This window comes from Ipomoea nil, unplaced genomic scaffold (genome assembly GCF_001879475.1).
Source record: "Ipomoea nil cultivar Tokyo-kokei standard unplaced genomic scaffold, Asagao_1.1 scaffold1447, whole genome shotgun sequence".
Taxonomy (NCBI): Eukaryota; Viridiplantae; Streptophyta; class Magnoliopsida; order Solanales; family Convolvulaceae; genus Ipomoea; species Ipomoea nil.
The window spans coordinates 620,988-693,076 of record NW_017617875.1 but is presented as its reverse complement, the minus strand read 5'-3'; the positions used below and the strand labels follow the sequence as shown (position 1 = coordinate 693,076).

The 72,089-nt window shown below is 33.9% G+C and overlaps 2 protein-coding genes and 1 long non-coding RNA gene across 3 annotated transcripts; all 3 read right to left on the bottom strand.

The window, feature by feature from the left end:
* Window positions 1-6,136: 6,136 nt before the first annotated feature.
* On the bottom strand, window positions 6,137-8,850 carry LOC109188612 (1-aminocyclopropane-1-carboxylate synthase-like). Its single transcript, XM_019339243.1, has 4 exons — window positions 8,695-8,850; window positions 8,430-8,561; window positions 7,772-7,932; window positions 6,137-7,296 (listed from the first exon to the last, which is right to left on the bottom strand). Exons 1-4 carry the CDS (start codon window positions 8,842-8,844, stop codon window positions 6,258-6,260), a joined length of 1,482 nt encoding a protein of 493 aa, XP_019194788.1. The 5' UTR covers window positions 8,845-8,850; the 3' UTR covers window positions 6,137-6,257.
* A 10,526-nt stretch (window positions 8,851-19,376) lies between these two features.
* Window positions 19,377-42,750, bottom strand: LOC109188635. Its single transcript, XR_002055467.1, has 4 exons — window positions 42,740-42,750; window positions 36,993-37,003; window positions 33,210-33,213; window positions 19,377-19,538 (listed from the first exon to the last, which is right to left on the bottom strand). It is a non-coding gene; the product is annotated as an uncharacterized LOC109188635 (long non-coding RNA).
* Window positions 42,751-63,767: 21,017 nt separating this feature from the next.
* LOC109188613 lies at window positions 63,768-68,353 on the bottom strand. Its single transcript, XM_019339244.1, has 9 exons — window positions 68,106-68,353; window positions 67,260-67,524; window positions 66,608-66,709; window positions 66,395-66,477; window positions 66,185-66,301; window positions 65,611-65,713; window positions 64,693-65,536; window positions 64,183-64,373; window positions 63,768-64,088 (listed from the first exon to the last, which is right to left on the bottom strand). Exons 1-9 carry the CDS (start codon window positions 68,225-68,227, stop codon window positions 63,969-63,971), a joined length of 1,947 nt encoding a protein of 648 aa, XP_019194789.1. The 5' UTR covers window positions 68,228-68,353; the 3' UTR covers window positions 63,768-63,968.
* Window positions 68,354-72,089: the final 3,736 nt, after the last annotated feature.

The following is a 72,089-nucleotide window of genomic DNA, read 5'->3' as shown; positions in this document are numbered from 1 at the left end:
AGACAAGAACACCAGAAAGTTGTGGTTGTCTCAGGAGAAGTACATTGGGAAAATACTTTGTAGGTTTAACACGGACAATGTTAAAGCGGTTAGTTCTCCTCTTGCTAATCACTTTAAATTAAGTAGTAAGCAAAGTCCTTCTACAGAGGAAGAAAAGGCAAGTATGCAACAAGTCCCTTACAATTCAGCAGTTGGCAGTTTGATGTATGCTGGTATGTACAAGGCCAGATATTGCTCATGCAGTTGGCGTTGTCGGGGTAGGTTCATTTCTAATCCTGGCAAGGAACATTCTAATCCTGGCAAGGAACATTGGATGGCTGTTAAATGGATTTTCAGATATCTTAGAGGTGACATTGACTCTAGAAAGTCGACTTCAAGGTATTTGATAACATTTGCAGAGGGAGCAGTATCATGGCAATCTAAGTTACAAAAGTGTGTTGCACTTTCTACCACAGAGGTTGAGTTTAGTGCAGCAACTGAAGCTTGTAAAGAGTTACTATGGATGAAGAAATTTCTTCAAGAACTCGGGGTCAAACAAGACAAATATGAGTTGTTTTGTGATAGTCACAGTGCTATACACCTTGGTAAGAATTCCTCTTTCCATTCAAGATCGAAACATATCGATGTAAGATATCACTGGATAAGAGATGTTTTGGAGATGAACCAGTTACAACTTGTAAAGATCCATACAGATGAAAATGGGTCTGACATGTTAACGAAGTCATTACCAAGGGAAAAACTTGAGATCTGTCGTTCAACTGCAGGGATGCATGTCCCTCACACATTGGCGTGAGGGGGAGTTTGTTGCTAGATGGTCCCACCAATGTGGGTAGGGTGGTGACCAAAAGCTTAACAATTAAGCTTGGAAGAGGAAGTGAATGATTTAACAAATAAATTATGATTAATGTCTCCATTGATGGCCACTTAATGGAAGATTGAAGAAGGCAAATGAAAAGCCAAATAGTTGGCTTTGTAAAGCCTATATAAAGGCCATGGATTTGGCTACCTTAGACATGAGAGAGTTCAAGAAGAAGAAAATGAGAGGAGAGAAAATTTGTGTGAAATATACAAGTGTGGGAAAATTAGCCAAGAAGAAGTTGGTGGATTTCGTAGAAATTCTTGTGCCTCGGGGTATTGTTATTCTCTCTTGTATTGTGTTGCCTCTAATCGTTGAATTAGAGAAGTCCTCTCTGTTGTACCCATTATCTATATAGTGGAGGTGTTACTGGCTTGTGCCCGTGGTTTTTTACTCCTTGCCTTGAGGAGGTTTTTCCACGTTAAAATTCTTGGTGTTCTTTTAGTGCTGTTTATTTATTTTCATTGTGCTAATTATATATTCTTGTGAGATTTCTTCCCAACAAATATATAGTCGAAATTAAATCATGATTCTCATGTTCCCAATTTTTCGTGCCAAAATTTATTATCAAATCAAATATCCAGCCTCAAAATTCATGCAATTGAATTTAACACACAGGAATTACAAATTTGACATACAAAAATAAATAAGAATTAATGAAAAAAAAACATAGGTAATTTGTTCGCTCAGCACTCCGGTGCAACCTTGGAAATGTCCAAAGAGTAGACAAACAGGAGGAAAGAAGCACCTACCTGTTGCACTCCAGATGCCAGCTGGTTTCTAACAAACCATTTCCTCTCTGTCGTCCTTTCTAAATTAAAGATGAAATAAACTAATTTTGAAGTAATCTTTAAATTCAAATTAAGACGTTTGCAGTGAGGACAATGCTTTAATTTTAAGCTTTCCATTCTTGACAATAAGTTCAGCATATCCACATTAATCAAGGCTTCAACAAACACTTTAACTATTCTTTTACAACTAATAATAATATTTGAAAAGAAAATTTTAGGTAGCTATAAAAGAAATCAAATGTTGTACAAGGAAAATAACTCCTAAATAGTACATTTGTAAGGATTTTTGTTTTGGGGTATAGTGCGCTATTGCCTATTGCATTGCCACACAGAGGAATACATACACCAAGGGTACGGTGTTTGGTAAATGGTTGATTTGGTTAATTAGATGATATAACTAGTTGATAACATTAGTTGATTGTAGCATAAATGTGTTTGGTAATTTGCTATTGGTAAATGGTTGTTAGCTGTTAGTTGATTGTGTTAATTAGAGGGTATAACTAGTTGATAACATTAGCTGTTGTAGAAAAGTGTTTGGTAAATTACTTGTTAGCTAATAGCTCTTTGGTATAATTTATTTTCTCAAAAAGCTAACTGAAAAAGATGCTTGGGGTAACTTTTTGAACTTTAGCAATAATATTATTATTATTATTGTTAAACCAAGTAGTAATTAATTTGTTAGAAGTTAAAGTAGTACATGGGTCATGTTTAGCAGTTAACATTACTTGGGATTGAAACATGTATGTTAATGTGGAGAGTGCATAGCAGTACATGGAAGACATGAGCATAATTTTAGGAATTTAGTTAGCTTCTTTTTAGTATAAATATGTTCATTACAAAGCATTATAATCATCAAGAAGCAATAAATATTATTGTTTTCCTATTCCTCTCTTTCTCTCTCAATTATATTATAGATATATTATATTAAATATATCTAACATTTGGTATCAGAGCCAGTCAACCTTTCAATCCTGAGATATTGTTCGTAGTGAAATATGGCTGTAAATTTCAATATTGTATGGTCGGGTACCAAATTGGACGGGAAACTCGATTACAATTATTGGCAAATTATGATGTCCACACATTTGAAAGCCCAAAATCTTTGGAGCTTTGTTGATCCCGGTCTACCCGAAGGAGCTGATGCAGCCCAAACACGGCGAGATCAATTGGCCTTGGGTCAGATTCACCAAGGTGTTTATTATTCCATTTTTGGGCAATTAGCTCGTGCTCAAACAGCAAAACAAGCTTGGGACATCTTAAAGGTGTCAAACAAAGGTGTCGATCAGGCACAGAAGTCTAAGTTGCAGTCGTTGAGAAGGTTGTACGACAATTGTGAGATGACCTCTACAGAAATAGTAGACGCGTATTTCACTCGTCTTATTGATATGGTGAATAAGATGGGATTATACGGAGATACGATTGAAGATGGTGCAATGGTTGAAAAAGTTCTACGAACTATGCCGATGAAGTATGACCATGTAGTGGCTTCAATCACAGAGTCACACAAAACCGAGCTCTTATCAATTGCAGAGCTGAAAGGTATGGTAGAAAGTCATATTGACAGAATTGCGTCAAAATCGGAACCACTAGCAGAAAAAGCTTTGAAGAGCCAAGTCACTCTTAATATGACTGGCACTAATCAAAGAGGTGGAGGATCTGGTAGAGGTCGTGGAAGAGGAAGAGGAGGTTCTAGTGGAAGAAGACGTGGTAACTCCAACCAAGGAAGAGGTGGAGGTAATACCAAACAAGGTAAATTTCCATTTCATTGCTACAGTTGTGGCAAGTATGGACACAAGATTGCAGATTGTTGGTATAATGAGGACAAGAATCGTGGAAATCAAGCAAACATTGCTGAAAACACTGCTGAAAAGTCTGGTGAGGGTTCTGAAACTTTACTTTTAGCAAGCGATAGTTTTTCTGTAGATAAAAACATATGGTTCTTGGATACTGGGTGTAGTAACCATATGTGTGGGAAGAAAGAATTGTTTTCTGAACTGGATGAATTAGTCCGGCCTGAAGTGACATTTGGTAATAAGTCAAAAGTGCCAATTTTGGGAAAAGGTAAAATCTCTATTCAGTTGAAGGATGGTACTCACAATTTTATATCTGATGTGTTCTATGTTCATGAACTACACCAGAATTTGTTGAGTATGGGACAATTGTCAGAAAAAAGATATAAGATACATATTGCTCAGGGGTGTTGTACCATTGCAGATGCTAAAGGAGTTTTGATTGCAAAGGTAAATATGTCTCAAAATCGACTATTTCCTTTGAAAATTAAGCATACTCTCCTTGCTTGCTTTAATTCTGAAGTTTGTGATGAAAATTGGTTATGGCATATGCGATTTGGGCATTTCCATTTCTCTGGATTACACTATCTTGCGAGAAAGGAACTTGTTTCTGATTTACCTGTTGTGAATGTCCCTGATCGTATATGTGAGATTTGTGTGATTGTGAAGAAGCATAGAGATCCCTTCCCTGTGGGCAAGTCAAGGAGAGCCACAAAACAATTGGAGATTATTCATTTAGACCTGTGTTCGTTGGAGGTTCCCTCACATGGAGGTTGTAAGTACTTTATTACTTTCATTGATGATTTCAGTAGAAAAACATGGGTTTACTTTCTGAAGCAAAAGTCTGAAGCATGTGATGTTTTCAAACAATTTAAGGCTTTTTTTGAAAATCAAAGTGGCTATGAAATTAAAATCTTGAGAACTGATAGAGGTACAAAATATATTGCTTGTGATGATTTTCTGAAGAAGAAGGGTATCCAACACCAGATGACAGCTAGATACACTCCACAACAAAACGGAGTGGCTGAGAGGAAGAATAGGTCTATCATGGATATGGTGAGGTGCATGTTAAAATCTAAGTATCTGCCTAAACCTTTTTGGGCAGAAGCTGTTGCTTGTGCTATCTATGTGTTGAATAGGTGTCCAACTAAAAGTGTTCGTGATAAGACACCCGAAGAAGCTTGGAGTGGGAGAAAACCCTCTATCAAATATCTCAAGGTTTTTGGATCTTTTACATATGCACATGTGCCGGATCCGTTGAGAAAGAAGTTGGATAATGATAAAGGTGAGAAGTGTATATTCATTGGTTATAGTGACACTTCAAAGGCTTATAAACTATACAATCCTGAAACTAAAAAGGTTGTTATAAGTCGTGATGTCACTTTTGATGAATATGGTGCTTGGGATTGGTCAGCTAAAGATGAAGGTTCAGTTGTTATTCCTGTTGTTGAAAATATTGTTGATGAGCAACCGATTCCAGATAATGTCCAGTCTCCTTCACAGCCAGAGCCGTCAGTTCGACGATCTCAGCGCGAGCGCCACTTACCAGCTCGCTTGCAGGATTATGTTTTGGGTCATGATAATGACCTGTCTGATGAAGAGATTGTTCAATTTGCTATCTTTGCATATTGTGATCCTTTATCTTTTGAGGAGGCTGCTATAGAAACTCATTGGCTTAAGGCGATGGATGAGGAGATACGTGCCATTGAAAAGGATGGTACTTGGGAATTAACAGAATTACCTCCTGAAAAGAAGTCAATTGGAGTCAAGTGGGTTTACAGAACAAAATACAAGTCAGTATATCCAACTTGAAGATGGAGACATTTCTTAAATTGAAGAAGGAGATATTGGGATGATCAATATATCCAACTTGGTTTAAAGGAGGCAATGTTATAATAATATTATTATTATAATTGTTAAACCAAGTAGTAATTAATTTGTTAGAAGTTAAAGTAGTACATGGGTCATGTTTAGCAGTTAACATTACTTGGGATTGAAACATGTATGTTAACGTGGAGAGTGCATAGCAGTACATGGAAGACATGAGCATAATTTTAGGAATTTAGTTAGCTTCTTTTTAGTATAAATATGTTCATTACAAAGCATTATAATCATCAAGAAGCAATAAATATTATTGTTTTCCTATTCCTCTCTTTCTCTCTCAATTATATTATAGATATATTATATTAAATATATCTAACAGCTATTGGCCCTGTTTGGTAGATGGTTGTTAGCTGTTAGCTGATTGTGTTAATTAGAGGGTATAACTAGTTGATAACATTAGCTGTTGTAGAAAAGTGTTTGGTAAATTACTTGTTAGCTAATATCTGTTTGGTATAATTTATTTTCTCAAAAAGCTAATTGAAAAAGTTGCTTAGGGTAACTTTTTGAATTTTAGCATTTTGAAGTTGCAAAAAGCTAATTAACCAAACACTTATATTGATATTTTAAATAAATTAAACAATTAATAATGGACCAAGATTATGTGGTTTAATGGTACTCGGGTTGGACTTCCATTTGGAAGATTGTAAGTTTGAGCCTTGGTGGGGCTAATTATTTGGTATATTTTTTTTTTCTGAAAAAATTGTTTTGAGTAGCTTTTTGAATTTTAATATTTTAGAGTTAAAAGTGCTAATTAATGGTCAAATAAGCCAAAACTGACCTATAAACTAATTATTTTACCAAACATGACATTCATCTTCTCACAAAAAAATTTTATTAGTACATGAAATGTAACTCGACATTAATGAATTCCGATAATGCTACATTAGGAAACAGTGGAATATTGTTAGCCAGCAGCTACCTAGATAGTATTAATTACTAGTTCCTAGCTAGTACGAGAGGGGAACGGGGAATTGGGGAGTGAGGGGACAACGCCACCATAATATTTTCATCGTACATAGTATTATTTCTCTTCGACAAGCTCAGCCGTAGATTCTTTTGCCATGATCGCTGCTTGGTCTTCTCCTGAACCTTATCGTTCCCATCATCGTTTTGATTAGTTTCACGATTCTCCTTCCCAACGAACCTCCGAATCCTAGACAGCGCGATTTCAACAGTTTCGTCGTCCATATTCGCGAAGCAAACCCGGAACCACCCAGGCTCGTGGCACTCAAACGACGACCCCGGCGAGACGTTGAGTTTCACGTCGTTTATGATCAATCTCCAGAGCGACATCTCGGCGGCGAATGTGGGTTCTTTGAGCAAGGGTCGCAGATCCATCCAACAGAACAGCCCGGCGTTGCTTTTCAAGCACTTGATGTTCAGTTGTTCGAGCCCGCCGGTGAAGAGCTTGTGGCGCCTGCGTAATCTCTCGGAGCTCTCCGACAAAAACCTGTCGACGAAATGGTCGTCGGAGAGCATGAGAGATAGAAGGTGCTGGGTCTGGCTGGACACGAGGCCGAAGCTCGACATCTTCCGGGCGGAGGCGACGACGGCGTCGTTGTAGGAGTAGATCACGCCCACTCGGAACCCGGGGAAGCCCATGTCTTTGGAGAGGCTATAGACGATATGGATGAGGTTTCGGTTGAGGCGGTGGCTCTCGGCTTCTAATATCTCGGCGACGCTGACGAAGCCCGGGGCGGCGAAGACGGTTCCGGCGTAGATCTCGTCGGATACGAAGTGGAGGTTGTGGGAATTGGTGAAACTCACAATGCTTCTTAAAGTTTCCCTGTCTAACGTGGTACCTAATGGGTTGGAAGGGTTTGTCAAGATAAGGCCCTTGACGTTAACGTTTTTGCGTCGTGCGTTTTCGTAAGCTTCTTGGAGTGCTTCAATGGTGATTTGGAAGTTGTCAGAGGTTTTGCATGTGATGGGAATTAATTGTACCCCTGTCCTCCACCTCAAGTCTCTCAAGAATCTACAAAGTCAAAGTTAATGTCAATGGCATTTAAAGAGTTTGATGAAAAGTCAATTCATCATTTTAATATACTCAAACATTTCTCCATCACGCTGTTTAACTTTATGACAAAATCACTTTCACTATCTGGAAATCTGGAATTTAAGATGACTCTAGTGCTGCAGTCTAAGGGGGAAAATCCACGTCCTTATCTTAAAAGCTCAAAATGGACCAAGAAATTTAATGCCAAATGTGCACTATATAATTAATTGTTTAAATGTTTTGGTAATGTGAACCCACGGACGATAGTGCTTCATGCACCACCAAACATGCTAACCTCATTATGAATTGAAGAAAGCTAAATTAAAGAGCAAAAGAAACTACATATATTAATCTTGCTGACCCAAACACTTTTGTCCTTGTTGTTTGTTTATTTGGAATTGGATTTATTGGGCGACCCCCAAAAAGGAGATGAGAGGAGAGAATTAGTACATACGCTGGATAGTAAGGTGAAGGAACCAAGAATGCATCCCCAGGATTGGCCAAACAGAACATGACCGTCTCGTTTGCTCCGGTGGCTCCTCCGGCCATCACAATCCGCTCCGGATCAAAGCTAACCCTATTACCTCTTGCTTTTCCCATAAACCTGGCTACACCCTTCAAAACACAACCACAAACATTTTAGTTCTAACAAAATAATTATAATTATAATTATAATTTCAATGCAAATGATCGAGTATACTGAAAATGGTAACAGTGTTGTAAAAATCAGTCTAAGCGGCTGTCTAGGCGCTAGGCATTCCAAAACCCAGGCGATTTTAGTTGGTTGGCCGACTAGGGGCTGAGTTGGGCGCCTAACTTGACCGAGTGGGTGCACAATTCGAACTAGTGGCCATTCAAGTTGGTCCAGTGGTATTTTTGGCCTGTTCGGTTGCTCCTCTTCTATATCTCGCAAACTATGTACTCAACTAACCATTTAGTTGACTAGTTTGGAGATTATAACAACTAATCTAACAACACAGCTCTAAATAAAAAAAGTAAAGATCATAATCCAAATTACTCTTCCACCTAGACGGCGCATAGGCACTATAAGCGCTAGGCACCGGACCAGCGTTTAGGGCCTTCTACAACATTGATGGGTAATATAGATATACCTTTCTAAATTCCGGCAAGCCATGATAATCTTGAAAATTCGCAATGTCTCTAAATAATTTAATTCCTTCACTCGTGCAAATGGAGGCTTTTGGATTTTTCTTAATCCACTCCTCCACTAAGTCAAAAGACAGCTGCAAGTGAAACCATGAAAACAACACCTCTAATTAGTCTATATTATTTATATTCTCTTCAACCACCCGTAATAATAAGCATTATTCCATTATTTCCGACGACTAAGCTAAGCTAGCAAGCTAGTATACGAACCTGATTTTCAGCGAGACCCATTTGAATAACACCGCGAGGATTTCTAGTGGGATGGAAAGGATCGTTGTCGTAAGATTTCCATCCGTCAAAATACGGCGAGTTTTCGCCGTGCTGATCGTTGGTTGCAATCTTGGAAAGAGCTGGCGCCATTCCGATCTCAACAAGCTAAGAAGAATACAAAATGAAGTTGATATGATGCTGGGAAGGAAGGGAATGGGTAGTGATATATATAGCAATTAGCAATATGGGACCCAACGATACGATATTATGATGGCGATAGCATGGAAACAATATAACAGAATAAAATAAAAAGGAACCAAAAAAAAAAAAAAATTAAGACAGTAAAAGTCTATTCAATGTTCAAAGGCAAATTCTATTTTAATCCCACTAACTATTATGAAATTATCACCTTTAATTTTAATTTGACTATATTTAGTCCTTTAGACTTCGGGTCCGTTTGGAAATCCGGAAAATGACTTCTGAAAAATATTTTCTGAGTTTTCCGTGTTTGGATGCAATAAGAAAATCTAGTCAATGGAAAACATTTTCCGTTGACCGGGGAAAATGAAGCCATTTTGGCGGAAAATGACTTCGGCCAAAAACATACAATTCTACTCATTTTTCCAGAAAATAAACTAAACACACCAAGTTTTTCAAAATGCAACCAAACACTATAAAGGAAAATATTTTCTGAAAAATGACTCATTTTCCAAAAAATATTTTCCAAAAGTCATTTTCCTGCTTTCCAAACGGACCCTTAGTATTTGGGTCCACGAGGAATTGAAACCCACAACCACTTCCCAAGAGTAAACCCCACCTTGTAATCATAGCTAGCAAAGGACCACAAGGAGGTAAACCAACTTAGCTAACCAACTCAAACCAAGAGATTGTGATTTGAAGGTTACAAGTTTGTATCCGTAACCATCTGGGTTGAGATTACCCCTATCTAGTCTCATGACTTTGTTGACATTACCATATTTGATTAAATTAAAGTTAATTTCTAAGATAAATTAATCTTTTATCATCTTATATACGGAGTAATTTTTTTCTTGTTGAAAAAATGCTCATAGACTATAATAAACAATAATTTGATAGATTTGTAATGAAAAAAAAAAAAAAAGATCTTTTTTTTTATATATATTATATCTTTTATTATATGATTGATAAGTGGTAGTATTTCTTATTTGGGTTATACTTGTGTGAGATCATATCATGGATCCTTATCCGTGAGATGGGTCAAATTAACATGCAAATGTCATACTTATATACTCAAATATAATACTACTCAGAAATAAAATGTTTGTTACTTATAAGAAAAAATGTAATACTTTTGAAGAAAGATGTAACATTTTTATATTTTGATGTAAAAATGTTATATATATTTTTCATTAAAGTATTTCATTTTTCCTAATATGTAATGTTGACAAGTGTGTTTTTTTACTTATAAGAGGAAATATACTACTTTTGAGAAAATATATAATATTTTTAAATTAAAATATAAAATTATTACATTTTTCATATAAGTAATAAACACTTTAATTTATTCCTAATTAATAGTATTATATGTATAAATATTATATTTTTTTATCTTAATCCGACACGACCCGTCTCACGGTGAGACACTCTCACTCAAATTTTTGCCTTCATGTTTTATAATTTATGGCAGGTTTGTGTATTTGATTGATGGGGCATTATGACTGGTTGCTTTATGGAATAAAAGGGGAAAAGGGAGAATTTCGTCTAAGCTAGACAATTTGAATTGATAAAGTTATTTATAATATTAAATTGGTTGCATGCATCTCCTCATACATTCTTTTATTTGGTGCTTGATTTTTAGGCCATTTCAAGAGTATCATGGGCTGCTTGTATAGTGATGGTTTGGCTATTTTGCTTGGAAGAGAAATTCCCATTACCTTTAATTAATTTAAAACGTGTGGAATCTGTATGATGCAACACACAACAAATCAAACCGCTTAGGAATCCAAACCGAAATCATGCATGCTCTTTCAAAGTAATGTGTTTTGCCAATTATTCAATTTTTAGTCTGATCAAGTTGTTTATCCAGAACATGCATCTTTATTATATATTCATAACTAATGCTTCAACTTTACACTTATTTTAAAAAAGGGAAAATGACACTTTTTCCCCCTGAGTTATATACTTATAGCACTTTTCCCCCCTCAATTATTCAAGTGGCTGTTTTTCCCCCTAAAATGTTAAATGGACATATTTACCCTTAAAATAAATATTTTATTTATTTTTCTTCTCCAACAAATTATGACCATAATTTGGTTCAAACCAAATAAACACTATAGCAACCAAACCGATATATTCCAATTACAATTTAGAATCGAAACTCGATATTTAGAGTTTATTAAAATCCCGGAACGGACGGTTCATGTTCCGAACTGAAAAAATAAAATACATTTATTGTTGAATTTAGACTATTTTTAAAATAAAAATAAAATTTTAAAATAAAAACGGTTCAAAATCGCGAATCGGGTCCGGAACCACCAGTTCACGGTTCAGGATCTAATTTTTTTGATTCATAATTTTAATAAATTGAAATCCAAATATTGGGTTCTAGATCTGAATCATAACCAGAAACTTTTAATTCGATTGCTATAGTGTCCGATTCAGTTCGAACCGAATCGTAGTCATCCCTACGTATACGCAATAATTTGTTGGAGAAGTAAAATAAATAAAATGTTTATTTTAAGGGTATAAATGTCAATTTAATATATTAGGGGGGAAAACAACCACTTTTAGAATAATTAAAGGGGCTAATGTGCTTACCTAAATAATTGAGGGGGAAAAAGTGCTATAAGTATATAACTCAGGGGGAAAAAGTGCCATTTTCCCTTTTAAAAAATAACAATCTCTTTGGACCACAAATTGAAGCATAGGAAATGATGCATAACCTATGAATGTATCCCAAACTTTCGAAAGGGTACGTAATTAAATGTTTCCACATAGCAAACTTGCCCAAATCATTTTGGCGAACTATTTCGCTAAAAAAATAAAAATAAAAATAAAAATAAAAATAAAGGTCAACTAGGCCATCGAACTGCACACGATAATGCAATTAGGCCAGTGAACTTAAAAAATCAATAATTGCGTCCCTAAACTAACCAATTTCAAATAATTCTTTCACTTTATAGGTTTTCAACAGGTTAACAGGTGATCCTCCCAAATTAATTATTTACACAACAAAATCTTCTTGAAGAGGAAGCTATACACTCTCAGGATGATGGAGACATCCTCAGTAACTGAGCACATCAACACTCTATTTTCAAAACTCTCAGCGTTGAGTTATAAAATAGAAGTGAATGAACGTGCTAAAATCTTACTCCAAAATCTACCGGATTCATATGATCAACTCATTATCAATTTAGTCAACAACAAGGAGGTACTTGTCTTCGATGATATTGCAGTTGCGGTTCTTGAAGAGGAATGTCGGCGCAAAAACAAAGAAGACAAAGTTGGAATCTCACAGCAATCTCAGGCGTTGACAGTGACAAGAGGAAGATCAACCGAGCCTGGCTCCAGTGGGAGTCACAACCGAGGTAGATCAAAGTCAAGGGGCAAGAAGAATGTCAAGTGTTTTCACTGTGGCAAAAAGGGGCATTACAAGAGTGAGTGTTGACAGCTCAAGAAGGATGAGACCAAAGGCAAAAAATCCCGAGACATCAAATGCTCAGGGATGTGTTGTGAGTACATCGGATGGAGGCGAAGTTTTATTTGGTGAAGCAGCAACAATTGTTGAAGGCAGGAAAAGTCTAGCTGATGTTTGGGTCATGGACTTAGGAGCAACATGGCATATGACCTCACATAAAGAATTGTTTCATGAATATGAACCTGTCTCTGGAGGATCAGTGTTCATGGGAGATGATCATGCCTTAGAGATTGCTGTCACTGGTACTATCAAACTAAAAATGTTTGATGGTACGGTTGGCACTATCCAAGAAGTACGACACGTGAAAGGCCTAAAGAAAAATCTATTGTCTCTAGGACAATTAGATAACCGTGAATGTAAAATTCACATTCAGGATGGGATCATCAAAGTAATCAAGGGCGCGCTTGTTGTGATGAAAGCTGAAAACATAGCAGCAAATCTATACATGCTTAAAGGAGAAACACAACTACAAGGAGAAATAGCCGTTGCAACAGACAATCTTATGGAGGAATCAACAATGATGTGGCATCAAAAACTTGGCCACATGTCAGAACGAGGTCTAAAGATTCTTGCTGATCAACATCTTCTTCTGGGGCTAACAAAGGTTTCATTACCTTTTTGTGAGCATTGTGTTACAAGTAAGCAGCATAGACTGAAGTTTAAAAGTTCTAAAGCAAGGAGCAAGGCTATCTTGGAGCTAATCCACTCTGATGTTTGGCAAGCACCAGTTATATCCCTAGGAGGTGTGAAGTATTTTGTATCCTTCATCGACGACTACTCCAGGAGATGTTAGGTGTATCCACTCAAGCGGAAGGCAGATGTATTTGAAGTTTTCAAATTCTTCAAAGCGCGTGTGGAACTTGAATTCGAGAAATGGATCAACTATTTGAGGTCGGACAATGAAGGAGAATACACTAGTGATGAATTTGATAAATTCTGTTACCAAGAAGGTATAAAATGATAGTTCACAGTGGCGTATACTCCACAACAAAATGGAGTGGCAGAGTGGATGAACATAACCTTGTTGGAAAGAACAAGGGCAATGTTGAGGACTGCAAATTTGGCAAATTCATTTTAGGCTGAAGCAGTCAAAACCGCCTGTTATGTGATCAATCGGTCTCCATCAACTGTAATTGATATGAAAACGCCAATGGAAATGTGGATGGGTAAGCCATCTAGTTATTCTCACTTACATACATTTGGGAGTCCAGCATATGTGATATACAACTCTCAAGAAACATCAAAACTTGATCCAAAATCAAGAAAATGTGTTTTCTTGGGGTATGCTGATGGAGTGAAGGGGTATCACTTATGGGATCCCACTGCTTACAAGGTTATCAGCAGCAGGGATGTTCTATTTGTAAAAGGGAATGTACAAGAAAGTGAAAGCAATGAGAATGAGAAACCAGTGAAAACTACAGTACAAGTTGATGGAAGGAATGAAGAACAAATTTCAGTTTCCCCTGAAGCAACAATAGAGCATGATGAACAAGAGCAAGCTGAGTCTTCAACTTCAGAAGTTTGACGATCAACTCGGGAGAGGAGACAACCAGCCTGGACTCAGATTATTCTATGGAGGGAAATGTTGCATACTGTCTACTAACAGAAGATGGTGAGCCATTAACTTACCATGAGGCAATAAAAGGTCCAGATGCATCTCTGTGGATGACAGCAATGCAAGAAGAAATTGAAGCTCTCTATAAGAATAAGATATGGGAACTTGTACCGTTACCACGAGGAAGGAAGGTTATTGGGAATAAATGGGTCTATAAGATCAAACGAGATAGCAACAATTAAGTGGAACAGTATCGTGCTCGATTAGTTGTGAAAGGATTTGCTCAGAAGGAAGGAGTTGATTTCAATGAGATATTTTCTCCTGTTGAACGACCTACAACGATTCGAGTAGTCTTAGCGATGTGTGCTGTGTTTGATTTGTATCTTGAGCAGTTGGATGTGAAAATTGCGTTTTACATGGAGAACTTGAAGAAGAAATTTACATGCTCCAACCAGAAGGTTTTGAAGAAGAAGGAAAAGGGAACTTGGTTTGCAGGTTGACCAAATCTCTATACGGTCTCAAACAGGCGCCGAGATGTTGGTATAAGATATTTGATTCATTCATTTTAAGTCTTGGATACAAAAGGTTTAATTCCGATCCTTGCGCATATTGCAGGAGATTTGATGATAATCAGTTTATCATCTTGCTGTTGTATATTGACTACATGTTGGTAGTAGGCCCCAACAATGATCGTATCACGGAGATGAAGGCTCAACTGGCTAGGGAATTTGAAATGAAGGACTTGGGACCAGCAAACAAGATTCTAGGGATGCAAATTCACCGAGACAGAAATAATAGGAAGATTTTGCTTTCTCAGCAGAATTATCAGAAGAAAATCTTGCGGCGCTTCAACATGCAAGATTGTAAGCCAATTTCTACCCCTCTTTCTATTAATTTCAAGTTATCCTCAAGTATGAGTCCTAGCAACGAAGCAGAGAGGATGGAGATGTCTCGAGTACCGTATGCATCAGCAGTGGGCAATTTAATGTTTGCTATGATCTGCACTAGACCAGACATTGCACAGGCAGTGGGAGCGATCAATCGATACATGGGCGAATCCTGGTAGAGAGCATTGGAGTGCTGTGAAGAGGATCCTTAGATATATCAAGGGTACCTCAGATATTGCATTGTGTTATGGAGGATCAGACTTCATGATTAAAGGCTATGTTAATTCATATTATGCAGGTAATCTTGATTGTAGTAAATCCACCACGGGTTATGTGTTTACTCTTGCTGGCGGAGCAGTAAGCTGGGTCTCGAAGTTGCAGTCGGTTGTGGCAACTTCAACGACGGAAGCAGAATATATAGCGGCTACTCAGGCTAGTAAAGAGGCAATATGGTTGCAAATGCTATTGGAGGAGCTCCGGCACAAATTAGAGAAAATGATTTTATTCTGTGACAGTCAGAGCGCTTTGTACTTGACAAAGAATCCAGCATTTCATTCCAAGACGAAGCACATACGAATTCAGTATCACTTTGTTAGTGAAAATGTGAAAGATAGAAGTGTGGATATATAGAAAATCCATACTAAAGATAATCTGGCAGCTGATATGTTAACAAAGCCTATTACCAACGATAAATTCGTATGGTGTAGATCCTCAATTGGCCTAACAGGAATGCAAGCAGCAGGGAATTGGCAAAAAGGATGAAGATCCACATTGTGACTTTAAGTGGGAGATTTGTAAATATTAAAGTCAAAATGTGGAATGGACAGAGGTTTTGCTTGGAGATTTGTAAATATTAAAGTCAAAATGTGGAATGGACAGAGGTTTTGCTTGGGATAAGGTTAAGAGGAGGTTTTCCCAAAGGAACTTGGGAGGAGGTTTCCTAAGGGAACATGGGAGAATGTTTCCTAAGAGAATTTGGGAGGAGGTTTCTCCTAAGGGAAAAACATGGGCTTAAGTTTGAGTAAAGTTTTTTTTTTTTCTTGCAGGAGAAGAATAATGGCATTCTAGGTACATGGGTTGCTAGCTTTGCAAATCCTTAGGCATATGGATTGCTATAAATATGCAACATCTCTTCATTCTTTCGATTATCCCATCTCATTCGAAATACAGAGAGTATAGCAAAATATAGAGAGTAAAAAATAGAGAGTTATATTTGTAATTCCTATTGTAATATCCTTTATTTAACACCAATTTTGACGGAATAACAAACAGAGTTCTAAACTAAGCGAAACACAACAGTCTGGGACTACATTAAGTCACCAAAATCGTTTAGGACGAAATTAAGAAAAAATCACAATAGTCGATTATCAGGCCATTTTGAGTATTAACTCATAAAAATTTACATGTTGTTAGCTGGGGTTGTAGTCTTAAAATCTGCAACTTCATATCAATTACTATCATCAAAATCTATCTAAACATAATTCCTAATAGTACATACCGTCATTAATTGATGAACTTGAGGATAGGTACATGTACTGCTTTGACCTGCATACTCCCCGCAGCTTTTAATTCAAGTGTTCATACCCAATTATAGGATTTTAGTTGAGAGGAAGAATGAAGTATCTATATGCATGCCTACACCAAAAATACTCTTTATACATTACTTATTAAAGTAGAGTTCCCTGCTTTCTAGGAGTGTGGGCCCATCATTTTATGACGCGTGGACAGTCCAATTCATGTGCAGTATCTGATCGACTACAACGTGAGCGCATGGAAGTCTATCTTCGATCAGACCTTTGCCGTCCCAGATGCCACCGGCCTATGCTCTGTAATTCCAACTTCTAAGGATCCATTAATTAGGTTACAAGTCTACGCACCGGAAAAAGCATGCCAATTAGGAGAAAGCTAGAGGAGGGAGGAAAAACAGGCAAATTATATTATGCACCGCGGTGCATAATGGATTATGCACCGCGCGTCTTTTTTTTTTTTAAATGAAAATAAACAGTGTTAGTTTCCGCCGTTTCGCACCCTTTTGCAAAAAGTAACTCTGTTATTCAGTGTCATTTTGTATACACTGCAGTTTCAGTTCAACACAACTACAGTTTCATTTCGATATAACTATAGTTTCATTCGATATTTATAGACTCAAATATGTGAAAATGTTATTTAATTTTATTTTATATACACTATAGTTTCATTAAAACACAACTACATGATTATTTTGATATAATTACAGCTTCATTGTACAATATACACTCAAATATGTGAAATGTTATTCAGTTTCATTTTATATACACTACAGTTTCATTTCACTATAACTACAACATCATTTTGATATAACTGCAGTGTCGGTTTAGATATATTATAGTGTCAGTTGGTGTTTAATACACCAAACAAGCGGACTCCGTTAACTCTAACGGCGGACCGTTTCTTCACTTAAAGAAACGGCGCCGTTTTTGACCGCGGTGCACATGCACCACGGTCTATAATATAACGACTGGGAAAAACAAAGGAAGAAATAGAAAAAAAAAAAAAAAAAAAAAGGCTGACACGCAAGTTTTTTTAAAAAAAACTAGGCAGTTAACGTGTCATCTGGCGCGTACAGCGCTGCCTGTGCTACAAACTCCCGTCACAATCATTGGCGGATCTAGCATGGGGCAAATACTTAGTAGGATAAAAAAAATAATAAAATATACATATGGCAACCCAAACATGTTGTTAACTTGCTAAGATGCAAATTGCACTTTTTTTTTTCCAGGTTCATGGATGAATTTGGAGCTTATTCGAGTTCTGTGGCTTAATTGATATATCCAAATAGTTCAATGACCTATTTATACCTTTTTCTCAAAAAAATTAAATTAGGCAGTTAACGTGTCAGTTGGCACGTGCAGCGCTGCCTGTGCTACAAACTCGCGCCATAATGCTTGTTTTTTGTGTTTCTGTTTTATGTGAGACCCACAAAAAACCATTTGCTTGCAGGGAGACCTTCGCCTTCTCTCTCCTGCCTTCTCTCTCTTTCGCATGGCAAAAAAACTTGCAAAAACCAAATGAAACGGCTGATGGAGATGCTCTTAAAACATGTTTGAAATCGTAGAAACCGGAAAACTTGTGTTATCAAAAAATACACATCTACAAACTTAATAAGACCCAATAAAGTTAGACCTTAAGGGGAACTAAAAAATATTAGTGTAATCGTTTGATGAAATTAATGGTTCAGATTATTTTGATTTTAGTTTTTTTTTTTCCTTTGATATTCCTAATTTACTCTCTATTATATAATTTTATTTCCTTAAATACCACTGCAACCTGTTAGTATAAACTTTAGTAACGGAATATGCCATTAACTATTTATTATTCTTAACTTACTAAGGGTGTGTTTGGTTTGCAGGTTTAGCACTCAGGTATGGGTATAAAAATGATTGTTATTGTTTTGTTGACTAGTTTTTTAAACACTACTATGGGTTTGGAATACTCCATTAATGGAAAAATCCATTCCCTTATTTTATAAGGGTTTCATCCCATTATTCATCCTTAGCCTAATCATTCCCATTCCACCCTATTACCAAACATGCAAAATACTTTCACCAAAACTCATTACCATTACCAAGTATTTGATACCAATTTCGATTCCGATTCCCATGTGTGAACCAAACACACCCTAATTGATTTTCATAAGGAAGGTCTTAGGTTCGAACCCCATCTCAATCAAAGTTGGCATGCATAATTAAGTTCCACACTCTATTACTCTTATTAAATTAGTAGCTGCAAAAAAGAAAAAAAAAAAAAAACAACAACAACAACAACAAACAAACAAACAATTTAGAATTATGTGTCTACAATGCCTTTATTAAAAAAAAATTATTCATTATCAATAACTTAAATAAGAAAAATAATTTCATTAGTTATATTGTCTTTATTTTCTCCAATGCAAAGATTCTTTACATTCAAATTCATCAATTCCTTATATTCACTACATTGTCCATTATCTCAAAAAATAAAAATAAAAATAGTTTGAAGTCAGTCATGCATATTAACTACTTGGGGGGATTTGTTGACAAAATGGATATGGAAATTGTTGATAAAACTGGACACGTTACAGCTTCAGTATTTGTACTACCTGCAGAGTTATTGTTGTTACTATCAAGTAAACAAGTTATGAAAATAGAACAAGACGTACTATTCATGAACCTTATATATATATATATATATATATATATATATATATATATATATATATATATATATATATATATATATATATATATATATATATATATATATTTCGGATATATATATCAAATACTCCGTATTAGGGTTTATTACCGAAATGGTCCCTCGACTATTGCGAAATTACCAATTTGGTCCTCGATAATTTTTCGTGCCCAATTAAGTCCTCGACTTTGAAAATGTTAAGCAATTTGGTCCTCCGTTTATGCCGTTAGACATCCGTTAACTCGGGACCAAATTGGTAATTTTGTTATAGTCAAAGGACCATTTCAGTAATTAACTTTAAAAAAAATAGTGCATGTGATGACCGAAATGGTCCATTGACTATAGCAAAATTACCAATTTGGTCCCGAGTTAACGGATGTCTAACGGCAAAATAAACGGCGGATGACCAAATTGGTTAACATTTTTGAAGTCGAGGACTTAATAGGCACGAAAAATTGTCGATGATCAAATTGGTAATTTCGTAATAATCGAGGGACCATTTCGGTAATAAACTCTAAATATTAATATTTTATTAAATACTTCCACTTGAAACATGTAAGGAAAAAAACTACCATTGCAAAATATCAGCCGTCGCTTGCAAGATCAAGAATTTATAGTACAACTAAGATCCAGTCATATACATAACAAGACAAATCAACAATTTCCTACACCATAATCTCATTGCATGACACTACCATCTATGCTACCACCAGTAACCCAATTGCAAATAACACACTACCAACAAAAAAAGGTGACAAATAGTAAAGATGAAGACATTGACAATGCTACCCAAAAGAGAATTAAGAAAACTTAGAAAAACTCAAACTAAAAGTAGTATTTGTTTAGACTATAGTTTTTAGACTAAATATTTAGACTATCAATTTTACAAAGTTGTAAACATTTATTTTAGTGACAATTATAATGAATCTCTTCTATTATCTTGCATTCGTATACTTTGAATTACATATTTAAATAAACAAATTTGACATTAAATTACATATGTATGAACTTCTCATATATATTCTTGCATTGATATACTTTGAAATACTTATTTAAATATAAACATGGGCATTAGCTCATTTGCGCAATGCGCGTGTAAAACTAGTATGTATATAAAACTAATATGGTTGGGCATAGTGCTGGTCAAATTAATTTTTCATACAAAAAAGGAGTTTGAACTCCTAATCTCTCTTAAGGGTGAGAATATACAACCACTCACACTAACTAACTTGGTTGTTACACTAACCTGATTAATTCAAGTTTTGCCTCAACACAAATTTCACATTTATTATTTGTGTTAATTTGAAAAGTAGGAATATGGTTAATGCTAAATTAATCTACGTATAGAATTAAAATTAACATGACCTAGTCTACCATGCCACAAATTGGAAGACTAAAGCAAGTAAATAGAAGTAACTTTGCTTTTATTCATGATAATAGGCATTACACTGAGCTTAAAAAGCCCATCAGTTACATAACATTTGCCTACAAACATTCCTAACTTTGAAAAAACTACTTTGTCTAACTCGAACACAATGCGAAATCCATGCTTGTTCAGCAGCGAGCCAGACACCAGATTCTTCTGCATCTCCGAAACATATAGCACGTTGTTCAACGTTAGTTCCTTTCCGGAAGTCATCTTTAGAACCACTTTGCCCACGCCCTCCAAAGCAGACTGAGCAAAGTTTCTCATCCACAACATCTCGCCTTCAATGGTCTCAAAGGTGCTTAACATCTCTCGGTTGCAACACAAATTCCTTGTTGCACCAGTGTCGATGAACCATTCACGCTGGTTAGAGCCACGAGGTTCACCTGAGTCACTATGGCCGAAAGGCTGATCTCGGCCTCCTTCTGACTGCTTTTTCCAACAACGTTGGCTTCAAAACTCTTTTCTTCTTCCATGGAACCTTGCACTCAGAAGACTTGTGGCCAGGCTTGCCACGATTGCAACATTTACGATGAAACTTGGTATGGGTAACGTCTCTCTTAGGACCTAGCTTCTGCTTGTCTTTCTTGTTCTTCTTGGAGTTTTTATTTGTTCCACAAAATTGGCCTTAGCACCACTAGTGACCGGACCTTTCCCGTCATCCGCCATGTTCCCCACCTCAATTCTGAGTCGTTGGATCAGGTGCTCTAGGTTCATCTCCTTTCGCTTGTGCTTAAGGTAATTCTTGAAGTCCTTCCAACCTGGAGGCAACAAGTGAATCATAGATGCCACTTGGAAGGCTTCACTCACCACCATGCTCTCGTCGCGGATCTCGTCAAAGATTAATTTTACTCACAACCAAAAGCCAACCGCTATCACGGATTGGGCATTTTGTTCCTTAATCTCAGGAACCCTCTCGGTCAAGAATCTTGCCAAGCAGAGAATTGTCAGGTAGAACAACATTTTTTGCTGCCACATCTTGAAGTTCAAACCAGCGAACTTCTCTGGCTTTTCAATCGAACCACTCGGTACCGAAGGTACCCGCATCGTGGGGATGTACCCCTCGGTGCTACCACTGTCTTGTGAACCTACATGGGGTGCATGGGAATGTGCAACATTGTTGCCATTCCCACCATTGTTGTTCTCAACAACATTTTTCATCTCCATGGATTGGTAGCATGTGATTCTCCATTTCTTCAAGAAAAATCGAGAATCAAAACAAAAAGAAATAAGGTTTCAAGCTTGTTGGTGGAAATACTCGAAATAATAATAATAATCCTACGAAAAAGGGATTATTATTTCTGGAAAATTCTAGGAAGAAAAAATAAAGGGACGAAAGGGTATTGTGGGTAGGTGGTTAGTACGAGTCGAGCGAAGCACTCTTTCTTTAAAACTTTATTTGCCGTCTCCCAAAGGTGCTAGGAGCGTTACAACCTAGGTTTCCCAAGATAAAACGTACTACGGTTCTAAGTTATGAGCACTCAAACTTAGAACCCAGCGAACAAAAACATGGGATGAACACATGAAGTTTAAGAAAGGAGGAGGAGTAGAGTTTCGAGAGAGGAAAATAAGATTTTCGTTGTATATCAAATCACCTGCTCACCCATGGCTTTATATAGGAGTTGATGGATTAATAGCATTTAACCAAGTCATTAAAATTGATAATAAATCAGTCTTTTAAACCTCTGTTACAGCAGACCATTACTTGAGTATTAAATTTGTAATTCAAACTTAGAATTAATTCAAGATTAAATCCGTAACTGCCGAATTAAGACCCAGAAGGGTCGCTACCCGAGTGGTACTTACGAGACGAGAGTTATCAAGAGGTTGCGAGTGGTTAACGATGTACCTAAGTTGGCGGATTGGCGAGTCGAGCCGATGATTAGCTTACCCAAATCGTTAGTGGCTCTATGTTGGAAAAATGTTACGAAAATTTGGCATAACTTAGCCCGCAAGGCCAGCCAATTTTCTGAACGACATTCGTGCCCGCGTACACGCGTACAATTCCTAATATATATCTATAGAAATAATAAAAACAAAATCCTACTTTTGCAACTTCCCGTCAAAATTACCTCCCAAGCTATTATTACTATATAAAATCTAATAATTATTATGACAAAATAATAGCTCAATAAATGTGACAACTTTAATATACATATTTTTATACTTAAGGTATAATAATATAATTGTACAATATTAGTATATTTACCTAATAATTATTATTATAATTAAAGAATTGATTGAATAGATATTAGTATAATTGACTAATAATAATTAAGCTAATAATTACCATAATAATAGTATAATTATATTTAAACATGGTCGTTAGATTTTTTCTACAATTCTTAAAATTAATTTTTTAATAATTTATGTCTATGTTTTTTATATACTTAAGGTATAATAATATGAGAATAAAATAAATTATCATTCTTATTCTTCTGTATAATTAATATGGTAATTCTATGGTTATATATATATATATATATATATATATATATATATATATATATATATATATATATATAGAGAGAGAGAGAGAGAGAGAGAGAGAGAGAGAGAGATTGAAATATGGTTGGTGCACCTAGGTGCCGTTGTGCAGTTAAATATGAGTCACTGATCTTGCTTAAATCAACGTCCAAGATTACCAAAATTTAAAAAAAAAAAATAAAATAAAATAAAATAAAATAAAATAAAAAAACGGTGGCAATTTGGTAATTTTTGCATCTAGGTCAAATTTAAGGTGTGTGGTTTTCCTTCTTAAGGTGCATGGTTTTTGTGCTTAAGGTGCGTGGATTTTGTGTTTAAGGTGCGTGGGTTGCATGTGTGCTTAATGTGAGTATTTGTTGAAACTTAAGGTGCGTGGTTTTCCAGTGCGTGATTTGTATGCTTAAGGTGCATCAGTTGTGTGAAACTTAAGGTGAGCCATTTTAAATTCTTATGTGCATGGTTTGTGTTCTTAAGGCGCTTTATTGTGTGCTTAAGGTGCGTGGTTTGTGTACTAAAGGTGCGCCATTTTAATGCTTAAGGTGTGTCAACCGCACAACCGCACGAAAAGCATATAACCGCACCTGAACTCTTTTATATATATGTATATATATATATATATATATATATATATATATATATATATATATATATATATATATATTTATTTATTTATTTAAGATCATGTGCTTAGGTGAGAACGTGAGAACACATCATGTGCATCCATCTAATATTTTTTAATGGTCTAGATTAGATCAAGTGTGTGCGAACGCGCATTAAATGTGTGCAAACGCGATTTAGTGTGTTTGCAGACATTTAATGTGCGTTCGCACACACTTAATATAATCTAGACCATTAAAAAATATTAGATGGATGCACATGATGTGTTCTCACGTTCTCACCTAAGCACATGTTCTCACTGAAACCCTACTATATATATATATATATATATATATATATATATATATATATATATATATATATATATATATATATATATATATATATACATATGTATGTATATATACATATGTATGTATATATACATATGTATGTATATATACATATGTATGTATATATACATATGTATATATAATTCATAAATGCACAATATTAATATAATCACCTAATAATTATTATGCTAATTAAGAAATTAATTGCATATATATTTGTATAATTGACTAATAATTATTTTATTAACTAAGCTATTATTCACATAGATATTAATATAATTACAATTAAACATAGGTCGTTAGATTTTTTTTTTAATAATTATGATTAATTCATTCAGATATGAAGGAGGAGGAAAAAAAAAAAAGTAAATGCGATATGGTAGAAAAGAATATACTTAAGATATAAAAGAATAATTGCACAGATGTTATTATAATTTCCTAATAATTATTATGTTAATTAAGCTAAACATGGATCGTTATATTTATTTTTATAATAATTACAATTAAATTATTTTTCTTTTTTTCTTATTTATTTTTGTAATAATATAATTACATAAATCATACTTCGTATAACATATCAATTTTTGCCGATAATTTCAGACAAACGAGTCATATACTATTCAATTAATTGAGTGATACTTTTGTACTAATCTTAGAATCAAATAAATGTATACTTTCAAATATTAGAATTGTTATAATTTCATTTTTAATTTTATTATCTAAATATATTATAAAAAAAATTATTCGTGCATCGTAGGGTAATTGGACAATTATTTGCTCGATCGAATTCAAGCAAGGATAACATCAGAAAACATAATCGATCCAACCAATTTCATCAACTACAATATATAATATTCGTTGTTATAATTTATATTTGAATATCAATGCAGACCCAAGACAAGGAAAATGACAAACCAGAATGTGATGGTTTCCGACCCAAAATTCAATGGCATCGTCATAAGGGTGGCGGTGCCGGAGTCGTCGTTGTTCTCGAACGCAGTGCCAAAGTCGTTGCCTGCTAGAGCGGGGAGTTTTATTGTTGTTGTAAGTGTACAAATGATACACGTTAGACCCATTTATGTTGGCTAATTTAATTGACAAAATAATCAGAATTCATATTGGAATTAACATATGGAACATGGACCGTCTCCTATCAAAAGGTATGGCTTTATCTTCTACAGCATGAGTTTATTCGGAGGTGTTCGAGATTATGAAGAAAATAATCATTATGAATATGGTTGTTAATCAAGCTTGAAGAAATTAATCAAGTGGTCTTGGTTAATTGGTGTTAATAAAGGAATTTATCTTTGCATGGATTTGTTACAGTTTGGCATTGAAGTGGTAAGTGAAAAAGTGTGGTGTGTATTATATTAGAAAATTAAAGTATGGTCTGATGAGTGGATGAAGTTAGTATGGAAGTCAGCTTACGCATGGAATGAGGTATTCAAATAAAAAATGTGTGGCCTGGGATTAATGAAGATTATGAGATGCTGATTTCAAGGATCAATATAATGCATATCCATTGCTATAAAAGGAAGCCACTCAAAGAAGAAAGTTGCCAATTTTAGAACTGCTATTCCAAGTGCATACTTTCTCTACAAAGCTACCTAATTTAAACTGTCTATATTGTTTATTTGCTAAGAGTATTTAATCTGAGCTACGTGATCTGTACCTGGTACTGCTGAAGCTTATTTGGAAGAATATAATATTGCTGCATGTGCGTTTCAGTCCCGAATAAGTGTTAGGAAGGATTGTAGTGGTAAAGGCTGAAGGCCGTTTGTACTTACCTCTTGTAATACTCCTTTGGTGAACATCTATAGTGGATTGGGCAGATGTGGTGCCTCGCAGACGTAGGAGAAGCGCTCCGAACTGCGTAACAATTCTTTTGTGTTTTTACTTTATTTTATGTTTTCTGCCTTCATTATTTATATTTGTTTAACAAATTAAATTAATGAACGTAATTGGTGCATAACATAAAAAAACAAGTAAGAATATACGTTACATCTTGCATTCAAGACTCACGGTGCAATTTCAATTGGTATCAGAGCCTGCAGACTTAATTTATTAGTCTGTCGATCTGGCAATTCCGTGTCTCTTGAATTCAAGTCTTCAGCGGCTTTTATTATTTATTTGTTTCTTGCTTATTTGTTCGGTCTCACGGGTTGTTGAGTGTTACAAAATGGATCGAACTAAAATTCTTCCCCAGCTGACTGCCGACAACTACGCCTATTGGAAAGCACGCACTCGTACACACCTAAAAGCTCAAGGTGAAGCCGTATGGCGTTCTGTGGTGTCAGGTTGGACTCATCCCACCAAACCCAGTACTAGCACTGACGGAACAGAAGTAGCTAAACCTGAAACTGAGTGGTCTCAAACCGAGATAACCAACGCTGGAAACAATGATAAGGCCTTAGATACGATTTACTCTCTTATGCATGAAAGTCAGTTTTCTATAGTTGCAGGTATTGCTTCAGCTAAAGGTGCTTGGGAAGCTCTTGAGTCAACTTACGAAGGAACTACGTCGGTGAAACAATCAAAGCTGCAGTTAGTCTAGTCCGATTTCGAAGAGCTTCGGATGAATGAGGATGAGACTATCTTCAACTTTCACACACGTGTACAAGAACTGGCGAATCGTGCAATGGTCCTTGGTGAACCGTTCTCGCAAGCAAAGCTTGTTAGGAAAATACTGAGATCCTTACCACTGAGGTTCAGAATTAAAGTCACGGCTATTCAGGAACACGACGGCTGGGAGAACAAAACTGTTACTCAATTAATGGGAAATCTTAAAACCTATGAAATGGAAATTTTAAGTGATCACACGAAAATGAAAAAAAAAATGTTGCTTTTGCCGCTGAAGAAAATAATGTTGTATCTGATTCAGACGAAACAGGTGATGATACAGTTGTCTTTTTGACTAAACACTTTTCTAAAATTTTGAAACATGTATCCAAAAATTCACGCAACAGAAATCCACAAAGAGGAGCAACATCGTACAAAGCTGGTCCCAGGACAGGTTCGTCAAACTTAAAATAGTCTGTCTCACGTCCAAGACAGTCCAAATAAAAACCTAACAATAAAGGAATCAAGTGCTATGAATGTGAAGGCTTTGGACATGTACAAGTAGAGTGTGCCACCTACCTTAGACGCAAAAGGTCTATGTCAGCCATCACCTGGAGTGACGATGAGCCTGAAGTTGAAACAACTGGATCTGATGTCGAAGAAATCTCGGGTAACTTTGTAGCATTTACTGCACGTGTCGCTGGCTGTTCGGAATCTGTTAAAGGAGCTGACTCAGAGGGTGGTGAATATGTCTCCGCGGAAGACTTAGAACTAAATGCTTTATCTTTTGAAATTGAGTTTAATAAGTTGTATCCCAAATGGGAAGCCCTACGAAAAGCAAATCGTAAACTAGCTAGTGAGATAGAGATTGTAACAAATGCTAGCAAAGTATATCAAACTCAAATAGCTGATAGGAATGTACTGCTTAAAGAGGCAGCTGACCGAGAAGAAAAACTACAAAACGAAGTACAGACTGGGAATGTACTGCTTAAGGAGGCGGCCGGCCGAGAACAGAAACTACAACAAGAAGTACAGACCTTGAAGCAAGAGCTAAGCACCTACAAACGACAAATCCAAATGATGGACACCACTTCAAGACTTGATAAAATCCTTGATTTCGGAAGAAAAACTTCTGCAAAATTTGGTTTGGGCTTCACCGGAAGCAACTCAAAAGATAAAACGGTATTTGTCAAAGCGTCTGGACCTGATCCAGAGGACATCCCTGAATCCAGCACAATGAAGCACACCCATGGTATAATAAGATCAAATAAGCTACATTATAAACTCTATAACCCCGTATGTCACTATTGCAGGTTACGAGGTCATACCAGACCTGAATGCTACTACTTTTACAAGGATCAAAGAATCGAGAAATTCAGGCACAAGAACATTCGACCCTTTACAAAACAGATTTGGGTTAAAAAGACTGACTATATTTCATTTGTTTCTTTTCACTCTAAAAGTGCAGGAAGAGAAGAGAAATGGTACTTTGACAGCGGGTGTTCCCGTCACATGACAGGAAATGTCAAATTCCTAAGTAACGTAAATGCCAGTAAAGGTGAAGTTACCTTTGGTGACTGTATTAAAGGTCAGGTTACTGGCGTAGGCACACTAAATGTAGCTGGCTTGCCAAAGCTAGACAAAGTATTGCTTGTCAGTGGCCTTCACACAAATCTTATCAGCATAAGTCAACTATGCGACCAAAACTGGAATGTGGGTTTCACCAAAAACAGCTGTAGTGTTATGGACAAAACAAATCAATGTGTTATGGAAGGTAAAAGGTCAATTGACAATTGCTATATTCTAACTAACATATCTTCTGTTGCAGGACCAGCATAGATGAAGCTGAGCTATGGCACCAAAAATTGGGGTATCTAAGTTACAGACTACTTGATAAAATAATGAAGATAGAAGGTGTTCGTGGTTTACCCAAGATAAAAGTCGAATCAACCATTTGTGGTGCCTGCCAAGCTGGGAAACAAACTAAATCATTTCATCCAGCTCAACATACCATAAACACGAGTCACTGCCTAGAACTGATCCACATGGATCTCATTGGTCCTACTCAAACAGAGAGTTTTGGAGGTAAAAAATACATACTGGTATGTGTTGATGTTTTTCGTGGATAATCTTTCTCAGGGGAAAATCCAAGCACTTGAAGCTTTCAAAATACTAGGACTGAAACTCCAAAAGGAAAGAAATGAACCTATTATTCGAATTCAAAGTGATCACGGACGGAAATTCGACAACAACTTGTTCGATGCCTTTTGCAATCAATCAGGAATTACCCGCAAGTATTCAGCACCAAAGACACCTAAACAAAATGGAGTTGTTGAATAAAAAAACCACACCATTCAAGAAATGGGACGAGTCCTGCTCAACGCCAAAGGATTACCTCAAAAATTCTGGACAGAAGCTGTAAACACCGCATGTCACATCCCCAACCGAGTCTATCTTCGGCCAGGCACAAGTTAAACACCGTATGAATTATGGAAAGGTAAGAAACTGAATATTAAATACTTTCACATTTTTAGCTCACGATGTTTTATTTTGAAGGATAGAAATCCTGTTGCAAAATTTGAACCAAAAAGCGACGAGGAGATATTTCCCGGTTATTCAACGAACAGCAGTGCATATCATGTATACAAAAAAGTGACCAAGACCATCATGAAGTCTACAAATGTTGTAATTGATGATCAACCGTATGATATTGTTGAAATTTCACAACCTATATCAGTGACAGAACCTAACGCAAACCTTTCTGAAACTCCTGATCCTGAAACTCCTGAACCAGATCCAGAATCACCCACGCCATCTGAACCTGACCCAGAACAAGAATTAGAATCTGACACTGATCAAGACGACATTGACATTCCAACACGCATCCACAATAGATCACCCATCTTCAAAAGTAATTTTGCCATCATCTTTGGTGATAAGGTCTACAGGTTCATTAATATCTAATTCCTTTGTTGATTTCATGAATATTTTAGGGTGTCATTGTCTAATGTGTCATGTGAAATACCTGCAAATTTTTCTATGTCCAAAGCTGAGTCTTTATGTGTTCCTTTACCTAATTTGGTGCCCTATACTTCAATATCCTTGCACTCATCAAATCTTGACATTTCTTCATCTTTGCCAGTGTAATATTCTGCATCTGTGATAGGATCTGTTTTAGGATCAGGGAAATTATCTTTTAAATTAATGGTTCTGTTCCTACATGCTCTCACACTGCATATATGTTTTATTTGGAGTGTGTCTATGTTTGATTTTCCCTCTATTTTTTCTTTTTTAATTTTCTCGCAATTAGTCCTTTTTGTTGCCTACTACTCTCTGTGTTTACTAAACTGCAAGTTAATTCTTTGCGTTTTGTTCTTGACTGTTTTCTATGTGTTTACTAAATGTTCTACTTGCGTTGTTTTGAGTGCTTTTGAACTGGTAAACCTATTTTTGCTTAGGTTATTTTATTGGTGTTTCTTGAGTTGAATCTTTGAATTCTCTATGGTTACTTGAATGAAAATTTGATGCAATTTGTTTAATATTTGTATTCTCCTGTGTTACTATGTGAATGTGTTTTTATTGGTCCGGTCATGACCGTATCGGTGTTTGCTTGTGTACTTATTGTGCTAACTGTTATGAATTCTTGCCTGAAGTTGATTTATATGAATTTGTGCCTGATTTTGATCTATTTGAATCTCTGGCTGAATATGCTTTACATGACCGTGTTTGTTTTGTTTGTGTGTTTTACCGTGCTATCTGGTATGAATCTGTGCTTGACTTGGGTTTATATGAATCTGTGCGTAAATGGCTCTATCTGAATGTGCTTACTGTATTATTTACCTATCTGTCTTCTTGAGTGACCCAATTGTGTGCTTTTATCTGTCTTCTTGAGTGACACAATTGTGTACTTTTTGTGTTATTTGCTACAAATTTGTGCTTAAATGCGTTTGTTACTTGGTGTGTGTTATCTACTTAATCTGCTTCAACTTGACTTGTGCTTATATGTTATTTGTTACAATTGTTATCAAGTTCTGCGTTTCTCGTTTCTAATTCTCTTGTGCAGGATCAGTCCAATAGGGCACTCCGTCAGACTCAATCCACTAATATAGATGTTCACATTTGTCAATTTATTAGCAAAAAGGAGCAGTATATACTAAGGGGGAGTATGGTTGGAATAAGGGGGAGAATTATAATCATGATTTTTGGTTGAAGTATGCCTTGTGTTGGTATGTTTGGGAATCTGGATAATTTCTCTTTCTGGTTTTCTGGGCTTCTCTTATTATTGAGCGACTTTCAAACATTGGAATTTTATTGGAAGATATCTCTATATAGCTTACTTGTTGAGTATGAAGTCTTATGGATGGAGCACGGTCCAATGTGTCTTGGTAATTTTGATAAATTCTAAATCATAGGATCTTTTTGTCAAGCACATATACTAAGGGCTATTTTTAATGAAATTATTTGAATTAACTATTTTCTCTTTGCTCTAAGTATATATGTCTTAGTTTTTGCCAAAATAAATTGCCAAAGGGGGAGATTGTAAGTGTACAAATGATACACGTTAGACCCATTTATGTTGGCTAATTTAATTGACAAAATAATCAAGATTCATATTGGAATTAACATATGGACCATGGACCGTCTCTTATCAAAAGGTATGTCTTTATCTTCTACAGCATGAGTTTATTCGGAGGTGTTCGAAATTATGAAGAAAATACTCATTATGAATATGATTGTTAATCAAGCTTGAAGAAATTAATCAAGTGGTCTTGGTTAATTGGTGTTAATAATGGAATTTATCTTTGCATGGATTTGTTACAGTTTGGCATTGAAGTGGTAAGTGAAAAAGTGTGGTGTGTATTATATTAGAAAATTAAAGTATGGTTTGATGAGTGGATGAAATTAGTATGGAAGTCAGCTTACACATGGAATGAGGTATTCAAATAAAAAATGTGTGGCCTGGGATTAATGAAGATTATGAGATGCTGATTTCAAGGATCAATGTAATGCATATCCATTGCTATAAAAGGAAGCCACTCAAAGAAGAAAGTTGCCAATTTTAGAATTGATATTCTAAGTGCATACTTTCTCTACAAAGAGACCTAATTTAAACTGTCTATATTGTTTATTTGCTAAGAGTATTTAATCTGAGCTACGTGATCTGTACCTGGTACTGCTGAAGCTTATTTGGAAGAATATAATATTGTGACATGTGCATTTCAGTCCCGAATAGGTGTTAGGAAGGATTGTAGTGGTAAAGGCTGAAGATCGTTTGTACTTACCTCTTGTAATACTCCTTTGGTGAACATCTATAGTGGATTGGGCAGACGTGGGTTGCCCCGCAGACGTAGGAGAAGCGCTCCGAATTGCGTAACAATTCTTTTGTGTTTTTACTTTATTTTATGCTTTCTACCTTCATTATTTATATTTGTTTAACAAATTAAATTAATGAACGTAATTGGTGCATAACATAAAAAAAAACAAGTAAAAATATACATTACATCTTGCATTCAAGACTCACGGTGCAATTTCAGTTGTTTCCCGCCCTTGCAGGATCAATGCATTATTCGAATCCAGGCGGGATTCCTCGTCAACCCGAAGATCTTCCGAATCTAACGATGCTAACAAGTCTTGGATTGTGAGTCTGATCTCAGAGTTCATATATACTGTACTCCCTAGCTTCCTCACTTCGCAATTTAATTAGCAGACCTTAATGGAACAGTTGAGTTATCCCTCTGCTATAAGCATGTTTGATGATATAGTGAATTCCTTCAAAGGGAAGATTGCCATGTTTCTTCATTATGATGGCACTCTTTCCCCCATTGTTGAAGACCCCGACAAAGTTTTTATGGGTCCCGAGGTTGGTTAAACATTAGAATTGTTTTTAATTTCATCTTTAATTTTATTATCTAAATATATAATAAAAAATTTATCCATGTATCGCACGGGTAATTGGAAAATTATTTGCTCGAATTCAAGCAAGGATAACATTAAAAAATATAATCTATTCAATCTATTTCATCAACTGCACTATATAATATTCGTTGTTATAATTTATATTTGTATAACGATCCAAATATTCTTAAAATATTATAACAAATTCATTTCGGTGAAAATACTAGTAAAAAATAAAAATAGAAATAAAATCAACAAGGTTGATGGCTAATAGATCTGGATTTACTATGATAAACTAGAAACAAATTCATTGTCGGTCTTTGTTTACACCATTTGGGGAAACTTTTCCTTATGGTGATAAAATGGCAAAATAATTCAAATCCGTGAATTGTTTTTAAAACTATGAAAGAATGGAAATAATAGATTTTGACACGTAATTAGATGGATGAGTCATGCATTAGGTGTCATAGCGATAAAAAAAAAAAAAAAAAAAAAAAAAAAAAAAAAAAAAAATCAATGTCAATTCAATAGTGAGTTTATTCTATTTTTTAATTAATTTTATTTTTTGATCCTACGACTTTTGAAGTTCTATCACTTTTTATACATAATTTTAAAATATTTAAATTTTGGTGCTTAACTTTATTATTTTTATCAGCTTTGATCCTTTTCGGCCAAACTGACGGCGAAATCTTGCCAAATTTTATATTTTAAGGGTAAAATTGTCATTCCAATGAAAATCTTCAAATCTAAACAAAATTACTGTAAAATTAAATCATATCTATAGGTGTTTAATCGATGAGAATAATGGATAAGACGGGCATAAACTAGACACAGATCTATGAAATTTATAGCATCGACATTGACAAACCCTTCTTTTTCTCTTAATATGATTTTTCGTTTGTTTAGATATTGAAGATCTTTCCTTAGTATGATGATTTCGACCCTAAAATATTAAATTCGGTAACATTTCACCGTCAATTAGACCGAAAAAACCAAAATTGATAAAAATAACAAAGTTATACATCAAAATTTAAAAAAAAAAAAAAAATTACACCAAAAGTGATAAAATTTAATTTCAAAAGTCGTGGAGAGTAAAAGTGAAATTAATTCTCTATTTTTTGTTATTCAATTACAATAATAATACCTTTTTTATCATTCGTTTTAATTTGTTTACATTTAGATTTTGTCGAAACTCTAAAAATAATAAATTAAAATTAAAATTAAAATCATATCCAATTCAATCATGATCTTATTCAATTGTAATAACGTTTTAATTATATTTTACCATTGATTTTAATTAAAATTTGTTTAGTCATTTGAAATTAATGAAATAAAATTAAATTCTTTGAAAAACAGATCCATGCCACTTTAAGACCTTCAAAACTTTGCTCACGTTATTTGAAATTAACTAATCTCATTAGTAGTAATTAATGGTTAAAATGACATTATTTGAAAATGATGCATTGTATGACCCATTTTATTAGAAATTTTGTTCTAAAGCTAAAAATTTGTGATGAGTGATTCAAAATTTTATCATATATTATTTACTAATTGACGGATTTTATTAGAAAATAATTAAATCAAATTACATTGTTTGAAAATTGATGCACTGTAGGCCGTCAAACCCACGCGTGATCTGACGATCTGGCAATGACCTGCATGGGGTCAGAAATTTAAATGAATAATGAAGAACACAACACTTGAGTTCTACCTAACCAATGCAAATGGTCCCCCAAATTCCAAAGGAAAATCTCAAAATCCAAAATGTTACATTGTACGTAAAAGATATAATAACATATGTTGGTCATAGAGCAACTGCTGAACCTACCAAAATAATTTCAAAAGTTTTTTTGTTGCTAATTACAAAGTGTTTGAATTAAAAAAAAAAAAAAAAAAAAAAAAATGACAGATGGGAAACACCTCAACCAAGTTAGTGAAGTTATTAACTTTGTAATCACAAGGTTACAAGTTTAACTTCTAGCAATCATGGTTGAAAAATTGCAAGTTACTCTTCGGGCGCTTAGACAGCGATTAATTGGCTCCTAGCTGCAAATGTATTTTTCATTTTTAAAAAATTTGTTTAATTTTTTTTAATTTTTTAAGACTTAATAATTATAAACTATTTAATACTTTAATAGTTAATACTAAAAAACGGTTGGTGATAATGAACCAAAATCAATTTAATATCCCAAAATAATATTTATATATACACACACAAGTATATAAAATATTATTTGATATATATATCCGAAATATATATATATATATTTATATATATATATATATATATATATATATATATATATATATATATATATATATATATATATATATATATATATATATATATATATATATATATATATATAAATCATATCACCATGGTTATATGCATGAATATCTACGGAAAAGATATATACATATCAACCAAATGGAACTTATAATCCACAGATTATAATTCCAACCAAAGTATATCAAAAAGAGAGAATTTTTTCTTAGAAGCATAATCCAAAATCGAAAGAAGGAAAAGATGGCTCGTGTTTGGGTAAGGGTTTTTAGCGTGAGTCAAGAGACCATTCTTTTTTTAAAACCTTATTTGCCACCTCCCAAAAGTGCTAGGAGCGCCGTGGCCTAGGTTTCCCGGGATAAAACGCGCTTCGGTTCGACGTTTGAGCACCCAAACGAGCGAACCCGGCGAACTAGAGCAAAGCCTTGAACACAATTAGGCTTAAGAAAGGAGTAAAAGCAGAGTTTTGAGGAGAGAAAACCACTTCCTGTGTTGTGTGTTCTTGTCACTATGTGCTTCGAAAATCTGCTGCCCTCTACCCCTTCTTATATAGGGATGTAGTACCTTAATAGCATTAAACAAGGCCATTTAAACTTGGCTTTGTAACATCTGAAACAGCAAGCCATTACCCAAGATTTAAATTCAAAATTGAAACTGGAGTTAATTGAAAATTAATCCGTAACTGAAGAATTTAATCCCACATTTGTCTGTTGGTATTCAGCCATCCCAGACTGGCTAAGTTTCGGCCCCAGGCCGAAACCATACTGCTTCGGTTTCGGCCTGGCCGAAACTACAAGCCAAGTTTACTATGATAGTAACCTAAATCGATTTATATTCTGTAGTCCTTTGTCAACTAAGGTCACAATACGAAATTTACTAAGTGCATATCCTCAAATAATAGTCGTGGGTTGCTCTCATTACTCCAAATACATGACACTATGAATTTGACTAGCATAACATATGTAACTTAATTAGCAAGTAAAGTCAAATATTAATACTCATTCTATCTCATTTTACTTATCATGTTTTTTTTTTTTTTGTCAACCAACTCTTTCATTCTTTACTTATTTTCTTTAATATTTTCATATAATTTTTATATTTAATATTTTTTATTTAATAGTCATTTTAGTTTAGTTTTTAAATACATAAATTATATATGCTAATAGTAAACTAAATATTACGAAAAATTGAATTGTAGATAATTTATTTTTATTGTAAAGGAAGGGGGTCGGGATATACCCACATATACAAGCTATTACATCAAATGTTACTATAATCACCTATTCACCTTCACCAAAATTTGAACCCACCACTTTTTACATAGGGGAGCAACTTGGTACCATTAGACCACAAAATCCTTGATATTAAATCAAGTATCATTGATAGATTAAACTAAACACATAAAATAAAATAAAATGGAGTAATAAATATTCTAACAATGTACTCAGAAAAGTATTATTCCTATAACATTCTTTCATCTTATTAGAGCTGAGGAAGAAATAAAAAGAAACAAAAATGTTGCCATCTTATTATGATGATGAGATAAATTAAATTATATTAAAGAGCAGCGGCGCACTATTCCAACTAGGAGAAAAGATAATTCTTTTTTTTTTTTTTTTTTTTTTTGAATGCTACTAGCTCTATTACAATGTAGTATCTTGTTATGAAAAGAGTATCTTCAACGGAGCTTATCCATGGTCTTAATATTGTGTCCAAACAAAAGAAGGTGGAGATGACCAAATCCAAGATTACACAGACTATCCATAATTAACAAAATGTTTGACAAAATTTTCTATTTCTCATTAATCTTTTATCTTTGAGATAGATCGAATTTTCCGTAACTATTACACTTTTTTTCGTAAGTAATTATTCAACACCTAAATATTATGTTTTGATTTAAAAGTATTACTTCGTACTTTTTTCCTAAAAAGTATAACAGTTTTCATAATAAGTATTACGTTTTTCATCAATTAATTTATCAATGATTAGTACTCCATCTGTCACATTTTATCTGTCCTACTTAATATTCATTTGTCAAATCAACTCATTTTTCTTTGTTATTTTCTTTAGTATTCTTTACTTATTTTTAAATTTGATTTTTTGTGTTTAATAGTACTTTTAGTGTAATTTCTAAATATATAAATTTTATATACTAATACTAAAATTAATATTATGAAAAATTAGATTAAAAAAATAACTTTAGCCAAGTCTCGTTAACCAAATCGACACATAAAATGAGACGGAGGGTGTATTACATTTTTTCTTATAAGTAACTTTTCAACTCCTAAATGCTACGTTTTGATTTAAAAATATTACATTTTTCATATAAAAATAAAAAGTATCACATTTTCCTTGGTAAGTGACAATTAATTTATCTATTATTAATATTACAATTTTCATCCTAAGTATTACATTCTTTCTATATTCAACCTGTCTCACGAAAAAAAAAAAAAAATCCATGAAATGATCTTACAGGAGACTCACCCATTCAAATGTTTTATATGATGAGAATATAATTGTGTTGTATTCAATAATAATGTCTGAGAGTACAGGGAGCGAATATATCGAGATGCTAGATAGAATCCTAGTCTAACACGAATAATATAGTCCTAGTCTAATATGAATAATAGAGTCCTAATACTCCCCCTCAAGCACAAGTTTGGTCAACCAAAACATTGAGCTTGGAACGGAGTAAATTAAAACGTACAGACGAAAAGACTTAGTAAAAATATCCGTTATCTGATCTTTGGTAGAAATAAAATTGACTTGTAATTCCTTCTTTGCTACTTTATCGTGAACAAAGTGGTAGTCGATCTCAATGTGTTTGGTGCGAGCATGAAACACCGGATTAGCACATAGATAAGTAGCACCCAGATTATCACACCAGAGTTTGGGCGCAGAAGGTGGCGCAAACCCGAGTTCCTTCATCAGAGATATGAGCCAAGTAGCCTCTGCAGAAACATCAGCGAGTCTTTTGTATTCTGCCTCAGTTGAGGAACGAGCCACATTACGCTGTTTTCGACAAACCCATGAGACAAGATTGGTCCCCAAAAACACAGCAAAACCACTGGTAAATTTTCGATCATCAGGATTGCCAGCCCAATCGGAATCAGAATAAGCATGAATATCCAGAGAGTGAGAGGAAGTAATTTTAAGACCGAGATGTAGTGTCCCATTTACATATCGTAACACCCTCTCGAGAGCCGTCCAATCCGCAGTGGAGGGAGAGTGCATGTGCTGACACAAACGATTGACTGCATAGGAAAGATCAGGACGAGTTACCGTAAGATATTGTAGAGCACCTGCAAAGATGCGATACTGAGTGGGATCAGCATATGGCACCACGGCACCAGTCTCGATTTTCGCGGTTGAAACCGGAGTGGCCACGGGCTTGCAATCACCCATACCTGCCCGTTTTAAAATATCCTTCATGTACCGTTGTTGAGACAGAAGCATGCCACCAGACAACGAAATAGTCTCAATACCCAGGAAAAAAGAGGGCACTCCCATATCACGAACTTTAAATTCAAGAGCCAACTTGTCAATAAGATCAGTCACATGAGCCGAATCAGAACCCATAACCAAAATGTCATCCACATAAACCAGAAAATATAGACGAGTATTGCCATGTGAATATATAAATAAAGATATATCAGTCTTGGAAGGTGAGAAACCAACAGAAACCAGAAAATCATGCAAACGTGTGAACCAAGCACGGGGAGCTTGCTTAAGCCCATACAAGGAACGTTGAAGGAGACAAACGTGTCCGGGCATCGTTTTGTCTTCATAGCCAGGGGGGTTGGCGCATATAAACTGTCTCAGCAAGATTGCCGTTTAGGAAAGCATTGTGTATGTCTAGCTGTCGAATAGTCCATCCACGAGAAATAGCTAGGGATAAGAGAAGACTTACCGTAGTTGATTTAACAACGGGACTAAAGGTCTCAAAGAAATCCTCACCGGCAATCTGATTGAATCCCTTGGCAACTAACCGAGCCTTGTAACGCTCAATCGAACCATCAGCCTTTCTCTTGGTTCTAAACACCACTTACATCCAACTACATTCATACCTGATTTAAAGGGAACAAGCCTCCATGTATTGTTGTGCACCAAGGCATTAAATTCCAAATCCATTGCATCCCGCCATTCAGGAAATTTAATCGCTTGAGTAAAACATGTAGGCTCAGGAGTAACAGCAGCAGATAAAGCAACATGATCATGTGGTCCCGAACTTCTCGTATTCATTCCATGAGAGCAAACAGGTGAGGGCGCGGGACGAGACCAACCACAAGGCCGGCCTCTTGGCCGAGGAGCCGGCTGGTCCGTGACTGTCCGCTCGGACTCGGTCACGGGCTCGGCAGTAGCAGGCTGCTGGCGGTGGTGGTCAGAAGCGGGTATGGGCGCGGCATGAGGGTCACTAGCCGTGACAATAGTCGGATCACCACCAGAAACAATTGGTGCAACACCCCACAGCTCCGGGCGTGGTTTTAGAACCTGCGAATCCACAGAAGCAACAAAAGGAAAGACAGCCTCATTGAATCGCACATGGCGACAGATAAAAACCTTGTTAGTGTTAGTGTCTAAACAACAATAGCCACGAAAAGATGGAGGATATCATAGAAAGACACAAGGGGATGACCGAAACTGTAGTTTGTTGCAATTATAGGGACGCAGATTTGGAAAGCATAAACACCCAAAAACACGCAGATATGAATAAGATGGAGGAAACCGATGCAAAAGATAATGAGGAGATTTATCATATAAGACAGGAGTGGGCATTTTATTGATTAGATAAACTGCAGTTTCAAAAGCATAATCCCAAAAACGAGAAGGAACAAAGGATTGAGCCATTAATGCTAGTCCCGTTTCAACAACATGCCTATGCTTACGTTCTACCCTACCATTTTGTTCATGAGTATACGCACAGGATTGCCTGTGACGAATACCTAAGGACACAAGAGTGGAACCAAGTTTTTTATATTCTCCCCCTAAATCAGATTGAAAAGAAATAATCTTGCGAGAAAAGGAACGTTCAAATAGTGACCGAAACTTATCAAATATAGCACACAAATCAGATTTAGCACGCATGGGATAATACCACATATAACGAGTGTAATCATCCACAAACAACACAAAATATTTAAAGCCAAATGCAGAAAGTAATGGCGCAGGGCCCCAAATATTTGAATAAATTAATTCCAAAGGATGTGTACTAGTAGTTTCGACACGAGACAAAGGAAAACGAGAAGATTTTCCTAATTGACAAGAGGACCAGACATTGGGAAGATCACTAGAATTAAATGTACCAACAGACGAAGACGCTAAAATTTTACGTAAGACTCGAGAATGAGGATGCCCCAACCGCATGTGCTAAACGTGAGAGGACCGTGCAGCAACAAATGCAGCAGGGGAAGCAGAAGACGCAGGCCATATGTAGAGACCCCCAGACGCATGTCCCTTAAAAAGAACCTTCTTGGTCAAAATGTCTTTCACATAGAAACAAAGAGGGTGAAACTCAAAGAAAACATTATTGTCCTTTGCAAAAAGTTGGACAAATAATAGAGAAGAAGAGAGACCAGGGACATGCAAAACATCATGTAACTTAAAAGACATAGAATCAGTAGCTAACGATGCAGAACCAACATTAACGATAGGCAAACCTGTACCATTGCCGACTCGCATAGTCTCCGAGCCATCATAACTTGTCGTAGAAGTCTTCAAAGAAGAATCAGGCGTAGCATGATTTGTAGCACCAATGTTAGGGAACCACTGATGAAGACCGTTGGAATCACCATTATCACCAGAGACGGCCACATTAGCCTGAAAACCCGGAGCCCCTGAATAACGCCGAAAACAGTTGGCTCCCGTGTGACAAAAACATTTACAAATTTGACAAGGATCATCATAGCGCCAAAAACAATTGGCTCTCGTGTGACCAAAACGGTTACAAATTTGACACGGATCATCATAACACCAAACACAATTGGCTCCCATGTGGCCGAAACCTTTACAAATTTGACACGAATCATCAATGTCACGTCGTTGACCGGACCGCTTCTCATACGGTGTATCTTGGTTCGATGCCATCGACTACTGCTACGAAGTGAGGAACGTGGATGTTGGAAAAGAAACCCTAGCTAACTGATACCAGATGAGAATATAATTGTGTTGTATTCAATAATAATGTCTGAGAGTACAGAGAGCGAATATATAGAGATGCTAGATAGAATCCTAGTCTAACACGAATAATATAATCCTAGCCTAATATGAATAATAGAGTCCTAATATATATATCAAATTATGTAATCGAGTAACATATCTTTGAAACTTTAAAAAATAGATAACATGTTAAATTCTTGTTTTTTTAAAACATTAAAAAGTGATGTTTTATGGTGTAAATCCGATAATTACTATTCTCTAAAATTAAAGGAAAAAATTAATTGGAAAAAATAAGTAAAAGTCAAAGGTAATCAAGTGCTTTACCTTGTAGCTGAAGTATTATATTTATGTATGTTGGATATATATGGGTTGGTGAGTCGAGCAGACTCCAGCTTCCATGTTCTATGTTCAGACTGGTACGTCCATATTATGTACACCTTTGATGGGTGATTTAAGCTAAGATTGCATTATTCTTAATTGGTATTAATGAGAGTGGCTGTTTTGTGTCAATTTGATGCAGGGTTAATGATTGTATTTTTAATTTGTGTGAGAATGAAATCACTTGCATTAAGATTTAATAATAAATAAGATAAATTTTATTACATATATTATTATTTTACTTTTATTATTTCTTAATGTGACAATTAACACCTCATTGATGATATCATGCTAGGTTACGCTTCAACAACAACAAAAAACAATAATATAATATATAATATATAATAATAATAATAATAATAATAATAATAATAATAATAATAATAATAATAATAATAATAATAATAATAATAATAATAATAATAATAATAGATGGATTAGAGTTAGGACTAAGAAAGGATTATTTTGTCCTAACTTTTCATCTCACATTCCATTGAATTGTAAATCATTGAGAATCTCAAAATTATAATTCGTCAAAAAGTAAATCTCACCTAACAATTTTAAAAATTTTCACTTTTTAATTAAAATGAGGGGAGAAATGAATTTTAGTAATTTTTTTATTCCGATTATAATTTTAATGCTATGCTTAAACCAAGTGTCCAAAATATTTTGGTTGTCATCTTTGACTACCGAATTTTGTTGGGATTTTGATTACTTTGCTTCAAAAATGGCCAATGCAATCTTTAATAAAAGGAAAAAAACTCCAAATAGACCGCCGAATCATTATCCATGAGACTGGTTCAAGTCCTCATAAGTATTACACTTTTCCTCTTAAGTATTATTCTGTATATTTTTTCTAATAACTCTTCAACCCCTAACGGGGCGTTTGGTTAGTTGGAGAGAAGAAATTAGGTGGGAAATGAATTATTGTAATTCCATGGAAGAAATTAGGTGGGAAAAGAATTGCAATTCCATGAGAGATGAATAATGAGGGAATAAAGTGGTAATTTAAATTCCAGTGTTTGGTTTGCAGGAATAGAATTACTGGGAATTTCAATTCCAATGTTTGGTATACATGGAAATTGAAAAGGAATAAGTAGTATAAAGTTCGCCAAGCACCTTGCGCTCAGATGGCATGTAGTGACTCTCCCATATGGGAGGTTATGAGATCGAGCCTTAGTAGAGGCAGTGTTGACTCTTTATGCTCAACACGTTGAGAAAGTATAGATGAACACATATTACAATGTAATAGAGTTAGTAGCATTTTAAAAAAAAAAAAAAAAAAAAGTAGTATAAAGTCCAAAATGCCCATACTTATTATTACAATGCCCATCACGAAAGCAATTAAATATATTAGAGAGTTTTGAGAAAACATATTTAGTTGAGGAAAAAAAAAAAAGTAGTATAAAGTCCAAAATGCCCATACTTATTATTACAATGCCCATCACGAAAGCAATTAAATATATTAGAGAGTTTTGAGAAAACATATTTAGTTGAGGTTGGCCTACAGATTGACATTCTGTGTTGAGAGTAAAAGAAGGAGAAGACATGCTATATAATCGAAAGAGAGGTCAAACATCAATTTTAGGTTAAAGAAAAGAGGGGTAATTTTAATTTGTCTCAAAGTTAATTTTTTTTTCCTTGCTAAAATCCATGGAATTGAAATACCGGGAGGGGGGGGGGGGGGGGGGGGAGGGGGGCATGGGATTCTAATTCAATGAAAATGAGAGAATTTCAATTTCGCAGATTTGCAATTCCCTGGCCTCCAACCAAACGAAGGAATTTGCCCGTCTTCGGAATTATGTGGGAATTAAGTTGGAATGAAATTGTAATTCACTCCAACCAAACGCCCCGTAAATATTATAATTTTATTCAAAAGTATTACATTTTTCATAAGTAAAAATCAAGTTATGCATGATTAGTATTACATTTTTCCTCAAAATATCAGATTTCCCCTCATAAGTAACATTTAATAAATTTTTCTCCGATTAATATTACACTTTTTCGTCATAAACAACTCTTCTACCATTAAATATTAAATTTTGATTTAAAAGTATTACATTTTTCATAAAAAAAATATAGCAATCAAATTATTGATTAGTATTACACTTTTCATCATAAGTATTATGTTTTCATCTAAACCCAATCCATCTCACATGAGAGTCACCCTTAATAAAAACAATAATAAGATAAAAGTACGTGCCCCATGAGACTTAGCGTAGTTGGTCCGTCGTTGGAAATAAAGTTGATGACTTTAGACGGTAGTGCGAGAGTTCGAATCCACTTATCCAGTAGAAACATATATGGGGGAAATGGCGTAGGATCTGATTGTACAACCATACTGGAGTCACCTAAGTTTTTTGTATTTTAAAAAAAAAAAAAAAAAAAAAAAGGTGAAATTCGGAGAGGGGTTTGAGTTGGAAGTCCATAAGAATATATGAACTTGTTTGACAAGTTTGTGATTTATTTTAAGCAAATCTTAGTCAAAAATTCATCCTAGTGTGTCAACTGAAGGGCGTTTAAAACACGCATAAGGAATTCAGCATTCACAAAACTTAAAGATTGGGTAGGAATATGAATTAGAGAGTACTTATTTTTTGAATGGCATTAACTCAGAGAGTACTTATTCAATATTAGAATCAAACTCTTTTTGACAACTCAATCAGGATAGAAATGGTAAATGCTAATATTTCCAAAGGAAAAGGTACAAATAGACTATCAAATTATTTAGGAAATAACAATTAAGCCACTGAACTTGAAAAAACTCCAAATTAATTCACGAACTTGAAAAAATGTTACAATTAACATTATTAGCAGGTTATCATCATGTTTTGTTGATTAAATTGCCATGTGTAATTATTATTATTATTATTATTATTATTATTATTATTATTATCATCATATATTCAGTGGCATAGGCCAAATGTACACTGCTAAAAATTATGAAATTTTCGACCACTTAAAAGTAATCTTATATCAAGTTGAAAATCTTGTTCTGACCACTTTTGGTATCCGAAAAAAATCTTTATTGCTATTTTCGACTATTTTTTACCTTCGACTTGATTTAAAACCACTTTCAGGTGGTCGGAAATTCCATAATCTCCAGCAATGATAGATAAGCATGCAACACCATTGATTCAACAAGCTAGATTGTAGCTAGTATTGTATAGGTGCTTCATTCTAAGCGAGAGAAGCTTGGAAATGGCAATGATGGTGTTAGGAGTTGTCCTACAGCAGCCTCCCACCAGCGAAGCACCAACCTCGCACCATTTGCCAACATACGACACGAAGTCTGCGTCGTTGGTAACGACGCAACCGGCCACATTATTTAGGTATTAGGAATTTAAAATTTGACTTTTAATTGGGTCAAATGCTTACATATATTCCAAGATAATAATAATAAGAGTTAATTCCACCAAAGGTCTTTTATTTTCGGTGGCAATTCTAAATTTAATCTCATACAGTGGTGGATTCAGAAATTTTCTCCAGTGAGGCAGAACATTAAAATAAAAGAGATAATTTGAAAAAAAAAAAAAAAAAAAAAAAAAAAAAAAAAAAAAAAAAAAAGAAAAAAAAGAAACACTTAAGAAGTATAGCTATAAATATTGTTTGATATGAACGAAAAATAAAACACACCAAAACTTTATAAAAATATTCATAACGAAATATGAAACATAATTAACTTGATAAAATAATTCGAATAAAAAACATATTATAAATCACACATCTCATTAATAATAATAAAAAAAGGGTTTATATAATAGACTCATTATTAATATTTTATACTATTAAGGATCAATAATATTGAAAAAAAAAAAAAAGGTGTGTTGAAAGTTGAAACCACATTAATATTTTGCACATAATAACAGTAAAAGGAAAAGCTAAGCATGTATTAAATGATTTGAACCCATGCCCTTTCCCCAAGATGAAAAGCATCCTTTGCCAATTAATCTAGCACCTCTTTTGTTAACTATTATTTATTTTCCTATACTCATAATAAATCATGTACTATATATACGTATATACATACAAGGATTATATATGGGGTGGGGGTGGGGTGAGTGGGGGCAGCTGCCCCCACTGCCTCCATACTGGATCGACCTCTGGTCCCAGACTATTTTGCCATTTAACATCCCAGACTATTATTTTTTGGACACTTTTAGTCCTTTTCATGAATTTTCCTATTTTTATTAAGGGCATTTTTGTCTCTTCATATTTTTCTTTTGTTATTTTTTTGGTTTCAACGAATTTATTTGGTTTAGGACTTTACTAAAAATCGGTTAAAAAATATAGTTACTACAAATCAGAGGTTACCTAAAGTTCTAAACCGATTAAACCGGTTGAAACCAGAAAAATAACAAAAGAAAAATATGAAAAGACAAAAATGCCCTTACTAAAAATAGGAGAAGTCATGAGAAGGACTAAAAGTGTCCAATAAAAATAGTCTGGGACTAAATTTGTAATTGTCATTAAAGACAGGGGACCTAGGGTGGAATTAACTCTAATAATAATAATAAAACATTATTACATATGACAATTTAATCAACCAAAACCCGATGGTAACCTGCTAATAATGTTAATTGCAACATTTTTCCGAGTTCGTGGATTAATTTGGAGCTTTTTCGAGTTCAGTGTCTTAATTGTTATTTCCCAAATAGTTCGATGATATATTTGTACCTTTTCCATATTCCTAATAATATATGGAGAGGGAGAATGAATTCTAGTATATATGCCTAGAATACAGAGTCCTAATATTGATTGCGATAAAAACAAAGTTTTAAGTTCGCCTCTTCATAGAGTTGTTTATTAGTCTTCCTGGTTTAATTAAATCCTTCAACTATGGGTGACCTAAAGTAGTTTACCTCATTGTTGTCCATTGCCGGCTGCGATCATAGGGTAGGCTCCATTCAGATACATTTGGGTAACAGATGCATGTTTTCCCGTAAATCATTTTGAAGAATAAAATTATTATTTTTAAATATATATTGTATTAGAGTTTTAATTATTCTAGTTATTAATTAATTATAATTTAATATCATTTTAAAATGTCATAAGGAGTCATCTTAGTTTATATATAATTATATACAAATAAGTATAAAGTCTTTTTTTTTTGGTTGCTCAAAAGTATCCCTCAAGCCGATAGCTAGGAGATTAATTTCCCGTCTCTAGCTACTGTCAGCACACTAATGGCATGTTTGGTTCATGTAATAGGTCAGGAATGGAATAACATTCCTTGGAATAAACCTATTCCATCGTTTGGTTGGATCATTTTGCCATGGGAATAGCATGCCTAGGAATGAGCTATTACCTTCGCATGGGGAATAGCCATTCCTAGGGGGGCCTTGGTATTAGCTATTCCCATGCCCTTGAGAATAGCTTTTATATCACAAATACCAAAAATACCCTTTGCACATTATATAATATTTATATTTATTTAATAAATATAGTGTATTATATAAATGTATATATTTAATTAATTATAATTTTTATCCATCAATCTTTTAATAAATAAATAAATAAATATACACACACACACACACACACACACACACACACATTTTGTAGCGTTTGCAATTGGCATTTTAAGAAAAGAAAAGTAATTTCTCAAAACACCGGCCGTGATAGTTTATTATTATATATATATATATATATATATATATATATATATATATATATATATATATATATATATATATATATATATAATTAACTGTATAAGACTCCTTAATTATGGAGCCTTGGCTCCTAATTAAGTAGTCTGCTCATCTGCATGCCTAGCGGATGGGCATTGCAAGCTTGCCTAGCGGATGGGCATTGCAATTGAAATTATGGAGCCTTCAGGCTCCTTTTATAGGAGCCTCAAGGCTCCATTCCTTACTTCTCCAACCGATGTGGGATAAGTGAGAAAATAAATATGTATTTGTATAATAATAATAATAATAATAATAATTATTATTATTATTATTATTGTTATTGTTATTGTTATTGTTATTCTCTCTCTCTCTCACACACACATACATATACATATATATAAATACAAATATAAATATAAATAAATAAATAAATAAATAAATATATATATATATATATATATATATATATATATATATATATATATATATATATATATATATATATATATATATAACATTCAGTATATCATAATCATATTCATTATTATTATTATTATTATTATTATTATTATTATTATTATTATTATTATTATTATTATTATTATGTATAAGGGTATTTATGTCTTTAAAACCTATTCTATTTCTATTCCATTAACCAACCAAACACTAGAATACAATTACTAAAGTCTATTCCTTCAGCCAACCAAACAACGGAATACAATTCATATTCTATTCCTTACCTATTCCATTCCATGTGGAATAGCATTCCTATTCCCTCCAAATTCATTCCGTGAACCAAACGTGCCGTAAGTGGTAGGGGACTGGCCAAATGGTTTATTCCATTCACATGGGTGGGGATCGAACCCCTAACCTCATGCTTAAGGGAAGTATAAAGTCTTATTTTAATATAGTATAATTAATAGTATTTAATAGCTCATCTACTCATACTCTAGTGCAAATACCCATTCAATTTGAAGTAAAACATGTGAAAAATTGTCAAAAATAATTAAAATGTCTCCAGTGCTCAAGCATGTAAGTCGAATAAAAGTTCGTTGCAGGTTGGTTTATTAAATAATCTTCAAAATTTGCAACATATTTACCATGAAAATGTCATTGCTCTGATATAATGATGATAACCTAACTAAAACATCAGATATTATCAAATTTGATTTCATGTCATCATCAACATGCATGTTGTACATGTACCATGTGTCCATGTTAGCATTGATATGTCGTCAACTACTATACGTACTCTGCCAAATCATCATATCATTGTGTCATGCATTAATTTGAGAACAATGTGCATCACAAAGATTACAGTACAGTGCCAATTTTCTTGGTTGTGAAACACGCCACTCAAAATTTAATTGTATAAATATTAAAGTTTGTTTGAAAAATAAAAAAAAAAAATATTTCTGGAAAATGAGTTATTATTCAGAAAATATTTTTCTTTTTAATGTTTGGCTGCACAGTAAAAAATTGTCTAAAAAATAATAATAATAATAATAATAATAATAATAATAATAATAATAATAATAATAATAATATTATTATTATTATTATTATTATTATTATTATTATTATTATTATGATGATGATGATGATGATGATGATGATGATGATGATGATGATGATGATGATGATGATGATGATGATGATGATGATGTAATAATGTAATAATAATTTTATATTAAATAAGATTTGTAACTCTTTAGTTAAAATAAGAATTGTAACTTGTAATTGTAATAATATGGCTAGAGTAGTCGAAATAATATTTTTAACTTGTTATTGTAATAATATGACCAGAGTAGTCGAAATAAAATTTGTAATTTGTAATTCAAAACTTTTTATTTATTTATTAGCAATTAAAAAACAAAAAAGAATTTAGTCGGTGGCTGTCTCCTTCAGGACAACCGTGGCTATCCGGCGAGGACAACCATGGCCGTCTGGAACAAGGGCGGTGGCCATGGTCGTCGACAGTCATGGCTGTAAGTATTCTTTTAAAAGATATAAATATATCTTTAAAGAGTTAATTCCACCAAAGGTCCATTGTTTTTTGTGGCAATTTCAAATTTAGTCTCAAACTATCATTTTTGTCATTTAACATCTCAGACTATTATTTTTGGACATTTTTAGTCTTTCTCATGACTTTTTATATTCTTAGTAAGGGCAGTTTTATCTTTTCATATTTCTCTTTTGTTATTTTTTCAGTTTCAGCTGATTTAATTGATTTAAAACTTTAGGTAATCTTTGATTTTTAGTAACCATATATTTCAATCGGTTTTTAGTAAAGTTTTAAACCAATTAAACCGGTTGAAATAGAAAAAATAACAAAAGAAAAATATGAATAGAGAAAAATGTCCTTACTAAAAATAGGAAAAGTAATGAGAAGGACTAAAAGTGTCCAAAAATTAATAGTCTGGGATGTCAAATAGTAAAAACGAGAGCTTGGGACTAAATTTGAAATTGTCACAAAGGACAAAGAACCTCTGGTGGAATTAACTCATCTTTAAATTTCTAATAAATAAATAAATAATTTTCAATTCATGACCAGTTGAGTTAAATAATATTCACAATTGATTCAATTCATCTAGAGCTTGGAATTATAGTTCGATTAGAGTAAGCATTTGACAATTAACCCTTACAATAAATGAAAAGTACCATTAACTATATATAGAGTTAAAGAACTTGTCTTTAAACTAAACAACATGCATATTCCTTTTTTGACATTCGACATGGTACCCCTCCAGCCCCGTAGAATTTTCTTATAATTAAAATAAGTGACAAAAATTTTATTTTAAAAATACAATTTTCATTTCTTCTATAAGCTCTAAGACAGTAAGAACATTATCCCCACCAGAGCACCACAGCCACCAGGGACGGAGGGGCACCTGCCCACTCCCACCCCCACCTCATGTATAATTTTTGTATGTATATATGTATATATAGTATAGGTTTTAGTATTAGTATAAAAAAGCTACTAAATGTTAATAAGTGTTATAATAATAATAATGCTATTACTATTATTAGTAATATATTAAACCAAGTAGTTAGCAGTTAATTTGTTAAAAAATAAAAGGAGGTGTGTGAACGTGGATGCATGCATAGCACTACGGGAAATGGAGTACATGGAATCATGGCCTCTAATTACTTCCTAAACTTTAGCATTGTTGCTTTTCTCTTTCACTATAAATATGTGGCTTTTGTTTATTCATAATCATCAAGTGAAGTAATAAACATTTACTTCTATTCCTCTCTCTCTCTATTCTCAATATATAAATATAATATATAGATATTATATTTAATATATATTATAGATATATTATATTATATTTAATATATATATTATATTAAATATATTATATTTAATATATCTAACATTTGGTATCAGAGCCAGTCAACCTTTCAACCCCGAAATATTTCCCGTAGTGAAATATGGCAACAAATTTCAATATTGTATGGTCGGGTCCCAAATTGGACGGGAAACTCGATTACAATTATTGGCAAATTATGATGTCCACACATTTGCAAGCTCAAAATCTTTGGAGCTTTGTTGATCCCGGTCTACGCGAAGGAGCTGATGCAGCCGCTATACGGCGAGATAAATTGGCCTTGGGTCAGATTCACCAAGGTGTTCATTATTCCATTTTTGGGCAATTAGCTCGTGCTCAAACAGCAAAACAAGCTTGGGACATCTTAAAGGTGTCACACAAAGGAGTCGATCGGGCACAGAAGTCTAAGTTGCAGTCGTTGAGAAGGTTGTACGATAATTGTGAGATGACCTCTACAGAAACAGTAGATATGTATTTCACTCGTCTTATTGATATGGTGAATAAGATGAGGCTATATGGAGATACGATTGAAGATGGTGCAGTGGTTGAAAAAGTTCTTCGAACTATGCCGATGAAGTATGACCATGTGGTGGCTTCGATCACAGAGTCACACAAAACCGAGCTCTTATCAATTGCAGAGCTGAAAGGTATGGTAGAAAGTCATATTGACAGGATTGCGTCAAAATCGGAACCACTAGCAGAAGAAGCTTTGAAGAGCCAAGTCACCCTTAATGTGACTGGCACTAATCAAAGAGGTGGAGGATCTGGTAGAGGTCGTGGAAGAGGAAGAGGAGGTTCTAGTGGAAGAGGTCGTGGTAACTTCAACCAAGGAGGAGGACGTGGTAACTCCAACCAAGGAAGAGGTGGAGGTAATACCAAACAAGGTAAATTTCCATTTCATTGCTACAATTGTGGCAAGTATGGGCACAAGATTGCAGATTGTTGGTATAATGGGGACAACAATCGTGGAAATCAAGCAAACATTGCTGAAAATACTGCTGAAAAGTCTGGTGAGAATTCTGAAACCTTACTTTTGGCCAGTGATAGTTTTTCTGCTGATAAGAACATATGGTTCTTGGATACTGGGTGTAGTAACCATATGTGTGGGAAGAAAGAATTGTTTTCCGAACTAGATGAATCAGTCCGATCTGAAGTAACGTTTGGCAATAAGTCAAAGGAGCCAATTTTGGGAAAAGGTAAAATCTCCATTCAGTTGAAGGATGGTACTCACAATTTTATATCCGATGTGTTCTATGTTCCTGAACTACACCAAAATTTGTTGAGTTTGGGTCTGTTGTCAGAAAAAGGATATAAGATACATATTGCTCAAGGGTGTTGTACCATTGAAGATGCTAAAGGAGTTTTGATTGCAAAGGTAAATATGTCCCAAAATCGACTATTTCCTTTGAAAATTAAGCATACTCTCATTGATTGCTTTAATTCTGAAGTTTGTGATGATAATTGGTTATGGCATATGCGGTTTGGGCATTTCCATTTCTCTGGGTTAAACTATCTTGCGAGAAAGGAACTTGTTTCTGATTTACCTGTTGTGAATGTCCCTGATCGTATCTGTGAGATTTGTGTGATTGCAAAGGAAGAAGCATAGAGATCCCTTTCCCGTGGGCAAGTCAAGGAGAGCTACAAAACAGTTGGAGATTGTTCATTCAGACCTGTGTTCGTTGGAGGTTCCCTCACATGGAGGTTGTAAGTACTTTATTACTTTCATTGATGATTTCAGTAGGAAAACATGGGTTTACTTTCTGAAGCAAAAGTCTGAAGCATGTGATGTTTTCAAACAATTTAAGGCTTTTGTTGAAAAGCAGAGTGGTTATGAAATTAAAATCTTGAGAACTGATAGAGGTACAGAATATATTGCCTGTGATAATTTTCTGAAAGAGAAGGGCATTCAGCACCAGATGACAGCTAGATACACTCTACAACAAAATGGAGTGGCTGAGAGGAAGAATAGGTCTATCATGAATATGGTAAGGTGCATGTTGAAATCCAAGAATCTGCCTAAGCCTTTTTGGGCAGAAGCTGTTGCTTGTGCTGTCTATGTGTTGAATAGGTGTCCAACTAAAAGTGTCCGTGATAAGACACCCGAAGAAGCTTGGAGTGAGAGAAAACCCTTTATCAAATATCTCAAGGTTTTTGGATGTTTGGCATATGCACATGTGCCGGATCCATTGAGAAAGAAGTTAGATGATAAAGGTGAGAAATGCATATTCATTGGTTATAGTGACGCTTCAAAGGCTTATAAACTATACAATCCTGAAACTAAGAAGGTTGTTATAAGTCGTGATGTCACTTTTGATGAATATGGTGCCTGGGATTGGTTAGCTAAAGATGAAAGTTCAGTTGTTATTCCTGCTGTTGAAAATATTGTTGAAGAGCAACCGATTCCAGATAATGTCCAGTCTCCTTCACAGCCAGAGTCGTCAGTTCGTCGATCTCAGCGCGAGCGCCACTTACCAGCTCGCTTGCAAGATTATGTTTTGGGTCATGATAATGACTTGTCGGATGAAGAGATTATTCAATTTGCTCTTTTTGCAGATTGTGACCCTTTATCCATTGAGGAGGCTGCTACAGAAATTCATTGGCTTAAGGCGATGGATGAGGAGATACGTGCCATTGAAAAAAATAGTACATGGGAGTTAACAGATTTACCTCCTGGGAAGAAGCCAATTGGAGTAAAGTGAGTTTACAGAACGAAATACAAGTCAGTATATCCAACTTGAAGACGAAGACATTTCTTAAATTGAAGAAGGAAATTGGGATGACCAATATATCCAACTTGGTTTAAAGGAGGCAATGTTATAATAATAATAATGCTATTATTATTATTAGTAATATATTAAACCAAGTAGTTAGCAGTTAATTTGTTAAAAAATAAAAGGAGGTGTGTGAACGTGGATGCATGCATAGCACTACGGGAAATGGAGTACATGGAATCATGGCCTCTAATTACTTCCTAAACTTTAGCATTGTTGCTTTTCTCTTTCACTATAAATATGTGGCTTTTGTTTATTCATAATCATCAAGTGAAGTAATAAACATTTACTTCTATTCCTCTCTCTCTCTTCTCAATATATAAATATAATATATAGATATTATATTTAATATATATTATAGATATATTATATTATATTTAATATATATATATATTATATTAAATATATTATATTTAATATATCTAACAATAAGTAAGGAGTTAGATTAGTTGGTAAGGCATGTGGTTGGTAATGAGAAAGGTCTTGGGTTTAAATCCTTGCATTAACATAGTTTTACATATTTTTGAGTTCACTTTCAAAAAAAAATAATAATAATAATTTGAGTTCTTCCCCTATGACTTCAACATAGTCACTTTTTTAATATTTAATATGTGTAATTTATAATGTGTTTTCTATTCAAATTATTTTATCAAATTAATTATGGTTCATATTTTGTTATGAACATTTTTATAAAGTTTCGATGTGTTTTATTTTTCGCACATATCCAATAATATTTACAACTATATTTCTTAGGTAATGGTTATAAAAAAATAAAAAATAATAAAAAAAAAAATAAAAAGGGAAAATGACACTTTTTTCCCCTGAGTTATATACTTATAGCGCTTTACCCACCTCAATTATTTAAGTGGCTGTTTTTCCCCCTAAAATGTTAAATGGACATATTTACCTTAAAATAAATATTTTATTTATTTTTCTTCTCCAACAAATTATGACCATAATTTGGTTCAAACCAAATAAACACTATAGCAACCAAACCGAAATATTTTAATTACAATTTAGAATCGAAACTCGATATTTAGAGTTTATTAAAATCCCGGAACGGACGGTTCATGTTCCGAACTGAAAAAATAACATACATTTATTGTTGAATTTAGACTATTTTTAAAATAAAAATAAAAATTTTAAAATAAAAACGGTTCAAAATCGCGAATCGGGTCCGGAACCGCCGGTTCACGGTTCAGGATCCAATTTTTTTTATTCATAATTTTAATAAATTGAAATCCAAATATTGGGTTCTAGATCTGAATCATAACCGGAAACTTTTAATTCGATTGCTATAGTGTCCGATTCAGTTCGAACCGAATCGTGGTCATCCCTACGTATACGCAATAATTTGTTGGAGAAGTAAAATAAATAAAATATTTATTTTAAGGGTATAAATGTCAATTTAATATATTAGGGGGAAAAACACCACTTTTAGAATAATTGAAGGAGCTAATGTGTTTACCTAAATAATTGAGGGGGGAAAAGTGCTATAATTATATAACTCAGGGGGAAAAAGTGCCATTTTCCCAAGAAAAAATTCTTAGGTAATTTTTTTTTTTTAAATCATCTCTTTTGTATTTAATGTTTCGCTTTTACTGAAAAAAATTCTAAATTTATCTTACTTCTTCGCTCCCCTCAGTCGAATTTCTGACTCCGTCCCTGACAGCGAACACATTTCCAAGTTCACCACATTGAGTCAATGTTTAATTAATTTTGAATTGGTAAGTCAACTACTCTGGTGGCTTTGACTAGTAAAGTGTAAACGTGTTAAAACCTATTGCCTGGTTCTAGATAGGGTATTTACTTGGACCCGGGTGTCAGGTTGTCTTCCAATATAATATAATCCAAAATGTTCGAATATGTATTTCGAGTTTCGACGGTCTTAGAGTATGCGATTTCCAATTAAATTCCTATACGAAAGTCCAAAACTTCCCGAGTCCCCCGCCTTGTGGGTCGGGATCCTTCAGTCCACAAAAGGTTTGTCTTTTGTGTTGTTTGGTAATTAAGAAAGATAATTTATATCGCCTTGGTGCAAAACGACGTTGTTTTACATTTTTAAAAAAAAAAAAATTATTTTCCCGTTGCTGCTAACTTGTCCAAAAAAAATTCATATTTCGAAAACGTATATAATTGTATATTAAAATGTACGTAGAATATAATTGTATGTGAGAATGTACATAATTGTATAGCAGAACACACATAAACTTTTAACTGTTAAAAAATCGTGTGTCTGAATGTACATAATTGTATACAAAAAATGTGCATAATTGTATAAAATAATGTACATAATTGTATACCAGAATGTATATAATTGTATAACATAATGTATATAATTATATAACACAATACACATACACTCTGTCGCGTCGACTCCCCACACAACTTAACAAAACGACGTCATTTTGGAAGGACGGGGCGCAAAGTGCTATGTGCACCGTGGTGCAGGGTATAACGATTGGGTAAGAAATGGTTAACGGTTGTGTTAGTGAATAGCGAATGGCAAATTATATCGTGCACCAGGGCACATAATGCATTGTGCGCCCTGGCCAAAACAACATTGTTTTGGTCATGATTTTTTTTAAGAGAAATTTTGTTTACCGTTTCTATCGTTAACTTTAAGAAAAAAAAAAAAAAAAAATCTTTGTTTTAAATGTACATAAACTCATAATAGAATACACATAATCTAACATAATACATAATACACATAAACTCATAACATAATACACATAAAACTCTTAACATATACACATAAACTCTTAACATAATACACATAAACTCATAACATAATATACATAAACTTTTGACAGCATACACATAAACTATTAACATAATAAACATAAAATTTGAACATAAAAAACGACGTCGTTTTGGACAGCGCGCACAATGCATTGTGCGCCCTGTTGCACGATATAACGATTGATAGCGAATTGTGTTAGTAGATTTTACCAGCGGATTATATTAACGATTTGATGAAGAAGAAGAAGAAGGGGTTGAGCTCCTTCATTAAAAGGGGAGCTAAACGCCCCGTTATTCACGCAAGTCTATCTGATTCCCACATCATATGGGAAGGAGAAGAGAAGCCGCAGCGTCATTATTAAAGAAGCCTGAGACTTCTCTTTTAACAACATTTAAAATAAATAAATAAAGTATGGCATTTTGGGCTTTTTGCCCAAAGCACCAAGTAGAAACGCTGCAAAATGCAGTGTTTCTAAAATCAGCGATTTAATCAAGTTAAACTGCTAAAGTTGGTCAAATTCGCGAAAAAATGGTGTGTCAGCGGTTAACCAAACAAGTCCTTTAGCTTTAGGATAAATGATCAATAGTTATTGTGTGGACCACGGTTGAAAAACGATGTCGTTTTGCGTAATTTTTTTCACGTGACCCGTTGTAACATACATTTTTATAACTCATTATGTAAATTATTCTAAAACATAATGTACATTATTCTAACTCATAAAATACATCTTACCTCAGAAGTTTCATTATTCTCACACATAATATACATTATTCTAACACATAATGTACATTATTCTAACACATAAAGTACATTATTCTAACTCATAAAGTACATTTTTCTTACTCGTAATATTCAACGACATCATTTTGGACCGTGGTCCACACAGTAATTTGTTGATAAATGATATGATGGATCGAGATTTATCTTACATGATGGATCTTGATGTAAAATAATGTTATTTTATATTAAGTGTCAATTAATGAATTATATTTAATAACATTATACTATATAAATATTGAACTAAATTGTACATCATATATATTTTCATTTACTCTATAATATGTTCATAATATTCTTTCTATATGTTTATAAAAATAAAGTTTAATGTACACAAAAATTACAGTAAAGTAATAACTTTAAATTGCAATTTTTAAAAATTTAGATAGCTAATTGACTTTTGGTTTAAAGTTTAGGGGCATAATTAACCCATTTTCCAAATTTTTATTATGTTTTGACATTCATTTAGGGAGCAGTTCTAAATTACCAATTTTGGTTCATTATATTCTTGTGAAATATGATAGCTTAAAATAAATTATTATGGAGTATCTTTTAATTAGAGGTGTAAAATGGCAATCATTATTCTATGGACCATAAATAAATAGTATTGTGTTTTTGGGTGTACTCGAGGTTTTCACCGTCGGACACAGTGACTAATCCCCTCATTGAATTGTAAGCACCTCTATTGGGTCACCGTCGGACACAGTGACTAATTCCCTCATTGAATTGTAAGCACTTCTATTGGGTCGGACAGCTGGCCTGGAGAGTTAAGGTTGCTTGTTACGTACTAAAATTTAGTACTCAACGGAAGAAACTTTCGAGCAGGCTTCTGGCTCCAATTCATATTCAAGTTACGGTAACTCCAAAAGAAAAATAATATAATGAAAGAAAATGAAGAACTCTTCAATATAAAAGACTAGAATAGTATAATAACAATATATTTCTCTCTGAATGGTTCCCGGTATGGCGGTATTCGTATACAATGGACCTATTTATACTAAATTACTAATTTTCATTCCTTGTAGACCCTCCACTAATTAAACCGGTTAAAGATGGATGAGTCCTTACCACTCAACCACACTCCCTAGGTTATAAATAAATAGTGCACTATTTGTGTACATAAAGTACATTATTTAAGTACTAAAAGAGTAAAAGTAAAAGTACATTATTTTGTATACTATCGAATAATATACATTCAGTATACAAATAATGTACTTTTAGTATATTACAAATGTACCTTTTATTCATGGAAAGTACAATATTTGAGTACTAAAAGTATTTTTTTTTGTATAATGTACACTCAGTACACAAATAATGTACTTTAATTATATTAAACTAGTTTTCCACACGCTTTGTGCGAATGAGAAAATGCCCAATGGTTAGTTTTAAATAAGTACTTTGAAGTATATCAATGCAAGATTATATAGGAGATATTCATGCATAGGTAATTGAATGTTTAATGTTTATTTAAATCAGTAATTCAAAGTATATAAATGCAAGATATATAATATATGACATATTGATTATAATTGTCGTCACTACAATAAATGTTTGCAACATGGTAGTATATCATGTGCAATTGCCAATTGGGTTACTGGTGGTAGGGAATCTTTGAGTTGTAGAAAATAAAGATAATATAACTAATGAAATTATATCTCTTTTTAAAATCTTTTTATAATGAATGTTTGTTTTTTTTTTTGAATAAAGGCATTATAGACATTTAATTCTAAGTTGATTAAACGCATATGTATTATTATTTTTTTGTAACTACTAATTTATTTAATTTAATAAGAGTAATAAAGTGGGGTACTTACTTTCATCAACAACAATGAAGTCATTGATTTTTTTATTTCCATTCGTTGTTGAGACAAATTGTTTTGGGAGTTTGTCAATGACTAATTGCTACAATTGCTATCAATAGAGAATGATAATAAATAATTCGAAATATATGGTTACAATAGATATTGCTATAATGATATAGTAAAAATTACTTACAAATTTCTTTAGAAGTTCTCATGTATTGATAAAATTCTGAGAATGATGTGTAAACTTGTTCAATTGGAACCAGTGGGATGTCAACATTGTCAATTCTATGAAAAATGGTCCTACTATTTTAGAGTCCATGTGTAGTTGTATTCCTGATCGCACATATCTGACAATGATGTGAGAACAATTTTGTCCGATAAAAAAATAGTACACTATTTGTAAAGTAATATATAATTGTAGCATTATAGAAATACATACAAAAAAATATTAATATCATAATGACCTAAACCATTCCAATAATGCAAAAGCATAATTGAAATATTGAGTCTTGTTCTAAATAATCAAAAGAAGATTAATTAACAAACCAAAAAAAAAAAAAAAAAAAAAAAAAAAAAAAAAAAAAAAAAAAAAAAAACTTAACCTAAATTTGTTTTTTAAAACAATACAAGAAAATGACTTTCGAGGTTCCTTATTTATAATCTTTAATGCTCAACTTTGAATTCTATGTATTTAGTCGAGCTAATTATTTGGCCAAAGTTTATGTTAAATTTATATTGTATTTTTTTCGAATACATTTTAACATATTCGTAATATATGTTTAACAATTATGCTAACTCTGATTGGGATGAGGTTCGAACCTAAGACCTTTCTTATATAAATTAATGACTAAGTTAAGAATAATAAATCGTTAACGGAATATTCTGTTACTAAAGTTTATACTAACGAAATACATGGTTATTTAATGGAAGAAAATAATATAATAGAGGGTAAACAAGGAAAATTATTTAAAATACTAAAATCAAAATAATATGAATCATTCATTTCAACAAATAATTACACCAACATTTTTTTGTTCACGTTAAGGGCCTAACTTTATTGGTTCTTATTATATTTGTAGATTGTAGATAAGGGCCTTACTTTATTGGTTATTATTAGATTTGTAGATTTGTATAAATGTACATTTTTTATGGTCCACACCGCGGTGTGAACCTTGGTCAACATAAAAATTTGCGACAGTCAAATGTCACCGTTAACTCCTATACGACGTTGTTTAGTGCTTATGAATGGCACAAGTCAGACGTCGCCGTTAACTCTTGCAGACGGCTAATTTCTATTATTCTTCATTCTTTCCTTTTTTGAAATTCTCCGTTCTTTCCTATTCCGTCTCGTTCGCATTGTTCTACCTTCTCTCTCGTTTGTATTATTCTTCCTTTTCTCTTTTTGGAAACATGAATGAAACATTAGGTAGAAGCAATATGATTGCTGAGATTGATGTGAATTCATTGATCGTTGATGCTCACAGTTTATTAATCCCAAGTTTCAATCCTTTCATTCAGTTGATTCTGTAATTTAAAATTTCTATGGTATGTTTTGTTTGATATTCTTATTGTGTGATTATTGTTTTTTTTTATAGATTGTAGTTTCTATGTGTTGCAGTTAAAGATAATCTTTCGGTTGCCGTTGAATCGATTTCATCAATTGCATCTGATGTTCCATCTCCAAAATTTGTTGATGATAATGACTATTCCAGGTTTTACATGTATTTGTGTTTTTATTCGAGTTCTACATTTGTTTTCAGGATCATGGTATTCAGTTTTATTTTGATGTCACAGTAGTTTCATTTCTGGAACACTATAGTTTCATTTGAAGTGCACTTCAGTTTCAGTTGATAATTTTTTACATCAATTCATTTTAACAACGTTGTAGTTTCATTTTAATTTCGCTTTAGTCTCATTCGACAATATATATTATTGTATAAGTTGTTTTTTTAGCTTTGATTTTGTGTTGTTGCAGATGGTTGTAATCCTTCTATTGCAGTTGAGGGTACCTCTTCAAATGTTATTGATGAAGATTCATCTATTCTAGGTTTTATGTTTAGTTGTCTGTTCACTGAATTGAATTTGTTTTTTTCACAAGCAAGATATTCAGTTTCAATTTCAATGCACATTAGTTTCATTCGAAGAACACTGTAGTATCATTTCAATTTCTCTTAGTTTCATTAGATTATTTTTTGAGCATAATAGTTTCACTATAGAAATACTAAAGGTTCATTTTAATAAATCACAGTTAACCAAGAATTGTTGAGGCTTTCTGTTTGTTCAGTTGAAGAAGCATTTGATATGTACAATGATTATGCATTTAGAATGGGATTTTGGTGTTAGGACGAGTAAACAATATTATTTTTATGAAAGTCGGACTTTGAAGATGAAAAAGGTGCATTGTTCTAAGGCTGGGTTCAAATAAAGACCAGAAACCGCTAATAAGTGTTAGTCAAAGGTAGACACTCGAACTGGATGTAATGCAATGTGTCAATTTGATGTAGATTCAAATGGTAAGTAGGTTGTTACCAAACATGTAAAGGAGCATAATCATGAGTTGTGTCCATCTTCCACAAGTTATATGCTTAGGTCGCATAGAAATGTTTCTATGAATCAATTGACATATTTAAAAGATATGAAGAGGAGTGGAGTTGCCTTATCGGATGGTATTCGTTTTTTAAAACACCAATCTGTAGGTTCACCGTTTGTTGGATTTAGGTTTTAGGAACTTCGCGTTATGAGGTATAATGTGCAGCACTGGAAAGAGAAAGAGATAGACAACGAATTGAAGAAAGGAGACTGTCATATGTCCCCGAGGGAAGCATCCAGGTTTTGAAGGTGATGGGGTACCCCTTCACGACAAAAATATACATTTTGCAGGGCAAATTTATGGTAACAACAACATGGATGCATTCCGCTTAGAATACCCCTACGTGTTTTCACACTCAACACTCACAACATAGGAGGAGTTGGAATCTTTTGCGCCATATAAAAAATCAACATAATTCAAAAATACGTAAAAAAAAAAAAATGAATTTTTCTACATAAAAAAGTGACAAAAACAACAAGTTAAATGAAAAAAATAACATGTCAGCATTTTGTTTTTATTTTATTTTTCCATCATTACATGTAAGCAAATTAGATGGGTTACTTGTTAATTAGAAACTTTCTAAAAATACTAGATGAAAAATAATTGAGTATAATGGCGTAGATGGACCATATTTTAATTTATGGTGCTAGATAAACAATCAATGTTAATACATGGATCTATTTGACCCTTCTGCCTTTTCAATTTTAGTCCTTAACTTTTAAAATTATCAAATTTAATCATTAATTATTAAATCATTTTCGATTGTAATTCATCATTAATTTTTTTTTTCATGCATGAATCGTTAACATCGAAAGTAAAATTAGAAACTCATGACCATTGCCAATTACTTTTCACACGCGAAAAACAAAGCCCTAATTTCCTTATGAGTTAATTACTGAAATGATACCTTGATTATAGCGAAATTACCAATTTGGTCCTTGATTATTTTTCATGACCAATTAAGTCCCTCAACTTTAAAAATCTTAACCAATTTAGTCCTCCGTTTATTTTGCCGTTAGGCATCCGTTAACTCGGAACCAAATTGATAATTTTACTACAGCCAAGGGATCATTTCAGTCATCACATGCATCATTTTCTCCGAAATTTAATTACTGAAATGATCCTTTGACTATAGCGAAATTACCAATTTGGTCTCGAATTAACGGATGTCTAACGGCAAAACAAACGAATGACCAAATTGGTTAAGATTTTTAAAGTTGAGGGACTTAGTTGGTCAATAAAAATAGTCAATGACCAAATTGATAATTTCATTATAGTCAATGGACCATTTCGGTAATTAACTCTTTCCTTATTCTAGCAATCAGAGTTGTGCCCTTAATGCTAAAGTTCACACATGAAAAGTTTAAAGTGATTAAAATTAGAGTTAATTCCCAAAATATCATCCGACTATTGGTCCCTAGACTTTTAATTTTCCCAAAATGGTCCTCCGACTGTTGAATTTTAAGCCAAAATGGTCCCCGTTAGCTTTGGCGTTAAGTTGGTGTTAAAATGAATGGTAAAACTGAAAATTTAGGTTTTGCATTCTAATTTAAAGCAATCTATGATTCCTTTTAGCAATCTGCGCACATATTTCTTCAAATTAAGTTTTTGCTCTCCTAAATCTGCAATCAAAATGTGAGATAATCAACTAGAAGACCAGAAATCTTTGACTTGGGAAGTTTGTGGATGAAGATGAATATGAACTTTTATGGCCTTCTAGTTGATTATCCCACTTTTTTATTGCAAACTTAGGAGAGCAAAAACCTAATATGAAGAAATATGTGTGCAGACTGCTGAAAGAAATCACAGATTGTTTTAAATTGGAGTGCAAAATCTAAATTTTCAATTTTACCCTTCATTTTAACACCAACTTAACATCGAAGCTAACGGAATACTATTTTGACTTAAAATTCAAAAGTCGGAGAACTATTTTAGAGAAATTAAAAATCAAGGGACCAATTTGAGAAAATATCATAGTCGGGAACCATTTTAGAAATTAACTCTTGTTTGAAGGAAAGGGAATTAACTCTTAAAATTATAAAGAAATCAATACTTTACGATTAAATTTGATAATATTAAAAGTCAAAAACTAAAATTAGAAATAAGTAGTAGTCAAACAACTAAATCCAAAATTAGTTCGTAATTTTGAGTCATAGACTCATGGATTTTTGTTGAGGTTATACTTTTCGACAATGCAAGAAGTATAAAACTCTATAACTATGAATCTATGACTAAACATAATTGTTTTCTTTAAGGAGAGTCTGGTTCAATTTAGCAATGTAGATTTTTTTGTTTATATGTAAAGAAAATTTTTGTAAAAGGGTAACTTGGATATCTTTTCTTCTAGTAAGTAGTACCCTTGAGAAAATCAAATTATGAATTAAAATAATTGAAGGAGTTGCGTCCAATCTTAATCCCATAAGCTATGATTTTTTGGTGGGAGACATCAGGCAATTAACCCACGTGTCATATGATCCTACGAGAAAAACAATCACTCAGTCAGCTTTGATTAAATCTTTCAGCCCAATCATAATTTCTTCAAAATAAGTGTACTCCTATCTTCCATTTGTCCCGATTAGCCAACCAATCAACACAACAATTTTCTTCTCTAAGTACATGACGAAACACAATAGAATGGAAGCCTTTGGAAATGGGAATGAAATCCACAAATTCTCCCTGTTATCTTTATCATTCATCACCTTAACCACACTGTATCCCATAAGCCATGTTGTCTTTGGGGAACTGAATTGATTGTGGTTGACATAAATGTGAAGGGAGATTGATTGAAATAGGTAAAATTGAAATGTGATTACATACCTTATTGGTAGACACTAATGTGAAATGAAGATTAAGTATCCCCCATCTTAACAACTTCCATGTCAAGCATTTAGATGTACTTAAACTTTGACAACACAGCAAAAGTGCTATCAGTATTTCAGAGAATGCTTCCAACATAAACAAATCAGTTTTTTTTTTTTTTAAATCTTAAAAACTCTTGCTCTAATCTATACATAAGTTTTGCAGATACAGCCATCAAAGTTTAATTAAACTACAAAACCTGAAGGCTGGTAGTGCAGTTGCATGTTCCATGCAGTTAAATAAGAAATAGATGCTTTACAGTACTTGACATATACCGTAAAGAATTAAGCGTATACTTATTGGCCAGCCCTACTAAAGAAGTGTTCTATCTGCAAGCACCCTTGAGACTGCATACTACTTGCTTTCACTCCATTCTTGATTCTCTTTGCTGAAGCTGATGCATTGTTGTTATTATCCTGCTCACAAAAGCATAAGATAGGATTATAGCTGGATTTGTACGGATCCATTGTGTGGAATTTCTGGAGAAAAAAAGGATTTGTTGATTCTCACCAAGGCCTTGTGGTTCGAGGATCGTAGAACTTTGACCCTACCACCTCTACCATCTGCTCCAACAGCAATCAAATCACCAGCAACAGTAGCGGATCCTTGGGACGCTGGTGTTGATCCCTTCTTGCACCATTTCCCTAAGTGCCAATTGCTTCCATCAGGACCTAGCAACCCACCAGAGAAGCAATGGTCCCCTGGGTTTACACATCAAAAATTCATGTCAGATAAAATAGTTCTCATCAAAACAGATATAGAAGATATCCAAAACAAGTACTGAAATGTTAACCACCTCCATACAGACAATAGAATGAAAAATAAATGGATAAAAGCTTGAAAAGCTAATTAGTCAGTCATCTCTTAATTTCATAAAACCAAGGTTCATTGAATTTAAAGAGCATTCCAATGTCAAAAATGACTTATTTGGTGCATAATGACTCAGTTTGCTTGCTGTCAATAATTACCTAGAAGCTCAAATATCAACTAAAGTGCAGTTAGAGGGAGCTAGAGAAAAACCTGGTTCAGCAAGGATTGACGAAGAAGTCTCCTTTCTTATGTGAAATGCGGGTTGAGCTAGAGTTGTGTCACCTAAAACCACCAAATCATCATCATTGGCACCATTTGTTTTAGGTAATATGTATTTATTGTTCTCATTAGAACTCCTTGAGCTTGGAGTTATTTCCTTTTCTGCAGCTAGTGAAAAATCTGGTTCGGCAAGGATGGACGGAGTCTCTTTTCTTTTGCGAAAAGAGGGTTGAGCTAGAGTTGTGTCACCTAAAAGCACCAAATCATCATCATTGGCATCATTTGTTTCAGGTAATACGTATTTACTGTTCTTAATGGAATTCCTTGAGCTTGTCATTTCTTCCTTGTTTTCTACTTGTGGCACTTGAATCCCACTTATTGTCCTCATGGAAGCATTTACTGTTGACAAATGGCAATCAAGGAGAGTTGTTTTGTTACTAGTTGCGGGCATCAAGTTTTCGTACAAGCCTTCATTCCCACGAGTAGAAGTCTCATGTATATCTTTATCTTTAAGAAAAGAAAATTCCCGATTCTCTTGCAGACTGCAGGCAACAGTATCTTCACTTGGAACTCTTCTTGTACTATCCTTCACTTTCAATTTTTCCTTCTTTCTTGAACAAAGTAAATCAGTATGGATGTTATTGCCTTGATCCAAATCAACCCTTGACTCAAGATGGCCCTTATTTTGATCCTCATATGAGCACCTCTTAAATTTGGGTTGTGCACCAAAAGCTTCAGCTGCATCTACCTCAAAAGTCCTCTTGGAAGTCCTTAAAGTTCTCAACGCTTCATTTTCTTTTGCTTCAACAGCTGTCTCGAGTTCCTGAACCCTTACCTATCAATAGCTGCAGATGTAAGTCTTTTTCAAAGCTCAAGCTAACCCAATCAAATTATGTGTCATGAACTTACTTTCAGTTTAGTTATCTTGGCTTTGGCCTTCTCAAGTTTACTAAGACAACGCGCTTCTCCTCTTCCAAGAGAATTGCACTTCACCATCAATTCTTTGTAACTCCTGAGATGTTGCAAGAAGACATCCAGAATAAGAAAAATTACATTTCTAAGTTGTCACGGTGTTTGTTCATTGCAGCATTATCAAAAATTGGGTTAAAGAAATCACCAACACAACTACCAACCTAACTCAGCTTAGCTTTTTCATGCCACAACGTTTGAATTACAATTACTAGCATTCATATTGTTTGGGAAAAGACACTGATTTTTTTCATGAATTTTGATACTACACTTCTGAAGTTAAAGCTACTTCTCAATAATGCAGGATAAAGACTTATATCAAAGTTCGGATTTCTAAGGTTTTTCTGTTGGTATCATGTTGAATTTTTTTATCTTAAACATTCTTTTAAGTATCTATTAAGGTACTAATTGCTTGTCTTTCCACATGCCAGAAAACTATAGGGCGAGAATTACATCACTCAAGAAACCACACACAGAGAATGTAAAAATGTAAATTGGGATTGAAACCTCTTACTTGTTACGGATGACCAATGACCTTTTCAAGACATCAATTGTCTCTTTACTGTTGGCCTCATTACCTAATGAAGCAAACTTTAGGACATCTTCTTCCTCCAAGTTCAAATCACAGACCCTACAAAATAACCCATAAAAAATTAAATTCAAAAAGCAATGTTAATGGTTTAAGAACTTCAATACTTGTTATCCACTAAGGAAAGTCACCTACAACTTGAGTGCTGCAAGTTCCTTGGCCAGTAAGAGGTTCCTTTCCTGCAGCCTTGTGCATTCTGAATTTGACCTTTCCAGGTCCTGCAGCATAAATTACCTCAAAGGACTAAGAAGTTTACAATTAATGTGTAGACGAAAGCATGTTCAAGTAAGAGAGAACATTTAACAGTCAACACATTGACTATGACCTACAAAGCAAGACTGTGAGTACCTTAGATTTCACATAAAGCAAGCTCTGAGCCATACCACTCTGTTTCAGAGCCTCATTTTTCAGTGTCACTTCAATCTTGACCTGTTCCTTGCATGCTAACAGCTAAAACAAGGTTTTTGCAATCAAAAGAAAATCATCAGAAAAATGAAAACAATGGCCTCAAGTAGAATGGATAGAAGAACCAAAAATCCAATTTTTAAGGAATTTTCCTAGAATAAAGCCTTTTATCTTAACTTCCAAACTATTTCAATGTTCCAGAATATAAACTTCTTTTCTTTGGCCTTATGGTATGATTCTTGTACAACTTCCTGAACTGTGAAATCTAATTATTGCCATGAAATGGAAAATTTAGATACAAGTATTTAGCATTTGCATTTATTGCCCTTATCATAAATCAAAGTCAAATAATACCAAACACCCTTAAAACAGATTTAGTTATTCCGACATGTCCTTTCAGCAACAAAAAGCCAAACTATAATTCTTCAGCGCTGAAATCATCTCTTTATTGACAGTTCAATGTTTAATATACTCTAGAAATGTGTGACACAAATTACATAAACTATTTTCTCTCTCATGATTCATGAACACAGCTAGATATTAGTTCTACTGTCCAGTTTGAGGCATGAAAATAGAAAACAATATGATAACGTACCTCTTCAGTAACATCTTTGAGATCTTTATGGTGTTTCTCCAGAGCAGAATCCAGTCCGAAAACTCTCCCCTGCAATCTCTTGACCTCTCTCCGCAACTCTTCTGGATTCTGGTCACAGTCACGCAGTTTCTGGGTGAAGCTTGCTTCAGTGGTTTCACCAACTGACTGAAAATAAAGCCGGCCCACATTCTTCTCCTTACAGGCCTGTTTGCATACAGGACAAGTCTTCTTTCCATTCTTGCAATATTCGAACCATTGCTGAAGACTAAATTTTGCCAAAAAATGCAGTCAGATGCGTGTATAGAAATGTTAAAATTAAGCAAGTAAAGTTGTAATAGGCACAATGATAGCTACATATACATGAAACATAATTTAAAGCTGGCTCACATTGTTGTTCTTCAGGAAAATTTAGGTCAACAAGATCAGTATATATGCTAATTTTATTTCCAAATACATAAACCAAAAATGCAAGTTATAATGTGCGGAGCAAAAGTCATTAAAGCAATTTAATAAAATTTGCATCCCTGCGAAACACACAGAGAAATACAATACTGTTTCAGAAACAAAAACAAAAACAAAACAGCATCATCAACCTCTTAAAAAGAAAAATACCTAAATGAAAATAAATCCTAGACACAAAACAGTTAATTTCATGCAGACATGGAACTTCTAAACAAGATTAATGATCCCTAAATGGCATCCTCACCCTTTACAGCAGAAAAAATGGTACAAATCCCTAAATGTCTCACTGTGAAGCCTATGTAGTTAAAAACCAACGCGAAAAGACTTCACATTTCATTTAACAGATAGATTGACGTAAAAAAGGAAACGAAACAAAGGGTTTACCAGAGCTCGTGAAAGACGTGACCACAGATAGAAATCGATTGGAGATCTTCGACAATAGGTTTAAGATCTTCGAAGCAAATTGAGCAAATGGTCTTCGCGTTCTCATTCTCGCCTCCGACCATTGGACTCCTCTCTCCCCCTGCCCCGATTCAATCTCCGAGAAGAGATAATGTGGATGAAAGTGCTCAGTGGAGCCAAAGTTTTGAACAGATGGAGGGAAAATGAAAGATTGCCATCACCCTGCCTTTAGCGGGAAAATTATTCGTATTCACGAAGCATATACGTAAAACCCACATATATTGGGCCATGGGCCACTAACTAATGAGCCCATATGGCTAATTGACAAATTACACATTTTTTTTTTTTTTTTTTTTTTCTTTTTGCACTTTTTTTTTTGTTCAGTGGCCTAATTGCATTTTCAGAAAAAAATTATGGTGGCCTAATTGCCAAATTACACATTGATCCGCAAATTATGCTGTGCAACCGTGTATGGTTCACACGGTTGCAAAAACGACGTCGTTTTGATTAAAAACGCGCGTTCCATTTAAAAAAATTCAGGTTCGATTCTCGGCAATAGTATTTTTATTTTTTTTTTTGCATAATTTGGATTATATATCCACAAATTCATAACTATATATCCACAAATGCATAACTATATATCCACAGTGAATGAATAACACAAAATCCAGAATGAATGAACTAAATATCCACGATGAATGAACTAAATATCCACAATGTATAAACTAAATATCCACAATGAATGAACTAAATATCTACAATGAATGAGCTAAATATCCACAATTAATGAACTAAATATCCACAATGTATGAATTAAATATTCATAATGAATGAACTAAAAATCCACAATGAATGAACAATATAATGCTGTTGAGGGGAATCGAAACTGAATTTAAAATTTAGCGGGAAAATTATTCGTATTCACGAAGCATATACGTAAAAGTGTAAAACCCACATCAATCGTTATGCCATGGAACCGTGTTCACCATTCATGGTGAACACGGTCCCAACGGTGTTAGTGCACCATTATTTTTTTTTAATTTTTTTTTAATTAATCGTGAGGCTTTTCTTCTTCATTTTTACATTTCACGGTTTCACTTTAATTTGAGGTGAGCAATGATTTCGGACATTCATAAATTATGAATCCATGCCTGCACATTCACTTTGGACCCGTGCCTACACATTCCCGTCCAAAACCATGACTGCTCCTCTGTAGCGCAAGCTCCTTCAACATTCATAAATTATGAATTTTCTGTTATAAAATTATGAATTTTCTGTTATGAGATTATGAATGTACTGTAAATTCATAATCTCATAACAGAAAATTCATAATTTAATAAATGTTTTTCTTTTATGTGATTATGAATTTTCTGTTATGAGATTATGAATTTACAGTACATTCATAATCTCATAACAGAAAATTCATAATCTGACCAAACGCGCACCGTTAACCCCACATCCGCGAATTTTTTTTTTTTAAAACGTAAAAACGGCGCCGTTTAAACCCATGTTCACCATTCATGATGAACACGTTTCCAGGGCATAATTTGCGATTCACACCGCTAGCCACAACTCACAAGCATCAAACAACATGGTTAAACTTTATAAACTAGTGTTCGGGTGTTGGCCATTGGCAGTATTGTAGCTTGAAGACAATGAATAAAAAAAAGGAAATATGGGTGGTATCTGTAATCTGTAATTTAAAATATAGGGGATGTAATTAGTTTTGTTGCCAGCATTACTACTATGAAACAGATTATGCACATGCATGGACAGTAAAGCAATCTTATTAGTTCATTTTCCTTCACGCTCACTATACTTATTAGGTATCTCCACATAGGCCATAACATATCGTCAAACTAACTAGACCTCAAATCTGATGATACTAATTAATAATGAACAAAAATATGAAACGTGCGTATCAATGAAGATGATCTTGAATTATGTCATTATGTGTGAATGCATTTGGGTTCAATAATGAACTATAAAACTGGAACGGGAAGGTAGGCTTCTAAAAAGTTATTAACAAAATGAAAGCATTTTATCCTAAAGCATACTAAATATTTGAGGATAATGAACGACAAGCATAATATTTACCACTTCCAGGATAAATATATATGCTACATAAGAAACTAATTGAACATTAGCATGAGACTATGATATGTACCTGAACACCTTGTTTGGCCTTTGCTTCCATCAACAAGTCAAGTCGAGAAGATCAGATAAATGACTCTGTAAAGGACGTCGCAGATACAACTCTAGGCAAAGCCACCAGGCACATATAAAAATCCACAAAAAGAGGTCTAATGAAGAATTACTCATTCATGAATTAGGAAAAAGTAATGCACCTCTGATTTTTGCTTCCTCAATTGCCAGAGCAATTAGAAGCTGTTCATTCACTAAGATCTTATGTCAGGTAGTGATGAGGGTCTTTGCAAGGAGGCAATAGTGAAAGAGGGAAAGCACACATCACAATACCTTTAAATAGGTTGATGTGTTAGTTATCTCAAACATGAATAATAACATAACGAGTTAATTCTCAAAATGATCATTCGACTATGGTATTTTCTTAAATTGGTCCCTTGATTTTTAATTTTTCTAAAGTGATCCTTTGACTTTTGAATTTAAAGCCAAAATGTTCCTTTGTTAGCTATTGCGTCAAGTTAGTGTTAAATGAAGGGTAAAACTGGAAATTTAGATTTTGTACTCCAATTTAAAGCAATCTATGATTCCTTTTAGCAATTTGCGCACATATTTCTTCAAATTAGGTTTTTGCTCTCCTAAATTTGCAATCAAAATTGATATAAATTGAATAGTTAAGGTACTAAATTAACAGTTTTAAAAGTCGTGGATTGCAATTAACAAGACCCTAATAGTTATAGGATCAAAATTGAAATTTACACTTTTTTTAATAGAAAAAAATGGTCAAATAGGCCATCCAACTACACACCAAATTACAATTAGGTCATTGAACTCAAAAAAACTACGATTGGATCCCTAAACAACGCAAATGCATACAATTTAACCTAAAATGACTTGTTTACCTGTTAATGTGCTGACGTGTCGGTTTCTTTATTTAAAAATATTTTTTTTAAAATGTTATTTAAATAATTTTAAATAAAATAAATTTTTTAAATTACAAAAAAAAAAAAAAAAAAAACCAGGCTTGTCGGAGACGAACAAACTATGTAGCATCAGCATCGAGAATTCAAGCATTGTATACGTTATTAGTCCGATCCTTTGTAGGAACTACCCGTAATAACGAACTTGCAAAATGGATCTGTTTATTATAAAGAGATTTGTCATTCTTGACCCTGCTTCACCTTAATTGTTATTTGAACAAGTCAAAGTTTTGTCTTGGTCCGAGTGGATATAGCATTTCTCTTCTGCATGTCTATGGAGTTTTGAAAAATCCAAACATCTCAGAGATAGATAGGAACTTCTCGAATGAACCGCACTAGCTACTTCCGACTAGCCAGCTATGGCCGGAACGGAGATGAAGTCTCCTTCATCTCCATGGTCGCTGGAGACGAAGGGAACCCTTTGTCTCCATGGCTGGCTGCCTGGAGACGAAGGGTCCCCTTTGTCTTCGGCAAGCCTGGGGACTGTGTTTTTTTATTTTTTTAAAAAATTTAAAATACTTATTTGATTTAAAATTATTTAAATAAAATTTTAAAAATTATTTTTAAATAAAGAAAATCGGCACATCAGCACATTAACATGTAAACAAGTCATTTTTTATTAAACTGCATGAATTTGTGTTGTTCAAGGACACAATTATAATTTTTTTGAGTTCAATGACATAATTGCAATTTGGTGTGTAGTTGGATGACGTATTTGGACAAACCATGATCCACACAGTGTTGTATGAACCATAACAAAAAGTACATTTTTAATATACTAAATGCACATTATTTTTGTACTGAATGTACATTATACAATATAATGTACACTCAGTACACAAAT

What these genes read in the sequence shown, in the direction of transcription:
- LOC109188613 (XM_019339244.1), bottom strand. Translation starts at nt 68,227, where the DNA reads ATGGTCGGAGGCGAGAATGAGAACGCGAAGACCATTTGCTCAATTTGC. An exon ending in CACGTCTTTCACGAGCTCTG is followed by an intron (nt 67,525 to 68,105) that starts GTAAACCCTTTG and finishes GGCAAAATTTAG; the next exon opens with TCTTCAGCAATGGTTCGAAT. An exon ending in CCAAGATAACTAAACTGAAA is followed by an intron (nt 65,537 to 65,610) that starts GTAAGTTCATGA and finishes AGCTATTGATAG; the next exon opens with GTAAGGGTTCAGGAACTCGA.
- LOC109188612 (XM_019339243.1), bottom strand. Translation starts at nt 8,844, where the DNA reads ATGGCGCCAGCTCTTTCCAAGATTGCAACCAACGATCAGCACGGCGAA. An exon ending in TGGGTCTCGCTGAAAATCAG is followed by an intron (nt 8,562 to 8,694) that starts GTTCGTATACTA and finishes TTTCACTTGCAG; the next exon opens with CTGTCTTTTGACTTAGTGGA. An exon ending in GCTTGCCGGAATTTAGAAAG is followed by an intron (nt 7,933 to 8,429) that starts GTATATCTATAT and finishes TGTGTTTTGAAG; the next exon opens with GGTGTAGCCAGGTTTATGGG.